We start from the raw sequence: 72,089 nt of genomic DNA, 5'->3' as shown, positions 1-72,089 counted from the left end.
ATATAGATATATGTAAATCATGAACAAATCTATTCCCTGACAGCGAACCTTCCCTTTTAAACAATTCACGCATGCCCTCTGATAAGATGAATTCTCGATTATTTTAATAACATCTACCTTTCATACGTTGTTTGCGATACATAATCACTTTGTTATTCAGGAAGGTAATAGTTAATTTGCGAAATAACAAGATAATGACTGACATCACTTACCTTTGTAAGCCTACAATGTCACTGTATGGAAATTGATAGCAAAACCCGCCCACAAATCCCGTGACAAAACATGAGATATCTACAATGAACAACGATACACAATAATTCCATAAAGGCAAAAACGCAGATAATAGCAATTATTTTCTTTGTTTATACATTATGGAGCTTCTGTCGTGCCCTTCTTAAATGAAAAACAAGAACGATAAAATGTATAATGTGACCAGCTGGGTGTCCTGCTTTATGTATCCGGTAGTATGTCTCAATGAAGTAGCACTATGAAATCGGCATCAGTCCTCGAATATCAAAAATAAGCTAACACGAATATTCCTAGGCCTTCTTAAACATATTACCAAAACAAACATACTGCAAATGGCTATACCAAGCAGTGTAGACATTTCTATATATTGCCATTGTTTCACTAGACATCATCATCGTTATTAAACTTCAACTAGACATTGTCATTAGCATTAAACTTTCACTAACCATCTTCATCATTAAACTTCCACTGAACAGCATAGGTCCTATACCCTCAACTAGACATTGTCCGTGTATTAAACACCAGTAGACATCACCAGTCACATAACTTCCCTTATACATCATCATTGTCATCAAAGGACGTTAAATCTAAAGCCAACACTTGTCAGCGGATAGAGCCTGTTGTTTCTTGCTCATCTGATTCAGAGTTATGTTGCGAGAAACAATTATTATTTAAACAGTGTCATATATGCATTTGGGAGATACTTTACCTGTGTAATATGTGTCCCCATAGCAGAAGTCGTGGACCATTGACCGAGCAGCTGTCACATTGACGTAAATGTCTGCATGTTGTAACAGAACGAAGGCCCTTTTGATGTCTTCGTTGTCAGTTATGCATTCGAATATTCCATCTATGTCCACGCCCCTAGAGATAATTATTCGATATCATATTGATGATTGCCTAGCCTTATTGATTGTATACCCTTCTGATCTAAATAATCATGTACGACACATTTTAAATAAATCAATGATTATTAAACTCTAGTTTTCATTCAATATCGGGTTTAGCCATCGCTTTCTGAAAAAAAGCAAGACCGTATCCTGGAATGCATGCAGCTGTGAACAATCTTACACCGACCCTACTGTCGAACAGAGTCAGTGTATTGACCAAACATCAGATATTACATATAGACGTTGTGCCAATTCAATGTCAGGTCATGACTGGTTTTGGTACCATGCCACTGCAATTGTTTTGGATTTATGACAAGGATTAATTTGATCTTGCACCATGAAGACGAGACGGATATGTCAACCCGATGAAAAAAATAATGAGTTTACTACCAGTTTGGCGCGTGTTTACCAATTATAGAAACATACTCCGATATTTGCAATCCTCTTGCTTTACATCTGAAGGACTGAATTATTCTTGCTCTCTGATCTTACTGACCCTATCAAATTGTATGTTATTTGACGTCACATCCTAGCAAGACAGTGTCGACGTAAAATGATTAAATTGTTACCGTGACGTCATTCAATTGTTGTCAAACCCTCTTCACAACAGTAGGTCGAGCTATTGGAATCTCAAATCGGTTTAAATGTGAATGCTCCTGTCCAGCGTTAGAGAAAACGATTTCATGTAACACTATAATGCTTTTTAAACAAATATTTCAAGCTCTGTAATATTCTACTTACGCGCAACCATAATGGAAGATATTGTAAACAGTCGATACGAAATCCAGACCACCTTTCGAATATTTCCCCTGCACATCGACACAACGAGTTAAGGCTGCCAACGCACTGTGAACGAAAAGGAAATAATATTAAAAAAGTATTGCTAACAAAAATCAATCTTGTAATTAAAGATCTAATAGAAAACCCGACGTAGCTGGTGTGTCCTTAACAAAACATCACAATCATTATATTTTAATCTTGTTTATGTTTTTTTTTTTAAATCTCAATTGGAAGCTTTATAACTTGCACTGTAAGCATTAAGTTCTATTTTTTTTATTGATAACAGCTGAAGAAGCTGTTTTTAAAAAAGATTCATCGAAAATACGGATTATCAGCCTGAATCGCTGCGGAAAGAGTGGGTATAGATAGAAAAATAAATGAAAATGGTGACAGTAACAACTTTATTTATAAACCTATGTGTCACTAGGACGTATTGGGAAGTATAATGATATAAAAATAAGCACTCAGCCTAAATAGAACGAAGACTCATGTTATGGATAATAGTTACAGTGACCTTGATCTTGACCCAAAACCTCTGACACTAACGTTTTCGAGATATTATAGTCCGGTATCATTGTGAGAAGAATTATCGAAATCCCTAAGGTAATGAAACCATTAGACTGCTGGTAAACACTGACGTTACGTACATACTTTTGAACGTATAGGAAGCCTTTAGTCCCCACCTGTTTCAAAAAATGAGATTTCTCTGTTACGTGTTAAGACAGATACAACACTATCACACTCACTTCGTTTGTATCTCGTCAGGACATTGGAACTGTGTTCCTAAGTCATCATCCGATGATTGATCTGTCGCATGCTGCGGTGTCTCTGAAGTCGTCGAAATGTCATCTGGTGACCCTGCATACTGTGTGCTGGAATTTACAGGTGAAATAATATATGCTAAAATAAACTAATAATTTATTGTTTTTATGATTTGATAAAAGCACCAGTGGTGAATGATGTAAAGATACAATTTATGACTGAAGAAGCATAGAGTTCAGAAATGGTTAGCATTGTGTGCTTACCTAGACTGATGAAGGGAGGTTAACCGTGTGTAAATAAAGTAAAATGCGAAGCACTTCATGTGCCATTTGCACTTTCCTTCATTTGTCTTAAACCCCCCTCCCAAAAAAAAACCCTCAATTGATTCAGTGAACATGGTGTGATATAAATGCGTGACTTTGTAACATTGTTCTCATTCATTATCGTACATTTGTGCCTTATGACAAAATCCAGTTGGTTACTGCCGTCGCCAAGGCAACACATATATTGATTAAATTATTTGAATGTTGTTATATAATCAGCTCTGCAGATAAAACATTCTTTTACATCCCATTTTCATATTTCTATGATAAAAGTAATACGCATTTCCCCCTATAGATAACCAGTGTGTCATTTGGCGACTCGAGTCACAGGGGCTCGGTTTCGGAAATTTGAATATTACTAGATGACAACAGTGAATAGCCACAACACTAAACATCCAGTATGTGTATACATGCTCAATAATTAAAACCGAGACCCTGTGACTGGAAACTACATTGTACGCGCTGCAGTCAAAACAGTAGAAATAATCATTTTTAAAACATTCCCAAATATATTCGGCATAATTCTTCAGTTAGATTGATATCGCTTTTGCACTTTTTCCGAAAGATCAAACTTCTACTGTGAAAATATAAATTTTCCTCCTGTTGGCCACTTTTGTTTTCCCGTTAAAACTCTAAATGGCATTGGCACATTTAAGGACGAAGGTCAACCTACATGTGGAATTTGAGTAATATCGTTCCAGTACTTAAGCGGTCCAAAATTCAGCCGTCAGATGCGCGCTTTCAATTATCAACTTCTGAACTCAAAACTGAATGAGAACCATAAATTTTGAGAAAAGCGTAACAACTTAAACAGCCAATATCAAATATGACTGCCTGTCGGTCTTTTCTTTTTATATCATACTCGGAATCAAATAGACACGACTTCGGACCAAGAGAAAAGCTATATTGTAAAAGCTGTATGTGCAGTTTGAGAAATATCCATCCAATACTTTTCAGGGAATGGCAATAAAACAAGGATTATATACAGACGGACGACGGGCGATTTAAATAGCCCACTATCACCAAGGCTAAAACTACTTACTCGCTGACTGGGAAGTCTGGGTATGTATATCCATAACTTGTATCTGGAACATAAAGAAGGATGCATGTCATTCTAATTTGTGGATCTTAGTTCTTGCTAATAGACAGGTTCTTCACATCAATGTTTTCCACCTACGAAATAGTTGAGATCATCCACCATCACGAGATAATCCCAAATTTATAACATCTTCACGGTACGGACTGGTTATCCTATTCAGTAAGTCATGACCGCGTGAGACACCATGTTACCGTGTCCTTGCCATGCTTGAAATATGTGATTATATTTTAAGTCATATCCATCCGTAATGGTTCCATCATCAATTTATTTTACAACCTCTCAAACTGTTTGAAAAGGTAATATGTCAGTTGTTGTAAAAAAAATGTCAGCCAAACATGTTTACATAATTTGAATTCGTGTGAAATTTACGAAAATAGCCGAATGCATACAAACCTCTAATTAAAAAAAATTGAATCTGTTTTGCCAATTAAAGAAAATAAAATTATATTCTTTAGTTTTATTGAAATGTATTCAAATGTTTCCGAGTAAGCGCAAATTTCAATAGCTGTCGGAGTGAAATGTACATTCGAAATTTCACCTAAGGTGACATTGCATTTTAGCGCTGTTAGCTATACCTATCATTATCACTATTCCGTAAATAAACAAAATCATATATGCATCCGAAAAAATAATCTTTATTACATATTTACAAGTGAAATATCAAACAATTTGCTTTCTATAAAAGTGAGATGTTTCACAAATATCACTTTTTTCTGATATTGTTCGACAGTGTCAATATAAAAACGACGGTGTCAGGTAACACTAGTGAAAATTATATTTTTTCTTATTTGACCAATCAGAACACTGCTTATAAACGACAATAGGGGAAAATCAAATTAGCTTATAGCGGTCCGTCATGTTATATGACCTTATAGTGCAAGATGGAATACATAACGTCACGATTTAGCGTACATTTGTGAGCTGTCGACAGGGAACTACAATAAATTATGGGAGAGATTGAGCTGCCTCGGTATAATTTGCTATAATATGTAATACGCAGAACATCTAACTGTATCTTCAGTAATACCACATATAGTTCACTCGTGTGGCTAATATTTTGACATGTTTCGTTCATTCTACGCACTCGTGAAAAAAAAATCAAAATATAAGCCCCACTCGTGAAATATATTTGATATCACTGAAGACACTGTTAGATATCCTCTATTCATTTCTACAGAAATGTGAACAAATAATATATCAAGTACATTATTTTGTAATTAATTCTACTTTATAGTTTGCTACAGTTTTGAAGTATGTCCCTTTAATACAAGGATTTCAGTGTGTATTTGAGCGGACACAATGTTCAACCAAGTGTATAGTAGTATTCGTTTAGGTTACTGGTACGTCCCCCGTATCTGTAGTTACTTCTAGTTACTTCATTACAAGTCATTATCGTACATTTAAAATCCAATATAAATGACTTAGGTATTGTGTGAAATTCGCGAAACGCAACTCGACACCAGCATGTAAACCATACATGAAGAATGAATGACAAGTGATTGTCTATTTCAGTCAAAACCAGGACAAAGTCAATCGGACAAGCTCGCTTTTGTTGTTACCTGTCAGAAGTCCGGTTTGGTTTTGTGTTGTTTAACGTCTTATCCACAGTCATTTTAATAGGCCTCCTCTGTGTTCGAGATGCCTGCGTGAGATGAATGCATGTGTGTCGGGAAGCTGAAAAATCTTTGCTTTTGTCTGCCAACAAGACTTTAAAAATCTTCCAAACACACGTAAGAATTTTGCAGTTTTGAGAACATTCGTTCGTATTTCCTATTTTCGGTATACTAAACAGTTAAAAAAAAGACCTACTTATATTTTGAAATGTCTCTCCATGTCTGCTGTGTAAATTGTTTTCCCCTGTTGGTGTCTCTTTAAATTTGTTCCTAGCTGTTGTTGCAAGGAAGTTTTATCCCGTGAAATATTTTCATGAATTAAATATTGTTTAACACTAATGTGTAAACAGTAATAAGGACAAATTTCTGATCGCAAGTGATGGAATGGGGGCGGAAGATCTATGTTGGTCTCTTTAATCTTCCTTAAATAGAAGACAAGGGAAACACGTTTTTTACACGACATTTTGAACAGCTGCATTTTAGGTAACGTGTGTTAGATATGAAGGGGTGGGTTTTGCAAACAATTATCATATTGATTGATATTGCAATAGATGAAGGGATATTTTAAATGTATCACGATATATTGTATTTCGGTAATTGTGAAGGAATTTTGTAGAACAAACGACTGGAATATGAACATAAGAGGAACAATTGCTTGGTTTAATCCAGTGATGAACCGAAACCAGACGTACTTTTATGTCATACACACACTCACAAAAGGTATAACACATCATGCAAGTTAATTTAAGGTTTAAAAGGAAAACTATCAGTAAAAAATTCTAAATAATGCTATCAAAATCCCTGAAATTGCTGCAATATCTTGCAATACTGAAAATCATATTCCAATACATTATAAGAAAAAAAAATGTTGCATTACATTGGCTTTTGTATTATAATTGCCCATCCCAACAGATATGTCACATTTTTCAAATACCCAATCAATACACCGTGTACTAATAAAGTAAAATTAGCCAAAAACTGAAAAATTTAAACAATCAATTTCTCATCATAGTTTCTGAGGTATGTCTTTAAATACTGAGGATCATGACAGCACATTGACTAATTCCATTATTTGCGGGAGAATATGTAGAATTGTCATAGGGGGGTTTTCTCCGTCGAACCAACAGACCAAACAACCAGGTTAAGTCATTCCAAATGCTATTTATTATCAGGAATTGTAGTCCCTAAAATATACGAATAACAGATATAACTATACGATACATGTACACATTAACCATTACAATCGGACGCACCTAAACAATCACACATTGATAAAATAACACTGAATACATTACGTATCTTTCTCACAAGAAAATAAAAGGTAAAATACTATATAGCTTATTATAAATATGCTATACATTATCCAAATACTTTGATATCAAATAAAAAACGACTGCAACCAAGACCTACATATATATATCGATCTAGCATCGATCGACCAGAAGAAAATAGACAATAGATATGAAACAATAATCTACTAATAAATAAATACGTAATAATCTTTATAAATAATTTATATTAGCATGGATGCATTAGAAATGTAATTCCTTAAACTATTTAAACTATCTAAACTATCTAAAGTAAACTCACCCCGTGTATGGCACGAAGGACAAACTCCTTGGAAAAAATGGCGTAATCAGTACATACATCTGTCTTGTTCAAATCCCAAATAAGAAGTAAGAAAGGAAAGAAAGATTAGGCGGGAAAAGGAAGAAAGAATTAGACAGCGCATGTCACGGGTCAAGCGGTCAGTCATTGTCCATACATACACGACACCTATACATAACAATAGTATACCTATTCGGGGCCTACTATAACAACGATACATACAAACGAAAGTATACGCGCGCTTACGCGGTTACGGAAAACGCAAATAACCGACAGACAAATATAAAACGCATAAATACATTATTTAACAGGGTGCCACAAATACAAAGGCGGATATTGTGTGTTTTTAATTGTTAAACGTCCTATCCGCACTTAAGAAAAGTTTATAGACGGTGTCCCGTGTGGAAACAGTATCTACATGTATGTCGTTTATATGTGTGTTCTAGTAGGCTGCCTTATGTTTCATGTTTGTCTCCTGTTCCCTGCCGCGTGAAATTATGTTCCCTGTCGCGTGAAAATGATACCGAACTCACCCAGCAGTAAACATCATCCGGTCACATCATACCTATAACGGGCAAACCAGCCGTCCCACCCTCACAATACCGAGTTCTGAAGAGGATTAGAAATAGTCATTTTCATACACGTTCGTTTGTCCCGGCCTACCGAAGAAACACAGGCTTACACGCAGGGACGAAGGTCAAATAGAGGTAAAAGCTATGTAAGGTAGTGTCCAGGTAGACGTTATAGAGACAAAGTTGTTCAGAAAGTAGAGAAAGAGAGAAAAAAAATATATCCCAAATGTAGCCGCCTCTTACGCCATACCTGCAGGACAGAATGCTCTTTTCATCTTTTTAGTTGAGAAACTTTGTTTATGTGTGCTAATTTTTCAGATTGTGTTTTACTCTTCACTGCTGTCCCTGTCGATGGACCGGGAAATAATAAAAGGATAAAATACATTCTACCCTCACTTCTACCCTCACACCTGATCGGACATCTGGTCATTTACGTAGTAAATACATTTCTGACAACTTGCAAATTTGAATCACTATCCCTTGACAAAAACATACTTTGAACATAAATCTCCCACACAGAGTTAATTGCAAATATTTGGAACAAGACATGTTCAAATTTCTATTCAATTCTATCAATTTAAAGGTACAGACCTTGAAAATTTGACGTCATACATCCGACACCAAACTTACCCACTGGGGACTACATTTGCGTCTGATTGTAGTTGATTGCTACCATTACATCGTGTCAAACCGTAATTGTGAAATAACAGGGCAGAAACGGAACAGAAAACGACTGTGTATTAACACCAAGTCATAGAAGGGAAGAATAATTATCCCTTAACAATCTACTTTTGGAAACAAATTATAAATATACTTGTATATATATGTATGTTTGTTTAAAAAAAAAATATCCTAAAGTTCTATTCTTATTGTTATCAAAACCATTGAAAAAAATCAGAGTGTGACAATCAATAATGATAACTGTGTCATTTTTGTACCTTTAACAACGTCGATTGAAGCTTTCGTGCTTTGATCTCTGTGGCAAAACAAAATAAAAAAGTAATTTTGGAAACCGTTGCTCATTCATTTTCGTGTTAAAATCTTTATTGTTTGCCAAACCTGTCACTGACTTCTATATATCAACAGAGGTTAAGACATCTTCGTTTTTATATTTGAAAGATATATATTACGAAAACTAAGTAAATAATAAAATATATTTATAAGCAGTAAGAAAACAATTGGTATTCCTATTTAGATCGTGAAGATTTCATTTATTCATATTATCATTAAAATGTGCGAAATTTTGTAAAAATATCAACACCATATATTGTATTGTTAAATGTAAAGTGCTTGTAATGCACTTAATATATTTAATGTGAGTTAATTAAAAAGACGAGGTAATGGATTAATGTGTTTCATGTGTGTGTACTTACATTTTATGCTATAAGTTTTCTGTGTAGATGCCTACTATAAATGTCTCGCCCAATTACTCATGGATTGCTGCCATAACTACCTGCCAACCTTATAAAATGTATAAACAATATATCTTCGAAACAATCGTTTGTCTCAATGACTTTCTGTTATAATAAGCGAATCGATTGTTCAATCCTACACGATCATAAGCTTATCAACGGGTCACACACAGTAGAAAAACCCTACAAACCACATGATTATCTATCCTTGGGTGATTGACAAGCCAAATGAGATTGATTTTCTTCACGAATACTTCTATATAATCTTTCGCTTACACTAGAAGACATCAATACCCTTCAAGTGTCCCATTCTTATTTGACAAGGGATGACCTAGATTAGGTTAACCGTAACCCGACCATAATTATTGACTTGATAGAAGTCGTACACTAGAATAGCAGTATAAATATTCTTTTATCCGGCCATGAAGCGTTAAATGACGGAATTGGAAGTTGTCACGTATGTTTTCTATCACAGGGCCAGGTAATTTGCTGATATATATGAACCAGTTTATTTTTTACACAATTTACATATTTTGTGTTGTTTCGCTTTATACTATTTTTACTCAATTTTGTTGGGTCGTTGACCTACAAATGTAGTTTTACGCGCTTTTAACACAATGACTAATGGAACTGGGGAGGGGGAAGGAGGCACGCTTACAGTGATACCTATTGATGGAACGACGATCATCGACATGGATCGATTAGCTATCGCTGGCAGACATATATAATCGATCATCAGTTATAATATATGTACCTAATAAGTCGCACCTTTTATTTTTCTATCACACATCCTTGCCATGTGAAGCAGCTATTCAAAAATATACTATAAGATGACGACCGCTAATACTGGTAATAAAACGGAAATTGATCCCCATTCCGAGACGAAAAAAGAATGTAAAATGATAATAGATAAACCATTGACATTAAAAGGCTATCAGAAAATATTCAAACATTCTGGTAGGCTCTCACGGAATATCGATTGGATACGTGATATAACGAATATAAAGATATTTGGTAAATTTGACGGATAAGAACACTTCCTTGGTTTGATCACTTTACGAATGATCCTACAGGTCAACATTGAGTAACATACTAGCAAGGACGAAGTATTTTATTGTCTGCTGATAAAGCACTTACATGTAGCTATGGACAGGGTTACGCCGTATTAATCTGCTAACTAAAAGTCCGTATTATCACTTGAGCCAGGTGGATGTTCAATTGCCTCACCGACCGAAACTGTAACTACACATTGCGTTTATTTCCCTGGACTGACAAAAGTTCTGATTATAAAGTATCATAAATAATAAATATAAATCTTATCTCTCGGGCCTTTTGTTGAAATTTTAAGGATATAACAATTCGGCGTTATCGAAAGAAAACAAAACAAATCATATACCGACTGAAGATATTCGCGGTTATTACAACTTTGTTTAGAGACAGAAGAGAGAATATGAGCCAGGCACTTGTTTTGTGGCGTTGTCCTACCCAGAGTTGGTTTGTTTTGTTTGTTCCTTTAAAGGGGTTAAACGTCCTCGCAACAACCAGCGTCATATGAGGACGGGTACCAAGAGTAAGGCAACAAATAAAACAACGACCGAACGATATCAGATACCAAGCGTTGCAATGGAGGCAGAATACCTATTTGGTATCTTCAATGTCCACGCAATAGAGGAAACGGAGAAAAAAAGCTCGGATTCTTTAGAAACCCTATTTTAGACGCCTTTTAGGATCAACAAACAATTTAACAATGTCGAAGGGAACAGTGTTGACGAATTTTCCTTTTATAAAAACAGGTTTCGATCCCCCGATCGGACGTAAGTTTTCGGGTCGCCTGCTAGACAACGTGTTTTTCTCTGGGTACTCCGGGTAGTTTGGTTACTTTCCACAGTTAAACCTGTTCGCGCGCGCCTCAATCCGGTCAACAAGCTTGATTTTAATATGGTTTGTTATAAAGTGTTTCTTGTACGACATTGACGGTAGCTTTCACCTAAATGTTCTGTACAAGTAGTAATAACGTAAATAGAAACAGCACAATTCCTTAAGTGTATAATTGAAGGTAAGGTATTGAAACAGAGAATTTTCCAATGTTACTTAGTGTCAATATGATCCTGCTAGACAATTGTCTATTTTTATAACATTTTCCCGTTTTTTGTTTTAGAATTTTGTAAATTATATGTCGTGTTCTTTATGAAATGGCGGAACTTACAGAACACTCAATTAATTGTTGTTTGTTATATTTTGTCAGATAAGAACACAGGAGTCCGTACCTGTTCTTACCAAGATGGTATCAAAGATAACATCAAATGTTACATTAGGAGTCGTTATTGAGGGACGAGTACCAAGTACCATTTTGAAATCTATCAAAAAGCTACAAATCATTACATTAAGAAAAACTGTAATGATGAGTACTAGAGCTTGACGGCTCCCACAGGTCAGAAAAAATAGTTCATAAACTGAAAGAAATATACAAGGCGTGGTACCTACCAGATCTGTACAGAAGATAAATGAAGATGATGAGAAACAATTGTTTGCTGTTGGCACCGGTACATTCTCATTGATAAAAAGAATCTTGAGGCAGAGGAGCTATCAAGATCTGTTAACAAGGACACATGCTTAGTTACATCATGCCATAGCCCATCCAGTGTGGACAATACGTTGAGGAAGAATCAGAAACTCCGCCTAATTCCTGAACGCCGAAACTGTAAACTTAATGTGGTGTTCAAGATGCAACTCTATCAATATAGTAGTGGTTTTGATAAACTTATCAACAAAACATCATGAGTAACGAATAAGAACTGAGTTTGTAATACTTGTTGAGACCATTCAAGCAGAAGTAGTATTCTGTACTCTTGAGCCGTTTGAAAACAGGTAACAAAGTGAGAACACCCGTAACTAACAAAGAGTTACCTGTGCTGTATTTGAAAATATCTGTTAATGAGCTTCGGAATCCGTGGCGGTGCGCCTGCTGTATCCCTTTGCTGTCCTAAGAGGCGACCATTTGTGCCCCTTTTCTGGATCAGGGGTTGTTTTTCAATTGTTTTTGTGCAAAGAACATTAGATTGTCAAAGAATAAGGCCAACCATATCCCACTAAAATTTGATCGTGGGCCCTCTAAAGGATCGGAAATTTTCTTTCATGTCTTCTATTAATGGGACAATGGCATTGTAAATATATTACAAAATTGCAACACTTGGGATCTAAAAACGTTCCTTTCTGTCATCACTCCTCTGTCTACTGTTTGTTAGTTTAGTTGACAGTGGTAACACTTACACAATCGGCACCAGGCACATTTAGAAATTGAAATTGATTGTCTAAAATTACCCGATTACTAAAAATACCTTTTGCTGTCGTCGGCTCATTTTTTTTCTTAGATATCAAAATATGTGTTATAACTTTATTTTTCTTGTAAAAACAATGTTTTTTTTTGTGAAACCAAGATCATTCAAGTAATGCTGACTAGTGGACATTTCAGATAATTTATTTTGGCACGTCATGAATGATGTAATGAATAAGATTTATATGTAATGCATTGTTACAAAGTTAAGTTTATTCAGATTACAACAATTGCGCGAGAGGTCTTACTGAGGGAGGAAACCGGAATACACGTGGTCGGGGAGGTGACCCCTTACCATTTCTCGGAATCAAACCCAGTCCGCCTAGGTGAAAGGAAAGTATGCTACTACTGTGCACCCGGTCACATGTATGTAATGAGTTTCTATTTTTATGTAAAAATCATTTTAAGTATTTTTGCGTAGTGTGTAGGACCATGCACCACATACAATGTATTGAGGAAAATGAAATTTTGGAAGATTCCTGTAATATGGTGTAATATACAAAATTGTGAATATTAATGTTATATCTATATTTGAAGACCTATGACATACAATATCGAATCCGCGCTCATACAATTACATTGTATGCCGGCTAAAATGCAACGTCTACAATTCAAGATGTTCCAAATTAAAATTGGCTAGTTTTAAAAACTCAATATCTTTAAAAATAAATTTTTAGCAAGAACAAAAGTTACAGTAAATTTTCTTCTGATGACAAGGAATATTCGGTACTTCAAAAGCTCAACGAAACATGGATATGGGACGATTTCCCTATTCGCCGATGTAATAATTGTAGATATGCATAGTAGTTCGGAGTTAAGGAATTACCTCACTGAAGAGTTTGAAATGTTGCACGATCACAGACACGCACTTATTCGCCACCTCACGGAGCTTGTATACTTTGACGGCTGTACTTGAATCAAGGCAAAGCCAAACTAAACTTGGTTTGGTTTATTTTGTTTAACGTCCTATTAACAGCTAAGGTCATGTAAGGACGGCCTCCGGTACGTGCGACATGCATGCGTGTGGTAAGTGCGTATGTGTGTTTTGGGAAGCTGCGGTATGTTGAAGTCTCCTTGTGATAGGCCGGAACTTTTGCCGATTGATAGTGCTACCTCACTGAAGCATACTGCCAAGACCCAGCAGACCACCCCACCCGGTCACATTATACTTAAAATCACAGGCCTGAAATGCCTGTTGGTCGGATAGACTTAAATGAACTCAGCTGTTAATATAACTATAAAACTTCCGAATAACACTCAAAATTATGGGAACAAATTCACAATTCAAATTCGATATGACAGATTTATAAGGAATGAATGGGCAATAGCTGTTCTATTTAATGAAAGTTATATAGATAATCAAGGCAAAAGATCCAATACAGTCTTGACAATTTATATTCATGTATATAATATTCAACCAGTTCCAAATATGCTTTGCTTCACAATTGCCTTTTTGCATGAAATTGACAATCAAGAATGCAGCATTTATATCCTAGTGATTAATCTTTATAAGCACATGTCAATTTCATAAATTGTTGATGTTATTTAGATTGGAGGAATAATTCTGTCAGGCTATGCAAGAACAAAATAGTTTCTAAATGTATGCCCAGATATATATGATCAGAATTGCTCGCCAACTTCATATTCCAGGTTTGGTTTGGTTTGGTTTAGTTTGTTTAACGTCCTATAAACAGCTAAGGTAATATGCCAGGTAGATCAGCTCAAGGACTGTATTTGTAAGTACATTTGTTTCGTGATTAAAACTGGAAGAAAAATCATCTTCTGTCATTAGAGACAGTAAACCCAATATTTTCTGCCTAATAGACTTGAATTATTAAATAGGAAGAACGTAAATATAACTTTTCAAAGATTAACTATAAGTATTATAAATGTAAAATATGATGCGGGATTAACATTTTCCATATTGAATAACCTGTGGATGTATTTTCTATGTAAATAATGCATTTTAATTCATTTTCAATTTTGTATGTCATGGTAGCGCTTTCTATGAAAACAAATGTTTGTCATAAAATCTGGATAGGTCCTCTCTGCAAATTTCAAAATATATTGACTTTTGACATTTCTGTAATACAAAACCAAAGTCTTACACTAGAGGCTGGACAGATAAATAAAAATGAAAAATATATGAATAAAATCTAAAAACATTATTGCTCTTTAATTCCAGCCAATAACCTTTGCAAGCAACCACAATTAAATGGGCAATACAACTTTTAATTTTGTTTATCTCCTTACCCTATAATCTTTCATTTATAAATTACATTGTAGGACTAGTTATTTTTTTTTTATAAAGTTATAAATTGCGTTGCTTCGGTAACGTTCATTCATGCAAAAGAACATATGTGTTTTATACAATTAACATTACAAAGGTAACATTTCAAATTTCTAAATGTATATGGATTGTGTACCAAAAATGTGAGAAATCATGATGAAGCAAAATGTCGGATTTCCTTCAGTTCCATGAAAAATATCCCGGGAGTTAAGGGAATAAAAGAATGCTGCGTTATATCGGTGCTTTTCTCGACGGATAGCGCGAAACTGGTGCCGAATGTATGAACGTATACTGTAAATTCACTTAAGTGTACTGCCTACGGCGTCGAGCGCCACATCCCTCCCGATGAGTGTTTTGACAGTATCTGTCGTGCCACTTCGAAAAAAAAAAAACGCTGAGTAGTAGCTTTCAATTTTATAGACTCTATGCAACTATTAGAAAGAAACTAAATTAATACATGTATGTAATGTCGCGTCAAGCGAATCGAATGCGAATTCAAGAGATTTGTTACTCTCTATCTAAGGGGACTGAATACCATTAGTCTGATAGCGGATTTGATTGGACTAACTCGATAATTAATTAACAGACGATTCGTTAAAGAGTTAAGGAAGGAAAACGGGCAAAGACGGAATCTCTAGAGATATGTTTTCCCTGTTATTATTGACCATATCTATCGGCTCGGGTTAATTTCATGAAAATTCCGATATGTTAATGACAAAAAAGTAACTATTAATGATGAACAGAAAATAATCTGTATTAATGCGCGTAAGCCGAAGGAATTTTAATTGTAGGCTTCTGAAAGTTATTAATAATTTAATTTATGTGCGAAACATGCGCAAATTCTATACTAAACATATGATAATAAAAACTAATTAACCGGTATTATACTTGTACAAAATGTATTTTGAAAAATGAAATTGTTGTGTGACATTTGCTTAAATTCTTCGAATGAGATTGCTCAAGTAAAGTTTGGTGAATATTGTAATATGATGTAACGTTTTAAGGGCAAAATCGATGAAAAAACTCACCCCAAGTCACAAACAGCACCAGCAGCACACCGATGATATAGTGATGTCCCAGCATTGAAATCCACGGAATTAGCAATGTGCCCGTTTTACGTCCGGTCCAGCCGGATCGTTAACTCCGAAGACTTCCAGTTACGGTATAGCATTGGCAATACGCTCTAGCGGGTATTGCACAACATATCCCTCAGATCGCAAACATGTTTAACAATCGTATTTTAATATTGTCACAGGTATGTATTAAATAAATTATTTGAATTATACTAATATATGTATAAAGTCTGTTGTAAGAATGTATAATGACAGAATCGGAATTGTGTCTTTTTATCAAAAGAAAGTAGGCTTAACTGTGGGCGATAATTGTAGACAATTTAAAACCGCCCCTTCAAAATATGACAAACCCAGTGTTGCCATCACACGCGAATCAAAGGCTTAATTTTCACGTCGCAGTTCATTCAAACCATTATCTAAATTCTTGCTCGGATAATGGGGTCAACTTTCAAACAATGTAAGGCATTCACACAATCTTCTTTCACATAAAACTGAAAACAGCCTAAATTATTGGTTCGCCAATTGACAGTAAGTTATAATGTGACAGAATTATGTGGCGTCCGCCCACCTCATCATTCGTGGATGTTTGGTTTTAATGAATATTGACGGCCTCTGCGAGATGCATGCATGTGGTGTATGTATTTTAAGACACGTGCAATCGCCAAAAGCTTGTATTTAGCACAGGAAAGGTCGTTCTTAAATTACCATAACTGTTGATAGGACGTTAAACAATGCAAAACCCCAAAATCGTTCTCCTTATAATCAAACAGGAAAGATGGCACACCAATGTTAATGCCTTTCAACAGATGTTATTTTGTAGAGCTCTTTACCACAATATGGCCAATATTAGGGCTTGGTTATCATGAGAATCTAAACGGAGCCAGATCGACATGACATCTCTCACAATCCGCCGATTTAGCACTAGTTCACTGAAATGTAGGTTAATACAAATACAGTAACATAATTATGTTCGTGCTTATCATCAACGTTTTAATGGCTCACTTGTAGTCTTATCTGAAATCATAAAATAACTTAACAACTTTAAATCCCAACCATGGCTTGCAATCTTTCGGTCAATCAGTTATGGAAAAGGAAAATGAATAGTTGTATATTCCTGTCATTATTAGAATAGTGCTAATTAACCCTATTTGATCACTAAATGCCATTTCAACGGGTCTAATTGCTGTTTGTAACTTCAAAAACGACTTTAATACGTTCAGAAACTTGCATACTTGAATAATTTATTTGTTCGGATTTTATCAGCTGATCAACAAGACATGGTCTTTAAATGTTAAGATATGCCAATTTATAAACTTGTTTTGCAAGGTTTCAAGTTGTTGAACCTTTGACAGACGGAGTCCATGAAAGATAGGACACTCGGAAACGATGGGCGGTTCAAGCGTCATAATACGGCAACGATAGGTCACTCTATCGGCATAACACTGGACCGATGACCAACACTGAAACGATATGTCAATCGAGCTCCATAACACTGGAACTGTGGGCCTATCGTGCGTCATAATGCTGGAACGATAGGCGGCTCAATCGTCATCACACGGAAACCAACGATCACTCGAGCATCATAACACTGGAACGATGGCCCACTCAAGCGTCTTAACAGTAAAACGATTGCCGGTTCATGCGTCATAACACGGAAACGATAGGCCACTCGATCGTCATTACATGGACACGATGGACCTATTGAGCATCATAACACTGAAACGATGGCCATTTCAGCGTCATTACACGGAAATTATCGACCACTCGAGCGAAATGTTGATTTAGGCCCCGAATATGTAGTAAACTCATCTGTACGAAAATGTTATCGTAGTGAAATAGGAGTGTAATTAATGCCACTACACTGCAGGTAGAGCGTGGAAAGTGTACCTACTGCAAATAGATTTGGAGTCTATCTTTTCTTTTCTTTCAGAATAACTTTCTTTTTATAATGTCTCTCTTGACAATGCCTCATTTTTGGCCTTCACTTTAATGTTTGCCCCTATGAGGAAGACTTTAGATTATGTCCACTGGTCAAGACAAACAAGAGTCTTTAAAATGGTAGTTGCTTAGCGTTCAGCATTTAAGGCATGGTGCGACTGGTTCGCCCATTGTCAATATAATGTGATCGGATGGAATGTACTGCTCGGTTGTTTTGGCAGTATGCTTCTTAGAGGTAGCAATATAAATCGGCAAAAGTTCTGAACCCTCACCAGATAACCCTTTTTAAATTTTACTTTGCGTTTTAATTTATCCTTTGACGCTGCACCGCTTCCTGCTTAAGTTTCGCGGCTGTCAGGTAGGCAATGGCACACATACTAAAGTCATACATCTGCTGTCAATATAATTGATCTGGAGCAATGCCAGGTCAAATTGCCTTTCGCATCATACTGCAGTGAGAGGACGTTTTAAATATGCACCTTTAAATGACTCCATTGTTTTGTTCGGTATTGATTTGATGAACGTCCTATCAACAGCTTGTTCATTTGAGGACGGTATTGCATGTGTGCAGGATGCTCGTCATTGTTTTCTTGTAATATAGCGGATCTATTGCGTTTTTATAGTGTAACGTCCCTGGAGCATACTGAGGACACCAAACAGGAAACTCCGTCTTAGACCTATAGTAGAGAACGGCCATTCTAAGATCTTCCATATACAACATAAACAAACTTAAGACGTTACAACATTACAACAGTCTAATGACATTTAGTATACAAAACAAGCATCAGACCTTTATCACACAACAGTCTAACGATATTTAGTATACAAAACAAGCCTAAGACCTCTATCACACAACAGTCTAATGACATTTAGTATACAAAACAAGCCTCAGACCTTTATCACACAACAGACTAATGATATTTAGTATACAAAACAAGCCTCAGACCTTTATCACACAGCAGTGTAATGATATTTAGTATACAAAGCAAGCCTCAGACATTTATCACACAACAGTCTAATGATATTTAGTATACAAAACAGGACTAAGACCTTTATCACACAACAGTGTAATGATATTTAGTATACAAAACAAGCCTCAGACCTTTATCACACAACAGTCTAATGATATTTAGTATACAAAACAAGCCTCAGACCTTTATCACACAACAGTCTAATGATATTTAGTATACAAAACAAGCCTCAGACCTTTATCACACAACAGTCTAATGATATTTAGTATACAAAACAAGCCTCATACCTTTATCACACAACAGTCTAATGATATTTAGTATATAAAACAAGCCTCAGACCTTTATCACACAACAGTGTAATGATATTTAGTATACAAAACGAGCCTCAGACCTTTTTCACACAACAGTCTAATGATATTTAGTATACAAAACAAGCCTCAGACCTTTATCACACAATATGCTAATGGTATTTAGTATACAAAACAAGCCTCAGACCTTTATCACACAACAGTGTAATGATATTTAGTATACAAAACAAGCCTCAGACCTTTATCGTACAACAGTCTAATGCTATTTAGTATACAAAACAAGACTAAGACCTCTATCACACAACAGACTAATGCTATTTAGTATACAAAACAAGCCTCATACATTGATCACACACCAGTCTAATGATATTTAGTATACAAAACAGGACTAAGACCTCTATCACACAACAGTGTAATGATATTTAGTATACAAAACAAGCCTCAGACCTTTATCACACAACAGTCAAATGATATTTAGTATACAAAACAAGCCTCAGACCTTTATCACATAACAGTCTACTGACATTTAGTATACAGAACAAGCCTCAGACCTTTATCACACAACAGTCTAATGATATTCAGTATACAAAAACCAGCCTCAGACCTATCACACAACAGTCTAATGATATTCAGTATACAAAGCAAGACTAAGACCTTTATCACACAACAGTCTAATGATATTTAGTATACAAAACAAACCTCAGACCTTTATCACACAACAGTCTTATGATATTTAGTATACAAAACAAGCCTCAGACCTTTATCACACAACAGTGTAATGATATTTAGTATACAAAACAAGCCTCAGACCTTTATCATACAACAGTATAATGATATTTAGTATACAAAAGAGGACTAAGACCTTTATCACACAACAGTGTAATGATATTTAGTATACAGAACAAGCCTCAAACCTTTATCACACAACAGACTAATTATATTTAGTATACAAAACAAGCCTCAGACCTTTATCACACAGCAGTCTAATGATATTTAGTGTACAAAACAAGCCTCAGACCTCTATCACACAACAGTCTAATGATATTTAGTATACAAAACAAGCCCAAGACCTTTATCACACAACAGTCTAATGGTATTTAGTTCACAAAACAAGCCTCAGACCTTTATCACACAACAGTCTTATGATATTTAGTATACAAAACAAGCCACAGACCTTTATCGTACAACAGTCTCATGATATTTAGTATACAAAGCAAGCCTCAGACCTTTATCACACAACAGTCTAATGATATTTAGTATACAAAACAGGACTAAGACCTTTATCACACAACAGTGTAATGATATTTAGTATACAAAACAAGCCTCAGAACTTTATCACACAACAGTGTAATGATATTTAGTATACAAAAAACAAGTCTCAGACCTTTATCACACAACAGACTAATGATATTTAGTATACAAAGAAAGCCTCAGACATTTATCACACAACAGTCTAATGATATTTAGTATACAAAACAGGACTAAGACCTTTATCACACAACAGTGTAATGATATTTAGTATACAAAACAAGCCTCAGACCTTTATCACACAACAGTCTAATGATATTTAGTATACAAAACAAGCCTCAGACCTTTATCACACAACAGTGTAATGATATTTAGTATACAAAACAAGCCTCAGACCTTTATCACACAACAGTGTAGTGATATTTAGTATACAAAACAAGCTCATACCTTTATCACACAACAGTCTAATGATATTTAGTATACAAAACAAGCCTCAGACATTTATCACACAACAGTGTAATGATATTTAGTATACAAAACGAGCCTCAGACCTTTTTCACACAACAGTCTAATGATATTTAGTATACAAAACAAGCCTCAGACCTTTATCACACAATATGCTAATGGTATTTAGTATACAAAACAAGCCTCAGACCTTTATCACACAACAGTGTAATGATATTTAGTATACAAAACAAGCCTCAGACCTTTATCGTACAACAGTATAATGCTATTTAGTATACAAAACAAGACTAAGACCTCTATCACACAACAGACTAATGCTATTTAGTATACAAAACAAGCCTCATACATTGATCACACAACAGTCTAATGATATTTAGTATACAAAACAGGAATAAGACCTCTATCACACAACAGTGTAATGATATTCAGTATACAAAACAAGCATCAGACCTTTATCACACAACAGTCAAATGATATTTAGTATACAAAACAAGCCTCAGACCTTTTTCACACAACAGTCTACTGACATTTAGTATACAGAACAAGCCTCAGACCTTTATCACACAACAGTCTAATGATATTCAGTATACAAAAACCAGCCTCAGACCTATCACGCAACAGTCTAATGATATTCGGTATACAAAGCAAGACTAAGACCTTTATCACACAACAGTCTAATGATATTTAGTATACAAAACAAACCTCAGACCTTTATCACACAACAGTCTTATGATATTTAGTATACAAAACAAGCCTCAGACCTTTATCACACAACAGTCTAATGATAGTTAGTATACAAAACAAGCCTCAGACCTTTATCATACAACAGTCTAATGATATTTAGTATACAAAACAGGACTAAGACCTTTATCACACAACAGTGTAATGATATTTAGTATACAGAACAAGCCTCAGACCTTTATCACACAACAGACTAATGATATTTAGTATACAAAACAAGTCTCAGACCTTTATCACACAGCAGTCTAATGATATTTAGTGTACAAAACAAGCCTCAGACCTCTATCACACAACAGTCTAATGATATTTAGTATACAAAACAAGCCCAAGACCTTTATCACACAACAGTCTAATGGTATTTAGTATACAAAACAAGCGTCAGACCTTTATCACACAACAGTCTAATGATATTTAGTATACAAAACAAGCCACAGACCTTTATCGTACAACAGTCTCATGATATTTAGTATACAAAGCAAGCCTCAGACATTTATCACACAACAGTCTAATGATATTTAGTATACAAAACAGGACTAAGACCTTTATCACACAACAGTCTAATGATATTTAGTATACAAGGAAAGCCTCAGACATTTATCACACAACAGTCTAATGATATTTAGTATACAAAACAGGACTAAGACCTTTATCACACAACAGTGTAATGATATTTAGTATACAAAACAAGCCTCAGACCTTTATCACACAACAGTCTAATGATATTTAGTATACAAAACAAGCCTCAGACCTTTATCACACAACAGTGTAATGATATTTAGTATACAAAACAAGCCTCAGACCTTTATCACACAACATTGTAATGATATTTAGTATACAAAACAAGCCCATACCTTTATCACACAACAGTCTAATGATATTTAGTATACAAAACAAGCCTCAGACCTTTATCACACAACAGTGTAATGATATTTAGTATACAAAACGAGCCTCAGACCTTTTTCACACAACAGTCTAATGATATTTAGTATACAAAACAAGCCTCAGACCTTTATCACACAATATTCTAATGGTATTTAGTATACAAAACAAGCCTCAGACCTTTATCACACAACAGTGTAATGATATTTAGTATACAAAACAAGCTTCAGACCTTTATCACACAACAGTGTAATGATATTTAGTATACAAAACAAGCCTCAGACCTTTATCACACAACAGTGTAATGATATTTAGTATACAAAACAAGCCTCAGACCTTAATCACATAACAGTCTAATGACATTTAGTATACAGAACAAGCCTCAGACCTTTATCACACAACAGTCTAATGATATTCCGTATACAAAACCAGCCTCAGACCTATCACACAACAGTCTAATGATATTCAGTATACAAAGCAAGACTAAGACCTTTATCACACAACAGTCTAATGATATTTAGTATACAAAACAAACCTCAGACCTTTATCACACAACAGTCTTATGATATTTAGTATACAAAACAAGCCTCAGACCTTTATCACACAACAGTCTAATGATAGTTAGTATACAAAACAAGCCTCAGACCTTTATCATACAACAGTCTAATGATATTTAGTATACAAAACAGGACTAAGACCTTTATCACACAACAGTGTAATGATATTTAGTATACAGAACAAGCCTCAGACCTTTATCACACAACAGACTAATGATATTTAGTATACAAAACAAGCCTCAGACCTTTATCACACAGCAGTCTAATGATATTTAGTGTACAAAACAAGCCTCAGACCTCTATCACACAACATTCTAATGATATTTAGTATACAAAACAAGCCCAAGACCTTTATCACACAACAGTCTAATGGTATTTAGTATACAAAACAAGCCTCAGACCTTTATCACACAACAGTCTAATGATATTTAGTATACAAAACAAGCCACAGACCTTTATCGTACAACAGTCTCATGATATTTAGTATACAAAGCAAGCCTCAGACATTTATCACACAACAGTCTAATGATATTTAGTATACAAAACAGGACTAAGACCTCTATCACACAACAGTGTAATGATATTTAGTATACAAAACAAGCCTCAGAACTTTATCACACAACAGTGTAATGATATTTAGTATACAAAAAACAAGTCTCAGACCTTTATCACACAATAGACTAATGATATTTAGTATACAACGAAAGCCTCAGACATTTATCACACAACAGTCTAATGATATTTAGTATACAAAACAGGACTAAGACCTTTATCACACAACAGTGTAATGATATTTAGTATACAAAACAAGCCTCAGACCTTTATCACACAACAGTCTAATGATATTTAGTATACAAAACAAGCCTCAGACCTTTATCACACAACAGTGTAATGATATTTAGTATACAAAACAAGCCTCAGACCTTTATCACACAACAGTGTAATGATATTTAGTATACAAAACAAGCTCATACCTTTATCACACAACAGTCTAATGATATTTAGTATACAAAACAAGCCTCAGACATTTATCACACAACAGTGTAATGATATTTAGTATACAAAACGAGCCTCAGACCTTTTTCACACAACAGTCTAATGATATTTAGTATACAAAACAAGCCTCAGACCTTTATCACACAATATTCTAATGGTATTTAGTATACAAAACAAGCCTCAGACCTTTATCACACAACAGTGTAATGATATTTAGTATACAAAACAAGCCTCAGACCTTTATCGTACAACAGTCTAATGCTATTTAGTATACAAAACAAGACTAAGACCTGTATCACACAACAGACTAATGCTATTTAGTATACAAAACAAGCCTCATACATTGATCACACAACAGTCTAATGATATTTAGTATACAAAACAGGACTAAGACCTCTATCACACAACAGTGTAATGATATTTAGTATACAAAACAAGCATCAGACCTTTATCACACAACAGTCAAATGCTATTTAGTATACAAAACAAGCCTCAGACCTTTTTCACACAACAGTCTACTGACATTTAGTATACAGAACAAGCCTCAGACCTTTATCACACAACAGTCTAATGATATTCAGTATACAAAAACCAGCCTCAGACCTATCACGCAACAGTCTAATGATATTCAGTATACAAAGCAAGACTAAGACCTTCATCACACAACAGTCTAATGATATTTAGTATACAAAACAAACCTCAGACCTTTATCACACAACAGTCTTATGATATTTAGTATACAAAACAAGCCTCAGACCTTTATCACACAACAGTCTAATGATAGTTAGTATACAAAACAAGCCTCAGATCTTTATCATACAACAGTCTAATGATATTTAGTATACAAAACAGGACTAAGACCTTTATCACACAACAGTGTAATGATATTTAGTATACAGAACAAGCCTCAGACCTTTATCACACAACAGACTAATGATATTTAGTATACAAAACAAGCCTCAGACCTTTATCACACAGCAGTCTAATGATATTTAGTGTACAAAACAAGCCTCAGACCTCTATCACACAACAGTCTAATGATATTTAGTATACAAAACAAGCCCAAGACCTTTATCACACAACAGTCTAATGGTATTTAGTATACAAAACAAGCCTCAGACCTTTATCACACAACAGTCTAATGATATTTAGTATACAAAACAAGCCACAGACCTTTATCGTACAACAGTCTCATGATATTTAGTATACAAAGCAAGCCTCAGACATTTATCACACAACAGTCTAATGATATTTAGTATACAAAACAGGACTAAGACCTTCATCACACAACAGTGTAATGATATTTAGTATACAAAACAAGCCTCAGAACTTCATCACACAACAGTGTAATGATATTTAGTATACAAAACAAGCCTCAGAACTTTATCACACAACAGTGTAATGATATTTAGTATACAAAAAACAAGTCTCAGACCTTTATCACACAACAGACTAATGATATTTAGTATACAAGGAAAGCCTCAGACATTTATCACACAACAGTCTAATGATATTTAGTATACAAAACAGGACTAAGACCTTTATCACACAACAGTGTAATGATATTTAGTATACAAAACAAGCCTCAGACCTTTATCACACAACAGTCTAATGATATTTAGTATACAAAACAAGCCTCAGACCTTTATCACACAACATTGTAATGATATTTAGTATACAAAACAAGCCCATACCTTTATCACACAACAGTCTAATGATATTTAGTATACAAAACAAGCCTCAGACCTTTATCACACAACAGTGTAATGATATTTAGTATACAAAACGAGCCTCAGACCATTTTCACACAACAGTCTAATGATATTTACTATACAAAACAAGCCTCAGACCTTTATCACACAATATTCTAATGGTTTTTAGTATACAAAACAAGCCTCAGACCTTTATCACACAACAGTGTAATGATATTTAGTATACAAAACAAGCCTCAGACCTTTATCACACAACAGTCTAATGATATTTAGTATACAAAACAAGCCTCAGACCTTAATCACATAACAGTCTAATGACATTTAGTATACAGAACAAGCCTCAGACCTTTATCACACAACAGTCTAATGATATTCCGTATACAAAACCAGCCTCAGACCTATCACACAACAGTCTAATGATATTTAGTATACAAAGCAAGACTAAGACCTTTATCACACAACAGTCTAATGATATTTAGTATACAAAACAAACCTCAGACCTTTATCACACAACAGTCTTATGATATTTAGTATACAAAACAAGCCTCAGACCTTTATCACACAACAGTCTAATGATAGTTAGTATACAAAACAAGCCTCAGACCTTTATCATACAACAGTCTAATGATATTTAGTATACAAAACAGGACTAAGACCTTTATCACACAACAGTGTAATGATATTTAGTATACAGAACAAGCCTCAGACCTTTATCACACAACAGACTAATGATATTTAGTATACAAAACAAGCCTCAGACCTTTATCACACAGCAGTCTAATGATATTTAGTGTACAAAACAAGCCTCAGACCTCTATCACACAACATTCTAATGATATTTAGTATACAAAACAAGCCCAAGACCTTCATCACACAACAGTCTAATGGTATTTAGTATACAAAACAAGCCTCAGACCTTTATCACACAACAGTCTAATGATATTTAGTATACAAAACAAGCCACAGACCTTTATCGTACAACAGTCTCATGATATTTAGTATACAAAGCAAGCCTCAGACATTGATCACACAACAGTCTAATGATATTTAGTATACAAAACAGGACTAAGACCTCTATCACACAACAGTGTAATGATATTTAGTATACAAAACAAGCCTCAGAACTTTATCACACAACAGTGTAATGATATTTAGTATACAAAAAACAAGTCTCAGACCTTTATCACACAATAGACTAATGACATTTAGTATACAAAGAAAGCCTCAGACATTTATCACACAACAGTCTAATGATATTTAGTATACAAAACAGGACTAAGACCTTTATCACACAACAGTGTAATGATATTTAGTATACAAAACAAGCCTCAGACCTTTATCACACAACAGTCTAATGATATTTAGTATACAAAACAAGCCTCAGACCTTTATCACACAACAGTCTAATGATATTTAGTATACAAAACAAGCCTCAGACCTTTATCACACAACAGTGTAATGATATTTAGTATACAAAACAAGCTCATACCTTTATCACACAACAGTCTAATGATATTTAGTATACAAAACAAGCCTCAGACAGTTATCACACAACAGTGTAATGATATTTAGTATACAAAACGAGCCTCAGACCTTTTTCACACAACAGTCTCATGATATTTAGTATACAAAACAAGTCTCAGACCTTTATCACACAATATTCTAATGGTATTTAGTATACAAAACAAGCCTCAGACCTTTATCACACAACAGTGTAATGATATTTAGTATACAAAACAAGCCTCAGACCTTTATCGTACAACAGTCTAATGCTATTTAGTATACAAAACAAGACTAAGACCTCTATCACACAACAGACTAATGCTATTTAGTATACAAAATAAGCCTCATACATTGATCACACAACAGTCTAATGATATTTAGTATACAAAACAGGACTAAGACCTTTATCACACAACAGTCTAATGACATTTAGTATACAAAACAGGACTAAGACCTTTATCACACAACAGTGTAATGATATTTAGTATACAAAACAAGCCTCAGACCTTTATCACACAACAGTCTAATGATATTCAGTATACAAAACCAGCCTCAGACCTATCACACAACAGTCTAATGGTATTCAGTATACAAAACAAGCCTCAGACATTTATCACACAACAGTGTAATGATATTTAGTATACAAAACGAGCCTCAGACCTTTTTCACACAACAGTCTAATGATATTTAGTATACAAAACAAGCCTCAGACCTTTATCACACAATATTCTAATGGTATTTAGTATACAAAACAAGCCTCAGACCTTTATCACACAACAGTGTAATGATATTTAGTATACAAAACAAGCCTCAGACCTTTATCGTACAACAGTCTAATGCTATTTAGTATACAAAACAAGACTAAGACCTCTATCACACAACAGACTAATGCTATTTAGTATACAAAAGAAGCCTCATACATTGATCACACAACAGTCTAATGATATTCAGTATACAAAGCAAGACTAAGACCTTTATCACACAACAGTCTAATGATATTTAGTATACAAAACAAACCTCAGACCTTTATCACACAACAGTCTTATGATATTTAGTATACAAAACAAGCCTCAGACCTTATCACACAACAGTCTAATGATATTTAGTATACAAAACAAGCCTCAGACCTTTATCATACAACAGTCTAATGATATTTAGTATACAAAACAGGACTAAGACCTTTATCACACAAAAGTCTAATGATATTTAGTATACAGAACATTCCTCAGACCTTTATCACACAACAGTCTAATGACATTTAGTATACAGAACAAGCCTCAGACCTTTATCACACAACAGTCTAATGATATTTAGTATACAGAACAAGCCTCAGACCTTTATCACACAACAGTCTAATGGTATTTAGTATACAAAACAAGACTAAGACCTCTATCACACAACAGTCTAATGATATTTAGTATACAAAACAAGACTAAGACCTCTATCACACAACAGTATAATGATATTTAGTATACAAAACAAGACTAAGACCTTTATCACACAACAATTTTAAGACATTTCTGTACAACAATCCTATGATCTTTATTATACAACATTCTGAAACAGTAATTGTACAAACATCATATGACATTGATAATACAAAAAATATAAAGTGTACAGCAATCCTATGACATTAAATATACAAGTCTTTTACATTTAGCGTACAATGAATCATATGACGTTTATTGTACAAGTAATACATTTAGTGTACAATAACTCATGACGTTTATCACACAACAGTCATACATGTATTGAACAACAATCCTATGGCGTTTAATATAAAACAGTATTTTACATTTAGTGTACAATAATTCTATGACGGTTTTTTTTCAAAAGAACAATTCTTATATATGTAGTGTGTGACATTTGTTTACAACAACAATCCTTAAACCTTATTTTTTCAAGAGTTCCTAATACCATGAGCATACAGCAGGCCCTAATGACTGTCATCCCTATACAACCATAATCATTAAGTACATTTTGTATACAACAGTAATTATATCTAACGACTTATGTTTTAACAAATAACTTTATGATAAATATGACTGCCACGTATGTATTTACTACTTACTTTATAGATAGGTTTGATGACTATACAGATTGTACTAAATTACATCCTTATAGTAACGATACATATATATACTGATTCATAGACTTTCACTCAAGGTTTTATACATCATCTATGCATATAAGAAGTTTGGAGTAAGAGGCTGACTCATACTTAGACACACACATACACATATGCAATAAATACTTACTCCTTACTAGAGTGTAGCATGTTTTTGATGATATGCTTGTCAAATTGGGTATGACCAACAACCCACAATAACCGGACAGGGGTGGGGAGGCATTATTACATGATCTGAAAGAGGGTCTAACCTAGAAATGTAGGATGGTGATACCCCTCCAAACAGTAAGTGCCGAACCGAACCATGAAAGACTGAAGTCTGAAGATGTTTGGTTTGGTTGGTTTATTTTGTTTAACGTCCTATTAACAGCTAAGGTCATTTAAGGACGGCCTCCCGTGCGTGCGACATGTATGCGTGTGGTGAGTGCGTATGTGTGTTTTGAGAGGCTGCGGTGTGTTTGTGTGAAGTCTCCTTGTGGTAGGCCGGGACTTTTGCCGATTTATAGTGCTACCTCACTGGGGCATACTGCCGAAGACACCCCGGGACACCCCTCGGTCACTTATCAAACGGGTGAACCCTCGTCCCCTCCCCCAATATTCTGGCCTAAGCAGAGTAAAAACTTTTTTTAAAAACCTTTTTATGTCCCCCGGCCCGAACAAACCCAAGCCCCCCCAAAAACGCCCAATAAAGGCCAAAAGGGCAGAAGGAGACTTGGGGGAAGAAAGTTTTAAAAAAGAAGAAAAAAAAAAATCCCAAAAGCGCCTCTTCTTCCCCAAGGGGGCCCGGAAATTTTGATACCTTTCTCTTTTTTCTTTGCGTTTTAATTTATCCTTTGACGCTGCACCGCTTCCTGATTAAGTTTCGCGGCTGTCAGGTAGTTTGGTTTGGTTTGGTTTATTTTGTTTAACGTCCTATTAACAGCTAAGGTCATTTAAGGACGGCCTCCCGTGAGTGCGACATGTATGAGAGTGGTGAGCAATGGCACACAGACTAAAGTCATACATCTACTGTCAATATAATTGATCGGGAGCAATGCCAGGTCAAATTGCCTTTCGCATCATACTGCAGTGAGAGGACGTTTTAAATATGCACCTTTAGATGACTCTATTGTTTTGTTCGGTATTGATTTGATTAACGTCCTATCAAAAGCTTGTTCATTTGAGGACGGCATTGCATGTGTGCAGGATGCTCGTCTTTGTTGTCTTGTAATAGAGCGGATCTATTGCGTTTTATAGTGTAACGTCCCTAGAGCATACTGAGGACACCCATCAGGAAACTCCATCTTAGACCTATAGTAGAGAACGGCCATTCTAAGATCTTCCATATACAACATAAACAAACTTAGGACGTTTAGTATACAAAACAAGCCTCGGACCTTTATCACACAACAGTCTAATGATATTTAGTATACAAAACAAGCCTAATACCTTTATCACACAACAGTCTAATGATATTTAGTATTCAAAACCAGCCTCAGACCTTTATCACACAACAGTCTAATGATATTTAGTATACAAAACAAGCCTCAGACCTTTATCACACAACAGTCTAATGACATTTAGTATACAGAACAAGCCTCAGACTTTATCACAAAACAGTCTAATGATATTTAGTATACAAAACAAGCCTCATCAGACCTTTATCACACAACAGTCTAATGATATTTAGTATACAAAACAGGACTAAGACCTTTATCACACAACAGTGTAATGATATTTAGTATACAAAACAAGCCTCAGACCTTTATCACACAACAGTCTAATGACATTTGGTATACAGAGCAAGCCTCAGACCTTTATCACACAACAGTCTAATGATATTTAGTATACAAAACAAGACTAAGACCTCTATCACACAACAGTCTAATGATATTTAGTATACAAAACAAGCCTCAGACCTTTATCACACAACAGTCTAATGACATTTAGTATACAGAGCAAGCCTCAGACCTTTATCACACAACAGTCTAATGATATATAGTATACAAAACAAGCCTCAGACCTCTATCACACAACAGTCTAATGATATTTAGTATACAAAACAAGACTAAGACCTTTATCACACAACAATTTTAAGACATTTCTGTACAAAAATCCTATGACCTTTATTATACAACATCCTTAAACAGTAATTGTACAAACATCATATGACATTGATAATACAAAAATATAAAGTGTACAGCAATCCTATGACGGTTATTTACAAAAGTCTTAGGACAAGTATGTTAAACAATCCTATGACATTAAATATACAAGTCTTTTACATTTAGCGTACAATGAATCATACGACGTTTATTGTACAAGTAATACATTTAGTGTACAATAACTCATGACGTTTATCACACAACAGTCATACATGTATTGAACAACAATCCTATGGCGTTTAATATAAAGCAGTATTTTACATTTAGTGTACAACAATTCTATGACGTTTTATTTTCAAAAGAACAATTCTTATATATGCAGTGTGTGACATTTGTTTACAACAACAATCCTTAAACCTTATTTTTTCAAGAGTTCCTAATACCATGAGCATACAGCAGGCCCTAATGGCTGTCTTCCCTATACAACCATACTCATTAAGTACATTTTGTATACAACAGTAATTATATCTAACGACTTATGTTTTAACAAATAACTTTATGATAAATATGACTGCCACGTATGTATTTACTACTTACTTTATAGATAGGTTTGATGACTATACAGATTGTACTAAATTACATCCTTATAGTAACGATACATATATATACTGATTCATAGACTTTCACTCAAGGTTTTATACATCATCTATGCATATAAGAAGTTTGGAGTAAGAGGCTGACTCATACTTAGACACACACATACACATATGCAATAAATACTTACTCCTTACTAGAGTGTAGCATGTTTTTGATTATATGCTTGTCAAATTGGGTATGACCAACAACCCACAATAACCGGACAGGGGTGGGGAGGCATTATTACATGATCTGAAAGAGGGTCTAACCTAGAAATGTAGGATGGTGATACCCCTCCAAACAGTAAGTGCCGAACCGAACCATGAAAGACTGAAGTCTGAAGATGTTTGGTTTGGTTGGTTTATTTTGTTTAACGTCCTATTAACAGCTAAGGTCATTTAAGGACGGCCTCCCGTGCGTGCGACATGTATGCGTGTGGTGAGTGCGTATGTGTGTTTTGAGAGGCTGCGGTATGTTTGTGTGAAGTCTCCTTGTGGTAGGCCGGGACTTTTGCCGATTTATAGTGCTACCTCACTGGAGCATACTGCCGAAGACACCCAGCAGCACACCCCACTCGGTCACATTATACTGACAACGGGTGAACCAGTCGTCCCACTCCTAATATGCTGAGCGCTAAGCAGGAGTAGAAACTACCTTTTTTAAAGACTCTGGTATGTCTCGGCCAGAGGACAGAACCCAAAGCCTTCCTCACAGGGACGAACGCTCAACTAAAGGCCAAAAGTGAGGCATTGTCAAGGGAGACATTAGGAAGAAGAAAGTTTGTAAGAAAGAAGAGGAAAGATAAGATCCCAAATTCAGTCGCCTCTTACGATCATGCAATGGGGGCAGCAGGTACAATTCTTACGCCCTACCTGCAGGGCAGGAAGTCTGAAGATGGGTACAAGTACATAACAGTGTTGCTACCTCAAGTCTGAATCACGGGAGTAGTTTCCTTTTCAATTTGGTGTAACTATGAATCTACAAGAACCGGAATATCATGAAAGCCGATATATAGTGTATACAAAAATAATTATATTTCCTGACAAAGGACCTTTTGCATGAACAATGCCATTTTGCCCTCGAAACAATCTGTCAAAACGCAAGAGTTATTTGTAGCAAACTTTGAGACAACCTATAGAGACCAACCAACCAATTGTTTTCCAATAGACTTTAGTGTTAACGTTTTGGCTATTTCATTCAAATTCTTGAATTCAATATGACAATTATGGTTTATAACAAAAGTTTAGGGTCTGATATAATACCTTATCAAAAAAAAAGTTGGGTCCTTCAGCTCAAATTTTCTCCAGGGTAGCCATTTTGAAAATGGGTGAATTTCGCAGTAAAAATTCTCAAAAATCTGAAATGTTTACCTGTTAATTGTTATTACCTGAACTTTTGGGAAAAAATCAATCGGACTTACGAAATTATTATCAACATTTCTTATTGATAGTTTCCTATCAGGCTACATATCTATTTTCTCGCTTTATAACATACTGGCCAATCAGTGGCTGCCAGACATTTTATCCTTGGCTCAACTTTCTATACACAGGGGCTGTTTCAAAAATATATTTTTTCAATTGTTTGGTTGTTCCCTATGAGGTATGTTTGAAAAAAATATCAAAAGGTCCCAGGGGCCTGTGCTATAGCCTACTTAATGTTGCCCAACTGACGACAGGGTTCACGTTTTTATTTAAACAACTATCAAAATGTATGCTGTCAAATGACGTTATATTCAACGAAATATAATTTGGCGTAAAGTATGAGTCCAAATGTAATTAATTGGCATATGGTGATGAGTTGAAGATTGGCAGAATTTCAGAAAAAATGTCGAACCTGTATTATCTATACATCAAATTGCGATATTGTCTTATTTTAGAGACATATCTTGGAAATAATTTAGTGTATTGTGTTTTATTACTGTAGTGAACATTTTTCGGCAGGGTATATCACATTATGGTATTATGCATAAAAAGGTCTTAATACCGGTGTGTCAAATGACAATATCAATGTAAATGCTTACAGAAATAATGTTTCGACTTCGTCATTTTTCACTGCAGCAGTGGCCATAATTGCCTCCATATTTTAATGAAATATCACACTTATATTTTTTCTGAACAAAACCATTACATCTATAAATAAAGGGTCAATTGTACTGAAATATGATAATTGTCATCAATCTAAGATTAGTTTTAAAGTAGATATTGCTATGAATCTTCAAACATAGTGCATGCTATTTTTTTTTATCATGCAAAGCATTCTTCAGTTATTTGGTCTGGCTCCATTGTTTATCATATTTGAAATCATGTTAAATAATAATGCAGTTCTATTGCATGTGTCACTGATGTCAGAAGAATAGAAGTGTCAAGTAATATTATATGTATATAAGTGTACACGTACTTTACATTGTCTAATAATATAATACACGTAAACACTGCACTGCAGGTAGGCGTAAAAATTGTACCTGCTGCCCCCATTGCATGATCGTAAGAGGCGATTAAATTTGGGATCTTATCTTTTCTCTTCTTGCTTACCATCTTTCTTCTTCCTAATGTCTCCCTTGACAATGCCTCACTTTTGGTCCTTTGTTGAGCGTTCGCCCCTGTGAGGAAGGCTTTGAGTTCTGTTCCCTGGCCAAAACATACCAGAGTCTTTAAAAATGGTAGTTTCTACTCCTGCTTAGCGCTCAGCACATCAGGAGTAAGACGACTGGTTCGCCCGTTTTCCGTATAATGTGACCGGGTGGGGTGTTCTGCTGGGCGTCTTCGGCAGTATGCTTCAGTGAAGTAGCACAATAAATCGGCAAAAGTTCCGGCCTATCACAAGGAGACTTGACACAAACATACCACAGCCTCCCAAAACACACATACGCACTCACCACACGCATACATGTCGCACGCACGAGACGCCGTCCTTAGATGACCTTAGCTGGTGATAGGTCGTTAAAAAATTAAAACCAAACCAAACCAAACACTCTTAAATATGCCTGTCAAAGTCTCCAGTGTTGCCTTACATCTTATTTTGATGCGTAGATTAATTCAAGAATGAGATTCTACAGATAACATCCATCATGTCAATTGTGTCTGTGCTGTTTCAGTTGATTATGAAACACTTGCCAACTATTGATCCCGATGCCGTCTTCTTCTGATGACATAATAAACAATTCCGTTCAAAACGCCACCTATGTTAGAGAACGTTACCACTAGATGGATCATAAAATCTGGTGGGTTTGGAAAGATGACAGCAACAGATAGTAAAGAAGCTGGCAACCATTGAATAAAATACACGATCAAAAATAGAAACATATTCCGGGCCGCTCGTTGAGTTCTGTGAGTAGCTTCAATTCTTGGTCCGAGTGATTTCTCCGTTTCTTTTGTGTCCTTTCGAATCCGAAACAAGGTAAGCCCATAAAGGACAGTGTTGATGATCAGAATGAGAATCATGAGTATGGCAACAATTACGTAGCTTATAATTCCATTTACAATGTCGAAGAAACAACTGAAATAAAAATGGGTTCATTTAGTTATGAATATTGTATACATTTTCTTCATAAAACAATAAATGATAATATTATTTTGACTTGTATATATAGCCTATATTTCTTTTTGAAATGTTACTTTGACCGATATGTCTACAGTTCCTGAATCTTATATCGAAAATACTTCTACTGGAGAATTCATAGACTGTAAAGTAAAATACTCACAAAGTACCATTTGTTCCAAACTGTCCTGTGGAGGCATAAACAGCAGCAGATGAAATGGGCAATCCGAATATCAATAAAAATAATTTCCAATCGTTTCTGCCGTACTCTACATTATGATGCAGATAAATTATACGGAAAACAGTAATTGCTATCATGTTGACTGTTAGAAGCTGTGCACATACAAAGGTGTAGAGAACAAATGCAAAGAATTGACAAAGCTCTTCCGGTCGAACGTGATCCCGAGTGATCAGAATCTGCGAGTGATCGAAAGTGTGTGTTAAGCCAAGCGTTATTTCAGTGCATGCCATATAAAACACAAATCGTTCGCTTTTTGTCCAGGAAAAAAAACCTCTCAATCCTCGGTCCTGTGTGGAAGCAACGATTACGCACAAGGCCGACAACATGCTCAGACCAAGGCACGTGATCGCCAGGGAGTGCATTAACACAAACGACCCGTCATTTATACCAACCAGTTCTAAGTCATACCCGCTTTTAGCTTCCCGTGTATTCTCACGGCTCCCATTGGTATACGATTCATGCGATATATTCATGATGGTAGAACTGACTCAAAACCACCACAAGAACGTTGTTTTAACAGCGAATTCAGATATATAGTGGTCTAAAGATAAATGACACAGTTCGATGATTGTCGGAGTATGTATATATTGTATAGTGCTGTGTAATACAGTTTCATGATTAACATGCAATATGTTTCATATGCTGATCGGAAGCTTGGCATGTGTGTAGCGGATATTAAGAAACCTCATATGATTGGTCGATGTAACCTCCCAATTCGGTGTATCAGCAAGAATGCGTCATATTACCACAATAGTTTGACCGTGATAATTAATAACTTAGATAAGAACGTATTAGAACTGCAGCAATTGCTAATTTAGTTTTCAATAGTGCAGATGCTTTTGGGATGTGTCTCCTTGCTAAATCAATACATTAATAGTTGCTACTTTGCTTAGCGCTTAGCATTTTTGTGAGACGAGCGACTAATTTGCTAATTACCAGGTAAGGTGTCCGACTAGTAGTCTTCGGCTACTGAAACATCCCGAAATACACACGTCAAATACACGGGCATCTCACACACAGGGGATGCCGTCCTTAAATTACCATAGCTGTTGATATGACGTGAAAGAATACAAAACGAAACCTAACGGCAGCCTCCCAAAAAGTCCATGCATGCAATTCGGCACTGAGGAGGCCGTCTTTTAGTGACCATAGCCGTACACGATAATAGGATGCTGAACAACGCATACGTCACGATCGTATGTATTGTCTTGTGGTGTCTATGCTTGATCTTATAATGTTTTTGCGTGAATGTCCAGTTTATTGTTACAAATCACCTGGTCCTTTGACGGACGTTACGGTAAGTACATCTAAGCAGAGAACGGAAGTGCACGAGCTCAGGACGCAGGTAAACATGAGTTGACGCGCATTAGCCACCTGTCTTGGGTTTTGATACTCATAGCGGCCTACCTCAGTAGATACAGGCACATTTTACATACTGTGGTAAGTACCATCTGTATTAAGCTATATGTCACTCTCGTGTTCCATTTAAAGTCCTGATATTGTCCGGTTGACGTCTAATGAGCCGTATATGTTAATGAGTACGACCGCATCTGGACTTTGCGGTGGATACTAGAAAACGAGGCACCAGGACCTTCCCTTACATCGGATCAAAGTTAGCCACAGGTCATCAACAGCTAGCAAGTCAAGGTCGCTACAAGGTCAGCCAGAGCCTGCATTGTGGAACTAGTAGTGGATACTAGTGTTTGATAGATGTACATGTTGCGTAGCATCTCAGTCCGTCAGTAACGGTTTCGGATGGACATCGGTGTCAACCATACCAAGAGAGTTGTCACCTAGTTGACAACCAGTTTATGATTCAGTTCATACAGGAGCGGACAGCACCTGAACTGTTATCTTGTTGTTAACAAGGAACATAGACTGGAACTACAAATGTATGCATTGTGCCTGGTTTTATGTAGATATGGAACTTCTGTATGAAACCAACGTGCTAATTTATACAATTGTATGGATGTGAATGAGTGGATGCGGGAGAGATGGCAGACATGTTAAGTGAAATGTACTTTTGTGAATTGTAAATAAATTGTTGTTTGGTTTGTTCATTTCTAACTATCTCTACCGACACTCGTCCCGCGTTACAGCATAATGAAATAATATCCATTCTGTGTTATAAATGCCTGCGGTGGTTTAACAATTTCACCTAATTCACATTAGGGAAACTAAGAATGTCTGACCATTTATTTTTAATTACGTAAATAACTGTAGTGTTACTGCTTAAATGAAACATCCACTTATGGCAAAACCGGATGCTAATGTTATGTAGTGTGGCCTTCCTGAACGTATAACGTATATTATAGACCGACAATTATGTACACATATGTCCCTATCTTAACATGTTTCCTCGATAAAATTGTAACCGAGTGTCGCATAATATTCATAGTCTCGGCTAGGGATCGTATTTGGGATATTTGGTTTATTGCCTTACCCATATCAAGCTAAAGAAAAGTTACCTTTATACTTTTCATTGACTACATTCAGTCTGCCTCTGTGACATTAATTAAACAAATGGTTGAAATTAATTTGAAAACAAACCGGCGATGTAATATCCGCAGATAAATACTTCCTTTGTAGCTCACCTGGTCCGAAGGACCAAGGTGAGCTTATGCCATACCGTTGCGTCCGTCGTCCGTCCGTCCGTCCGTCGTCCGTCGTCCGTCCGTCCGTCAACAATTGACTTCTTCTTCATAACCACACATCAGAATTTGACCAAATTTGATCAGAAGCATCCCTATGGGTAGGGGACTCAGAATTGTACAAATGATGGGGCTGACCCCCTGGGGGCCTCTGGGGCGGGGCCTAAAGGGGTCATTTTTGAGCTATTGATATAAACGACTTCTTCTCTGAAACCAAGCAATGGCTATCACTCATATTTGCCTGGTAGCATCATTATGGGGTGGGGATTCAAAATTGTACAAATTATGGGGCTGACCCCCCAGGGGCCTGAGGGGCAGGGCCAAATGTGGTCAATCTGGCTATATTGATATAAACGACTTCTTCTCTGAAACCAAGCAATGGCTATCGCTCATATTTGCCTGGTAGCATCATTATGGGGTGGGAATTCAAAATTGTACAAATGATGGGGCTGACCCCCCAGGGGCCTGAGGGGGTGGGGCCGAATGTGGTCAATTTGGCTATATTGATATAAACGACTTCTTCTCTGAAACCGAGCAATGCCTGTCACTCATATTTGCCTGGTAGCATCACTATGGGGTTGGGATTTAAAATTGTACAAATGATGGGACTGACCCCCCAGGGGCCTGAGGGGCGGGGCCAAATGTGGTCAATTTGGCTATATTCATATAATTGACTTCTTCTCTGGAACCAAACAATGGATATCTCTCATATTTTACTGGTAGCATCACCTTGGGGTAGGAATTTGAAATTGTACAAATGACGGGGCTGACCCCCTGGGGTCTGAGGGGCGGGGCCAAAAGGGGTCAGTTTTACAGAATTGATATTTAATATAAACGACTTCTGCTCTGAAACTAAGCAATGGATTTCACTCATATTTACCTGGTAACATCCCTATGGAGTGGGGATTCAAAATTGTACAAATGGTGGGGCTGACCCCCAAGGGGTCTGAGGGGCGGGGCCAAAAGGGGTCAATTTGGCTCTCTTAATATAAACGACTTCTTAGCTGAAACCAAGTGTTGGATATCGCTCATATTTGCCTGGTAGCATCACTATGGGGTGGGGATTAAAAATTGTACAAATGATGGAGCTGACCCCCCGGGGGCCTGAGGGGCGGGGCCAAATGTGGTCAATCTGGCTATATTGATATTAGCGACTTCTTCTCTGAAACCAAGCAATGGATATTGCTCATATTTGCCTGGTAATATCACTATTGGGTGGGCATTCAAAATTGTACAAATGGTGAGGCTGACCCCCCGGGGGCCTGAGGGGCGGGGCCAAGTGGGGTCAATTTGGCTGAATTGATATGAACAACTTCTTCTCTGAAACTAAGCAAGAGATATCGTTCATATTTGCCTGGTAGCATCCTTTTGGGTAGGGATTCAAAATTTTATAAAGGAAGGAACTGACCCCCACTCCCCCCGGGGTGCAGAAGACAGGGTCAAAAGGGGTCAATTGGTTTAAACAACTTCTTTTCTGAAACTAAGCAAACATTTGTGTGGTAGGATCCCTATGGGGTTGTGCCAAAAGTTGATTTTATTTCATGGATTAATGCATTTTTTGACATCAAATCCTCACGTACCCATATAAAATGCCTATGATATATTGACATAGCAATACCAGTGACAAATATACTTAATCATCATTCTTGTTTCATATCTCATGAAATCCAGGTGAGCGATACAGGCCCTCTGGGCCTCTTGTTATATTTTGTCCTCTTTCTATCGTTTCAGCTAGATTTACATTATCATGTCAGTATTCTCCAATGTCTTATTGTTGATATAGCCAAGCAATATGATGTCGGTATTCTCTATTGTTTTATTGTTGATATAGCCAAGCAATATGATGTCGGTATTCTCTATTGATTTATTGTTGATATAGCCAAGCAATATGATGTCGGTATTCTCTATTGTTATATTGTTGATATAGCCAAGCAATATGATGTCGGTATTCTCTATTGTTATATTGTTGATATAGCCAAGCAATATTATGTTGGTATTCTCTATTGTTTTATTGTTGGTATAGCCAAGCAATATGATGTCTGTATTCTCTATTGATTTATTGTTGATATAGCCAAGCAATATGATGTCTGTATTCTCTATTGTTATATTGTTGATATAGCCAAGCAATAATATGTCGGTATTCTCTATTGTTTTATTGTTGATATAGCCAAGCAATATGATGTCGGTATTCTCTATTGATGTATTGTTGATATAGCCAAGCAATATGATGTCGGTATTCTCTATTGTTTTAATTTTGATTTAGCCAAGTAATATAATGCCGTTAGTATTTACCATTTTTGCAAAATGATCATATGTTTGTTGGCCATTTAATGTAATTTCAATATATATCGTTTCCCTGTGTCGTTCTTGTAATGGTGCAATAATGCAGCTTTCATTGGTTCAGTTCCCATCTTATACTGCAAAGTTAATAATATCCGCGGCAGATGTAATTTCGCAAAATTTGCTTTTGTTCGACTTCGTCACTATTTTATCAGATTATAATTCTTATAATCTCCATTGCTAAAGTATTATGAGGGAAATGTTTCTGACGTCGAAAATAAATGACGTCGTATTTCCTGACGTCACTATAATAAGTGAATTTTGACATATGAAAACGGAGCAAAGCGATTTATCAATGTAGCTCGCAGCAATTTATGTAGCGATGTTGAATAAAAGGTGAATATTCTCGAAATGGATGTGAACTCTGACGACCATCACCTCTCGACAAATTAAAATGAGCTAATTAATTTTCACTTTTGTAATCACTTGGTGTCCTCTGATGCTCCGACTGACAGTTGTTCTTTCCTCCAAGTCTTTTACATACACATTCATTGCCTGCCTTTCCGTCTTCTACCGTCAATGTGTTTTGAGCAGACGATCAGACACCCGTTCACCGCCGCTGTAGCTCCACCTGACCTCAGACTATGGTGACCATAGATAGAAACTAGATAGTTGGAGTTAAGTGTTTTTGTGACAATAACATCCGCTCTACCCTATAAAAATCAGTCTTCCTCTTCCATTTTTTTTGTATACGAGTATCGAAGAAATCAACGTCAGATATCCGAATATCGCCATCTCGATATACGTATGAAATCCAGCAAATCCAGTGATAGATAGGAACGGTACGTAAATCTGGTCTCCGAATCTGTCCATCAATGACGTAAAAACATTTGACGTTAAAGCTTCCTTCTTAACATTTTGTGTGCCCATAATTCTGAGTGCGCCTTCCTGTACGCTTTTAATTAGTGTAGATTTACAAGGATTTTTATAACCCGAAAATTCGTTGCCCAAACTTATGAAGTAAAAAGCTTCGTCTTTTATCGAAATGGAATCCTGTTTATTTAACAAAGAGTTTATATACACACAGGAGAAATGCTAAACCGTTTTCACTTATTACACATTCTTTGAAACCAAAACTATTATTTTAGCATTACTTCTCGGAATGACTGGACCAGCACGCATAAATTGTATTACATAATATTTCAAAACTCTTTCTAACACCCCACCGTTAAACTATTTGAAAATAGTAATTAAGGAAAAGCTTCATTAAACAGATGTATTTTCAATTCACACAAATCACAAAAAAATATACATAACATTCAACATAGTTGCTTCGTCAGGGGATATATATATATATCCCGATGGTTGAAGCCTCCTCTTCAATTTAAGTCAAAACACAAATGGTAACAGCTGCACCACTACACATGGAATACGCACATCTAAACACATTCATATAAAATTGTCTGCTCATCGACAAAATGGATCCTGTCAGCCTATCAGAACTTCACACAAATAAAATATTGTTATTGCCGTGAACATCACAGGCGGCTGATTTAAGAAAACGCTAATACGTCCTCTATGTTTTACTTGTACCTGTAACTCAAAAATCAATGTCTAAAAGGGGGCGGGTCATTTCTGTTAAACTACAGTAAAATATCCTTTGCCTTTTAAACTACGACATGCTTTATAGTCGTCATGACTAAATACAATGGAGGCATCAGACAATTATTTTCGCCTTTCCAACAATCATCGAAATCTACCCACTTGCTCATTCAATCAGCCTGTTGATTTTTCTCCTTCGGTATCTACTGCACATCCAACGAAATGTTATGATTGACGAAAGCCATACTGTGCAACTGTAAATGCTCTATGCTACCGTTATCTGAAATCCAAACACAATTCTGACTTTCTGTAAACATTCCATGAATTTAAGCTCTAACATACCGCTATAACTTTGCCCCCAAGTAAAACTCCTGTCTCTTTCCGCCGGTGTACATGCTCTGTGAAAAAACTTTCCCCTAAACCTGAACAATAAAGACCAAGCATGCTGTATTACTAGCATCTGGGTAACCAGTGTATAAGAAACCTTATAAACAGTAAAACCTGTCTACATTGTTTTTTCCTAAAGAAACTAATCTTAAATATACCTATCGTCCAAATCCAATCCGTTTTAGTCTGTCAAATTTATATGTGTTTGTAATAAACCCGTGAATAGATCTCGTGGGTAATCTACAAACAGAACCGATTACTGGAGGAAGGGAGACCACTCTTTCCCTTTTGTTACCTTAGCTATTTCTCGAGCTGATATCTTGTATAACTTACCGGGCACCGTCTGTTTAAGAACCGCAACATCCCCCAGTCACCTTCACTGTCGGCATACTTGTGGAAAAACCTGCTAAAACCAACATAATCCCAACCATTCTAAACTGTACTGGATTCATTAGGTAGATTTCTGAACGTTTACCAGTACAGCCTCATCCTTCGTCTAATTAAACGACTATATCTATGAAATGCTGACTCAAATACGCCTCTAAGGATCTCAAAAATATGAGGAGCTGAAGTAAAATCAAACGGTTCTTCGGCAGTATGCCTCAGTGAGGTAGCACTTTAAATCGGCAAAAGTTCTGGACCATCACAAGGAGACTCAACACGAACATACCGCAGCCTCTCAAATCACACAAACTGTTAAACGATAATATATTGGTCCCAACAGAGAATCCTATATAAGTCTGATACGCCGCCGAAAGTATCTATATATGATGATAGCCAAATTTTAAATCAAGCTTGAACATATAACTACCTCTTGCCTTCTTTAAAAAAAAGCGATTTCCCAATCCTCAAATTTGATTTTTTTTTTATTTTGTAACACCACCTCATTTTCTTTCTTGAGATCAAATATAAGTTTGTCCTCGTTTGATTTATTAAGCAATACAGTGAATAGGTTAACTACAACTGGACAAAATTATACTTGTGCTACACACTTTTTTGAAACTTAATCGCTTACAACCCCCGTAACGTAACAAACACTGCGTTTTGCAATGCAGACTTAGTATTAGAGTTAATGACCGGACTTGGTTAAATAGGGGGTTATGTTCCCAAATTTATCAAAATAAAATTGTGTCAATGAAAAAAAATGAAAAATGAAATAAAAATTAAAAGTGTGTACAGCATTTGACCATCACGACCAGAATGGCGACAAAACGTTAATTACACCTTTAAACACCTTATCCTCATAGTACTCTTGTATCAGGTGCATTGATACGTGCCCTGTTCTTACACGACTCACTCGTTCTCACCTCTCACCTAGCCACTCTGACCTGCCGGCTTAACATTTGTACATTGTTTCCTAACAATGGTGTACCGTGGGACGACTGGTTCGCCCGTTGTCAGTATCAAATGTGACCGGGTGGGGTGTGCTGCTGGGTGTCTTCGGCAGTATGCTTCAGTGAGGTAGCACTATAAATCGGCAAAAGTTCCGGCTATCACAAGGAGACTTAACACGAACATACCGCAGCCTCCCAAAACACACATACACACTCACCACACGCATGCATGTCACACGCACGGCAGGCCGTCCTTAAAAGACCTTAGCTGTTAATAGGACGTTAAACAAAATAAACCAAACCGTGTCTATAATAAATAAGTAACAGGAGAAAGAGAAAATGTAAATGGCAGCCAGCTCGAGCCCGGGAACCCCGAACACTAGCTGCTCTACCAACTGAGCTACCTGGTCGCCGTTGATAGACCCTGTCCAGTTCCACTACACATTTAGTCAAATTGTCTGCTATTCTGCGAGATTTTTAAGGGCAATAACTTTCCACTGAAGAAAGGCAATTTAATGCATATATATTTCGCCTTACAAATTATAGCGAATAGACTAGACTGCAATGTTATCAGTAATTTTATTTGGCCCACGCATTGAATTATACATCAGTAATTAGATATGTCCACTAACTAAAGATCGCATACATTCTGTTAGCAAATCGTCTTCCAAACATCTATTACCAATTCCGGAGCTACACCATGTGATGTCACAAACCAATCCGCTTTATAGTTGCATCTTTTAGGAGTAACAAAAAATCGATGAAAGCCTTCAATATTTTGAAACCGCAAACTCAACTTTTGTATACAAAACGCCATGTATATGTCTTCTATAGGAAAAAACGGAATATTTTCGGAAATTTCTAAAACTTTTTTGGCAACGCCAATGCTTGTTATGTAAGCTGTACCTGAGCAATATGTTGGATAATAACGACCTGGGTATGTCTCAAAGTCGACATAAAATTTGGAGTCCTTGTCCCTGACTGGAAAAGCCATATTTGGACAAGTACCCCCAATTGCGGATAGCAGAGATTTTGAATGTTTTTTCAAAGATTTTAAAAGGCCTGGGATATTAATGTACACATCGTCGTCACTTTTAAGCACATACCACGCATGAGCACATCTTGTTTTGGCCCATTTAAAAGCCATTAATGTTTTGTACGTTAGATTCTTATATGTATCTATAAAATCTTCTTGAAGAATATCATGATGAATGTCATTCTCTTCTTTTATTTGTAAGTTCTCTGTCTGATTTCCCGATATTCCTAATAAAAATGCATATCGAACATTTGCTTTGTTCTTTTTAGTTCTTGTAAGCCAAGTCGTGCGCATAGCTTCACGACGATTATAATGCGCATGCGCAGTTGTTATTAATATTAACACATCAATATCAGCCCCATAACCGGTTTCGGTTGAAGTTTTACATATGTCTGCATTATCAATAAGAAATGTGAAATTATGGGAGAAGCACTTTTCACATAATTCTGGTCTCGTTGTAAGGTTGTATGTGTTTTCAGGTTCTGAAGCGAATACGAGACTTTAGTTAGGGATCCGTTCGATGTGTCTCGACACAGTCTTCTTACTCTGTGTCTTTGTAATCAAAATCATATGATAGAATGTCGTACTAGTAATTGTAAAAACTACGAGTAGAGCAAACATATAGAACAGTTCATTATATGCCGCGAATCTCATTTTTCTGAATCGTCTACCCATGTTGATATGTGTTGTAGAGTAATTCCAGTTGAAGTTGTACTATCTGTTGACACAAGTTTTTTTGTCGTCGTGATGTATCTGCAAAATAGAAAGATGTTTAATAATTAATCAAAATATACTAGCTATATTACTCAATATTGACAAAAAGTGCCAAATAGCAATAATAGCATTTGACCAACATTACCCCCTCCCGTTTCGAGATGATTGTACGTTAAGCAATACCCTTACGAAACACACATTGGAGTGGATGGTTTATTTATATACGGACTCATATTTTTAACGTTTACTGGTGTGTAAACGGCATCTTTTAACAGATATTTTGAATAAGGCATGTTAGTCATGTTGAAATATCTGTAAGAAAATGCAGTTAGCACACCAATATACAAAACAAAAACACGATGTATTCCTTATATTGACATTTTAGCCTGTGTTTTATTTCAATGTTATCACAAAAGTAAATCGGTAAATAGCTGATTCCAATTTGGCGAGATAGGTTGTCAACTCCAGGACTAAAGAAAACATAGTTTCACAGTAACATCGTTTTTTATACGATTCATGCGAGATATTTCAAACATTTTATTTTTTCATCGTTATATTTTATTCAATTGTACCATATTCCATCCACAATTTGTTAAGGAAACAAAGTTAAAACTGAAACGCAAATAACAATTGCGCATTCACACTAATTGCGCAAGTGTGCACCAGTCCAGCTATGAATAATGTATTCCTGCGCGTCAAGTTTGACGTTCACACACTTGAAAACGATGCTCTCGTTAGTAAGGTTATATAATGAACATACACTGAAAATCCAAATCTTAACGTCCTTTCAACAGCATTTAAGGACGGCCTTCACTGTGTGTGAGATGCATGCGTGTGGTGAGTATGTGTATTTTGGAAGGCTGGAGTATGTCTGTATTTTGTCTCCTAGTGATTTTGATGCCGACTTTATAGTGCTACATCAATGAAGTATACCTGCCAAGGACACTCATCCTGTCACATTTGAGTTCCAAATGATTAAATCAGATTATTGGGTTAGTACATTGGACCACCCCAAAGGTCACCGTTCAGTGTATTTTTAAACAGACATTAACCTTTAAAGATTTTTTCCTTAAAAAAGTAGCAACCAGATAACTTTGATGTCTTTTTATCCGGTGGTAAAAGTGTAGATTTTGAATTGTTAAATTCAGACCCCAGGGTCAATGTATGGAGTCACGCCAAGGGATCAGACTTCTGCTTAGGCCAATATGGGTATTTAATTTCAACAAACTGATAAAAACTATATAGCTATGATACTTCATTGATATAATGTCAAAGACATGAATACATGTATTTTAAATAGTTAAATTCATTCAGTATATAGGGTCAGCACTTGGGTCTTCTAACACCCCTCGGGGCTTCGTTTCTGGGTTAAATATAATATACCCATCCAATAACAATATTAAACATTGATAGACAACCAGAGATAAACAAAATCATGTTGTAAAAATAGACCCACTGGGGTGTTTCCCCGCCCCTAGGAACACAGTTTCTTGATTGTATCTTTCAAACTGTCGATATCCCCGCACCTTGGTCAAACTCAGATACGATTGGTATCACGAGATAGACTACATTATAGCGTAATAAAAGGACCTGGGGTCTTTCTGCGCTCCAAGGGAATTAGTTCATTTCAACAAAATAATTTTCTAAAGTAATCACTGGGATTTTTTTTACAATACTAGGGAGTCTATCATTGAAGCATTTGAGATGTACATCTCATAACCACATATATAATCAACACATACAGATATTAACGAGCCTCTCGAATGCCTTTGCATATGGTCTCCTCTGGTCTCTTAATCTAATCCTGACCGATATTGGTTCATAGTAAGAATTCAAAATGTATGTTAACATTTTATTATTGTAGATGTGTATATTAAAAATACGTATATACCGGAGTCTTAATTTATAGCTGTATGCTATATTTTATCTTAGTTTTCCGATTGTGTATATCGTCAGTCCTGCAGGTAGGGCGTACAAATTGTACGTCCTGTCAAATTGTTTGGCTAATAATTGGCAACTTAACGTTTGATATTATCTTTTCTCTTATTTCTATTCAACATTGTATGTTAAAAGGCCTCTCCCGACACCTCATCGCTTTTGGATTTAGATGAGCGTTCGTGCCTGTGTTGACGGCTTATGGATCTACCCAATGGCCGATACATACCAGAGACTCTAAATATTGTAATTGATGCTCCTTATCAACGCTTTCTATTTTGGGGAGTTTGAAAGATTATAGGTATATCGCCCGCTGTCAGTATAATATGAATGGGTTTGCTTCTTTGTTGACTTCGGCAGTATGCATCAGTGAGGACGCATTGAAATGTCGACGGAAGCACCGCATTATCATTAAAGCGAACACGAATGTACTGTAACAACATTCTATTACACATCCACAAACGCTCATTCACTACACTGACAGATCTCGCAGAGAATTTGGTTTGGTTTATTTTGTTTAACGTCCAGAGAAGGGAACCTCCTTAAATGATTGAAGCTCTTGATGTGATGTTTAACGGATACAAAATTAAGCTAAACTTACTTCTTATTTAAGATCTAACCCACTTTCTTTTCTTGCCGTAGCCGTCTTATTCAATGTTATTAACTCCTGTTTGTTTAGCTCCTGTTCATAGGTTTATATTTACATTATGTGTTGCATTTGTCTATATATCGTTAGTAAACCAAATTGTATTCATGAGACTGTATACTACAATTACAGTGATTCGGTCAAGTGTAGGAATACAGCTCCAAGTGTTGTAGGTTAAACAATGGCCGCCAGTTACTTTCGGCCTAGAGAACTTTGGAATGCTAGCATTTATTTACAGAGGCCACAACGAAAAATTAAGCAACATCACAAGTTATGAGAGTATCATTTTATAATTAGAAAAATGTAGTCAACACGAAATTACTATAAGTGCCACTTTTGATCTATACGAAATATGATAAAATTGTGAATGTCGTCACACTCACAGGGGCTCGTTCCGAATTTTCAGAAATGCAAGATAAGATAACAATAAAAGTAATGTATTTATAAAAACAATCTTGTATAAATATCGGGAGTATCGACATGGTTTCCGGTTGAATATGTGTAGGCCTACTGGATTTTAGTTTTGTGATTATTCACTGATGTCAAAGGCCTACTTACAAAATCGAGCCCCTTTGAAGTTGAAAATCGTCTGCTTAGTTAGCCTAGCGATACGGAGTTGACCGGTTAGACTGGAATCTGTTTCGAACGAAATATCCTTGGAATCGTTTCCCCTACTGTCAAGACGACTTTCATTTAGAATCTAAACGCAGGTATTCTTGTTAAATTAACGTAAATAAAGTCGATAGAAACATAAGTGTTTCCGAGGAATCGAATCTGTCCTGGGCAATGCCCGTTCAAACCGTATCACTTCTAAATGTAAATACTGTAAATATAAGCATTGAACTGTTACCAAATGGTAGTATACAGTCGATATGAATACAATTTGGGTGACAGATAAATATTTCATGTCGCCCTACGGGCGACATTATATTCATCTGTCACCCAAATTGTATTCATATCGATTGTATTCATATCGACTGTATACTACCATTTGGTAACAGTTCAATGCTTAAATAAATACCTAGCTTATAATGGGACTGAAAGCAGGATCAGTACCTTTATGTACACTAAATAAATGATACTTTGGACGATATAAACGGTTTTAACAATGCTTTCGATTTCCACTCATAAATGTACAATGTATGTAGCGACCGTAGATAATTTATAAGACGGGACCAGCGTAGTGTCATAATATAAAACATCTGCATTGATTTACAAACAATTGTCTGGTAGCTATTTATTCCTCGGGTGTGTGATTTACAAACGGAATGTGATACTGCATGAAAGCCTATTGATATATAGGACTATATCCCATACTGTTAGTAAACTTCAATATCCAATCAGTTCAATGTGAAAATGAGGAAAGAGACGTATCACTCACCTTGATTCGATTTTGTGTCTAAAGCTATTCAACGTCCAAGTGTACGTGTATTTTATTCAAGCCAACCTGATCAGACACTACGTGTTTTACCGTATAAGAAATATATTGATTAAGAGATACGGCTTAAAGCAAATCAGTGAGGCATTCAGTGGTAAGAGATTAAGCCAAATGTCTTTTAATCTTTGTCTCATTCATTACGATCGACGATATCACATTCTATACAGTAAAACCGTCTAACCGCGTACGCTACGGATATACTGTTTTACAATGCAGTAGAGTATACATTTCAAAATCATATCCAATATATACTGGACTGGTACTGACCGTAGGCCGCTGTTTTTTCTCCGGGTACTCCGGCTTTCCTCCACCTCCAAAATTAGGTAGTCTTTAACTGACCATGGCTATTAATAGGACGTTAAAAAAAAAAGCAAAATTAGCAACAAAAGAAAATCGCTGACTCTGCAGGGGCACCACATTAGGTGCCTCTTACGACAGGAAGTGGGGTACAACTGCCCAATATCTTAGGAATTTGTGTTACAGGGAAAAGTAAACAATAGTGTAAAAATTACTTAATTTATCAATATTCAACACTAAGGTACACTATTATTGAAATCCATTGAATAGACATCATCATTTTGAAACGTTAATCAAGAAAGAAGATGTGAGGACACTACGTAATCCATTTAATAGCAATCAGCATTTTAAAACGTTAACCAAGAAAGAATATTTGTGGACACTTCGTACTAAAATTCAAAGTATCCGAAGGAGCCGCGGTGCCCGAGTGGTTAAGGTGTCCCGACACTTTAACACTTGCCCTCCACCTCTGGGTTGCGAGTTCGAAACCTACGTTGGGTTGTTGCCATGTACTGACTGTAGGCCGGTGGTTTTTCCCCGGGTACTTCCGGCTTTCCTTCACCTCCAAAACCTGGAACGCCCTTAAATGACCCCGGCTGTTAATATAACGTTAAACAAAAATTAAAACAAACTCCGGTAAATTTTGACCTAGGTCTGCTCATTTTTGTTTTAAACTAGTATGTATATCTTAATCGCATCAAATATAGCATGAAAGTAATTCAAATCATTGCAATGAAACAACATGATGAATCGTTTGTATGTGTTAACCTTAAGCGGTATCACGTGATACTGTCACTCAACAAAATATAGTGAAGTAAATGAATCAACTACATGTATCATGCAAAATTAGATAACATTTAATCTAAATAATATTAAGCACATATAAACAACGTTAAGCTGGTCCATCTAAAATAAGTTTGGTACCAAATATAACAATAGGGAAAAATTAAACGACAAGACCGGTACTCGAAACAAGGACACCTGAGCAATGTTATGAATTGTCTATTTTTGTCTGGTATTCAACATCAGACCATCATTAAAAAGTATGCAACATTCGGACTATTGACCATGAATAATCAGATGGAAGGAAAATCCCATAACGTATCAAGCATAGGCAAGGGAATTGACTATCAGCACAGTCTGAGGAAGGTATGGCTAGTTTTATACATTAAAAGTGTATACTCAATGTAAATGTTAACTTGAAACTTCTTACCTATATTTTTATAACCTCATTCAGGAATGTCCGTTTCATATCAAAGGCGTTCTTAAACAAAATGTCTAACTTACGTTATAATGCGCTACAAGTGGCAACCTTTATTTCCCAACAAATAACTTAAACATTACTTTAAAGTTTGATGAAGTGTCAAAATATGGCGTGGGGACAACAAACGAAATTGATTTTCTGTATTTGTGAGTGAGAGTGTATACATGAAAAAGAGTAAATTAATATAGAAAGTAGCCTTCATTAACAGTAAATTTCAATTTGATTTTATAAATATCTACTCATTCTGCTGCGTGAGGAGTTAAATGACTACGTTACCTTACTGTGGGAGTTTTGCTGAGATTATGTTTTTGTTTATATCTCATTGAACTTAGCTATTGAATGTATTAAGCTAGATAATTGAATTTTCAAATTCTACGTCAAATCCATACTTTTTCAATAGACTTATGGTATATCTGCATAAGCCTAGATCGCTTTTACTCATTCAGTGGTATTGTGTGAAAGCTTTAACGAAAGTAGTTCTAAACAAATATCTGATATTTTCGCATCTATGAATTGAAAAGTGCCAGTTTCTGTTATTCATCTGGTCGTTTTATCATTGTCCCTTTTTTGTCGAGATAGCAACATCTGGATCACGATCTGATTAGGTGTTTTTTCCGGTTATATCATTTTCCCGTAAAAATGTTTGGAAATCATATTTGAGGTTAAACAGAAAAAAATAATATTTTCATAACATGTCATCGATATAATTTTAAGGTTATGTCGTGTTTCACAATGCTAAAGACATTGATAATTAAAGGTAATGTATGATACAGTTTTTCCACTTCGCCAGTTATTTTATAGTCGCTATATCGTTATCAAGGGAAGGTCACAAGAACGTTTGAGACAGAAATTAAATTGGTAAATCATGTTCATAATCATGACTTTTCAGACATGACTAACGCAAAGAGATTATTCTGCAGACGACAAAATGAATTCTTGATTGTTTTTCACTTTAAATTCTTAGTAGAAAATTTGTCCTAAATTCAATACCGTGTGAAAGATATATGAAATAATAGTTTCGTTTTCTTACTAAACAAAGGCATTTTAGAAATGGGAAAATGGAGATATAGTATGGAGTGACAGGCGAGGGATGTGTAGTGAGGAAATTAGGGAGCTGTCTGTTGAATATCACATAGAACGTTAAAAGGCGACCATCCTTACTCTAATTAGACAGTACAGGATATCCTGCTGCGACCATGGATGAAAGGGATTAAGGCCCTACTGTATCAGATATGGTTTATTTCAAATTTATTTATTCGCTCTAAATTATCGTATAATTTGACTTAATTATTGCCTAACCCTTACATCTAAACCGGCAATTATCACTTCTTTCCTTTACCGAATACGCACAGAAGAATAATTTTGACTGAACCATCTAAAGCGGACCACCATTTTAGTTCGATCCGAAGGACAGGAGGTCAGTGGTTAGTTGGTAGAAGGCATGTATGCGATTTATCGGTATTTATAATGATTGTCCTTTCACGTTATTTCATTCAAACACAAACGTTAGTTCATTCCAACATAAACACAAAATAAAGAAACAAAACGTATTGTGCTAAAACAGTAACCAAACTGTCCCTTCCTTGATAATGAAGAGACAGTGTATCATGTTCTTTTTTATCTGAGAAATATAAAATGTTAGGGCATTTCTTTTAAAGAACTAAATTCAAATAAAATTCCTATAGTCTCAACAAACTGAAATGAAACAATAGATCATGTTCATTTTTATCCCAGAAAAATAAAATGCTAGGGCATATTTTTGTCAAGAACTCGATACAAATACAATTCCTATAGCCACACAAAATCAACTACTGGGTAGCAGATAATCGTCCATTATCTCTCTGTAAGTTATATAAAATCAATAGATTGTAATTGTAATGATACCTGGTATTGGAGACATGGATACTATTGATCGTCAGGACCCTACGCCAAAGCTGTATTATATACACACTGGCTAGGTTCCCAAGGGTATCCAGGGAAACAGTACCATTGACTATTGTCCGAGCTGTATTTATGATTTATTCACACCACACCCAGCAAGTACTCTCCCTTCCCTCTAAAAAAGAGTAGTCTCCTCTTCTTCACCCTCTTTATAGACATGTCCTATATTCATCTTATAATTGTCACTACCATAGCATCATCACTTCTTTACCTCTAACAACTTGAAAAATCTCATTCTAAGTAGCTTTATATTGACCCAACAAATAAATCACTGTCTACTACCTTTTAAACTTCTTTCATATCCCTTTATAACCATGCCCTAACATACGCACTATAATCTGACTTTTTATGAAATAAAACTTTCAAAACAATGGACAATAAGGAGAAAGTCACAGTCTTGACATAAAATTACAGGTATTTTAACTATTAGTATTGATATGCGTAAACCTGTCTTAATCTAGATATGATGACATAATATAATCATTTTGGACGTAGTTTTTCCTTTTAATTAATAATGTAATAAACTGTTTTGTAAAATAATCGTCATGAGTCAACGCTTCTTTTTGCTGATTTATCAACATAAATATCAACATGAGTTGGAATGTATTGGAAATATATTGTGATACCTTGATATTATAAATGTTGTTATGAACATAAAACGGGATTAAGTGAGACATGTCTGGTACTATTTCATGTTTCTATACACTGAGGAGCAGAATGGCTTTCCAAGAGTATAATTGTTGGCCTGTCTGATTAAGTCTGGTCAATAATTTTTCTTGCTAATGATATCGCTATTAACTAACTGAGTAATTTCCCCGACCTTGCATATATTTCATGGCATACTCTTTAAGATTATCGATATTGTTAAGAATAATAAGTGAAGTTTTGAAAACTTGATATATTCTATGATTATCATTGGTGTTACGTTTAGCCCAACTGGGTTAGATTGACATATTGTTAACTGGCGATCATATGTGAGCTTTTGTTGATGTTTAAATTGATTTCTGTAGACCATGCTACTCCCATCTTAGATGAATGTGTATTGGATCAAGGCGATCTTGCTTTGTATTGTGGGGATCACAATAGGCCACGTGTCATTTTACCTGTATTTTTAGCTCAGACTATAGCTTTTCACAGTCTAGAACAGGAGAAACGAAAAACAACCATTATTCTTTACATTTTATAGTCAGACTATGATCGATCACAGAAAGTCATGACGGATTAATCACAGTAGGACGTAAAATGACTCATCATTGATTACATTGATTAACATGAGCAATACTTAAGGCACAGATGTGACCCAAACGAATATAGGCAAGAACTAATATCTGAAATAAGATTATTTTTAAGTTATAGCAACATGAACCCAATAAAATGTCAATTTAGAACAATTCAGAGTGCATTTGAACTAGTGATCATTTGCTTATTTGTAGGGCATCAATTAGTATGAAGACCAGTCCAACAAGCCATTCGTAATAAATATGATCCTGCCTGTAGTACTTGAACTCAAACAGGCAACATATCACTCTCTTTTGCGGGTATTGTACTGTACCGATTACTAAATATAAAGGTTAAAAGGAAATCCAACAGGCCTGAACTACAATGTTGAAAGGTGATCGTAGACACGACTATCACTTGAAGGGGCATTCCGTCGTTGGAATGAGTTTATACCATAAAAACAAATGTAAACGGAAATCTTATATTTTCCCAACTAATAAAAGTTATAAAATTTACTGTTATACGATATGCAAAGCCCAAAGATAAACCAAAATTCTTAAAATTAGAGGCTTTTAAAAATGTCACGTTGATCCGAAGTGCGAAAATTAATCGCCGATAACGACTATCGACACAAGATTGCGTAGACAAATCCGCGAAAAAACGAACATGGCGCACATGGCTCCCCGAGCAAGCAATTAGCTAATTGGTCAATCGGCGAGAACATGAAGACACGATAAGGGAGCGAACGTCATAAAAAATCGTATACTTTTCGACAACTAGTTGGAAAGATAGAAAAGAGCAAAGGAGTTTTACTGCCAGCTTTCAGTGAGTTGATCATATTACTGATCAAACATCAAATTATTGCGCGCATATCGTTTAGCCATCGTTCGCACATGGTGTGCACAACTTTGTGATGTGCGATTGAATCACGATTAGATTACAATCGAAATTAAATCATGTATTCAATTTAAATGCGATCTAATACAAATGTAGCCACGGTGAATCAAATCTTATGATACAGAGTAACATCATTTAGATAGTTTCCATTAACGCGTAACAGTTTCGAAAACAATAAAGACATGTTATGCTGGTAAGTGGATGTTTTAGCAGATCAATACAATCCAGTAAGATTTACCTATCCAGTAGATAGTTGTATACCGTACACTGAGGTTGGTCCTCACCTTAAATTTATTCATTGTATATCAAGGATTCCTAGGCAATTCAATTGAAAGTTATTTAAGCGTATATGACCAACGAAACCCGGACACTTCCGGCCAAATACACGGTATATCGGCCTCCTAGTTATTCAGATGTCGTGGCTGGCGAAGTTATAACATATTTGACCTCTGTGACCTTGAATTTAATCTACGATCATTCATGACAACAAAACAGGTTAACTAAAGGATCAATAACAGATCTGGACCTCATGCTTATTGAGTTGTTGTTTAAAATTAACTTTAGAAAACAAAAAGCATTTTAATTTCTACCTGTCAGAGGCCAGGATAAAGCGGCAATTTCGTTGAAATATGAAATTAAGGTGATAAAAGTGACAGGTATCCTTTCGTTTATCGACATACTTAATATCACCAAGATTGAATAAAATAATACGTTTGTTTTTACCGATTGTTGTATAGGAAGCTTCTTTCAGGTCATGCCTTTGCTCATTTTATTACCTTGCTTCGGCATGAATGATTCAAGTACGCTTGCTGGACAAACTTTTGTGCAAATAACACCTTACTGGCCTCCACATTGTAGATGTAACCACAGGGAATTCGTGCCTGGTCATTTCGGATGTGATATTATCTATTGAAATAAGATATTTACACATACGATTCCGGGCTTCGGTTGAATTACCAAACCGCTGCCGAGTACTAGTACTGACAGTGGGCCTGATTGTGGCGGTACACAAACACGTCGGACTAGCGACAGTTGCTCTACCTGTAATCTGAACTTGATTGGCTGAACGACAAACAGGATATGCTGTCTATAAAATTGTTCCACTGGATATTCCAAACCCCTATTTTATCGTTATTGGATTTATATGAATTTAAAATCATGTGCGGAATTTGTTTAAATTCCATTAGTGCCAACATTTCAATTCGAACTCCGACTACTTCAAGTCACCGCAACTGAGTGAGATGCGCATTAGAGTTTGTATCTTACTTTAAGTACTTTCGTCGTCCAAGAGACAGGGTTTAAAGGCAGTAATGCATGTACAGTTGACATTTACACACACATCTGTAGCACACCTGACTGAACTTCAGACTTAACGCTGACTTCCTGATCATAATTGCACCTGTTTGACCTCGGTCAGTTGGACAAAAGTGATAAAGGTAGCTCTTGGCAGTGCTTCCTTAAACTTGCTCTGCCGTCACACAATCGGGCAAAAGGGCACAAGGGGTAAAATATGCACCGACTACATAACCATTTACGGGAAAATCACAGAATTGTACCTGCTGCCCCCATTGCATGATCATATGAGGCGACTTAACTTGGGATCTTATCTTTTCTCTTCTTTCTTGATAACTTTCTTCTTCCTAATGTCCACCTTGACAATGCCTCACGTTTGGCCTTTAGTTGAGCGTTCGCCGCTGTGAGGAAGGTTTTGGTTTCTGTCCCCTATCCGAGACATACCAGAGTCTTTAAAAATGGTAGTTGCTACTCCTGCTTAGCGCTCAGCATATTTGGAGTGGGACGACTGGTTGGCCCGTTGTCAGTATAGTGTGACCGGGTGGGGTGTGCTGCTGGGTGTCTTCGGCAGTATGCTTCAATGAGATAGCACTTTATATCGGCAAAAGTTCCGGCCTATCACAAGGAGACTTAACACGAACATACCGCAGCCTCCCTAAACACACATACGCACTCACCACACTCACACATGTCTCATGCACGGGAGGCCGTCCTTAAATGACCTTAGATGTTAATAGGACGTTAAACAAAATAAACAAAACCAAACCAAACCAAATCAGTATGCAGAAATTGTTTTTGAGATTCCCCCTGAGATTATAGTATATTGTGCTTATCGTATCTATTGATGTGCTGTCGTTTTAGTTTATGCTCTGCTTGTATTGGCGACTCATACCCGGATTCAACTATATCAAGGCCAATGTGTAGTCAAACAAGTATTGATAATACGCAATTCAACACATCTCAACATGCGTGCGTTATCGATTCCTCCATCAACTCCCTACGACGTTCTTTTTACAGTATACCATTAGATATTTCAGCCAGCTGTCGGATATGACATTGAGCTGTGAAAGTTTTGTTTGGCGATCATCTCAAAATGTTGCACGAGTGATGTGACCATATGCTGGCTAATAAGCCATGGATTCCTTGCAGATAAAATATCTTGAAAATAGGATGGTGGTAAAGATAAGCCATAACGTTCTTACTGGATGTACGACAAAAATTACTAGATTTGATAACACTTCAGTCATTTGAATAATGTATTATTATAAGGTCTTCATTTGGGCGTGTCTCTAAATTCACGACATTGAAATTAAAAATTTGTGATATCGAATAATTGTACATTTGCATTACTGATGATATGTTAGGATATGGTTGCTATCAGCTTCGAATGTACAGTATTTTATCAATATGGATCTCCATGGTAATAAACCAGTCTCATGAAAATAAAAATTACAATAATATGTTGCTATCCAAAAAGAATGACGTCAATTGTTACTTATGAAATTAAACATCATGCCTAAATCTGCTGAATTAGTATCTACAGCTTAGCATTATTATGTAAACACTGCAATTGCACGACCTGTCTGTCAGGACTGAGGAATGTGTTAAAAGTTATCAATGCATTTCGTCTTTGTTTATTTTTTTTTTATTTCATTATCATAAGCATGATGTAACCCACATGAATATGTACAAAATATTCAGTAAAATTCATATGATAATGACGCTATGCATATTCTTTGCAAATTTGATTTTTTAAAGTAAATGATAAATACTAAAAGCGCGATTCCCGAAATCGGTCTACCAATTATTAAAACAAACAACTTATTTTGATATAACCATGCAATTCTTATACATCATATTATACATTCATTTCCTACTGCTATAGGGATCCGTGGACCGAATTTGTCTCTCGCTGACATGCTCGCGTTTGTAGAGAGTTGTCCATACTTATGAAGACGATTGTTTATATAGATATACAAATTGATATTTTATGATATATATCAACTATACACTTGGATCGTCTAGCATTGTACTTTATTACCATCAATTAATACATTTCGGATGCAAATACACACCCAAACATCTACATCGTATTGCAAACGAAATCCTCAGTTTGGAACGGCCAATATTATCAACATAAATCTTTTTGAAAATAAGCAATGATTTGGTTTGGTTTGGTTTATTTTGGTTAACGTCATATTAACAGCTAAGGTCATGTAAGGACGGCCTTCCGTGCGTGCGACATGTATGGGTGTAGCGAGTGCGTATGTGTGTTTTGGGAGGCTGCGGTATGTTCGTGTTAAGTCTCCTTGCCGATTTAGAGTGCTACCTCACTGAAGCATACACCCAGCATCACACCCCAGTCGGTCACATTATACTGCCAACGGGCGAACCAGTCGTTCCACTCCTTATTTGCTGAGCGCTAAGCAGGAGCAGCAACTACCATTTTTAAAGACTCTGGTATGTCCCGCCCAGGGGGGCAGAACCCAAAGCCTTCCTCACAGGGGCGAACGCTCAACTAAAGGTCAAAAGTGAGGCACTGTCAAGGGAGATATTAGGAAGAATAAAGTTGTTCAGAAAGAAGAGAAAAGATAAGATCCCAGCAATAAATTCTTTAAACAAATGTAAAGCACGACGTTAAGGTTTTATTCTATTTTAACACGACCACTATTAGAAGCTAGCTGTTTATATTCCAGTTAATCGAAATATCAAACAAACCAAACCAATTGAAATATCTAATAGCCACAAAAGCTGAGGATGAACCTTGCATGTATAAATTATTATTTCGCACATGCACACTTACCAATATTACATGCATGTTAATTGTTGTATGGCCATGTATTCCTGTATAGATGATTAGACATCCATTTCGTACTCTACTAGGGTGTGGGCAATTGTGTTACTGTCAAATGTTAAACTTTAAGTGTACTTAGTCAATTGTATAAGCTGATGAGCTAAATTTAACATTTGTTTATTATGTGATATAAATGAAACTACAGTACTATAATGTCGCTCTAATGGCTGGTATACCTGTGTCACGTTTGGATGTCTACCCGAGGTCAAACAAGTGCATCAGGGGTCAACACCGGTTTGGGCAGGCAAAAAGATATATAGTATACATCAGTTGATGGCAATACAGTGTGGCGTAAAGGCGGGAATTTGAGCAGATGTACCTAATTATGTCTAATGCCCAATTAAGGTTAAATCTGCCTCAGAACCAGCAATACATGCGGCAAAATTGTACCAAAATAACTTGTAATATCTGCTGTGGGTTTTTTTGCATGGCCCAGCTTGGTTTAAAACCTCATCACAATATAGTGGTACACTCACATATATAGTTTAACAAATAAATAAATAAATGATATGATTACTAATATCCGGTACAAACTGGCATTTAGATTTTATATTTAGAGAGTTGTCTATATGTTTACGGTTTCGAAATGATCTTGTTACGCTGTTATAAAAACTATCTCCTGTAGGTGGTTTGTCGATCAATAAAGTCAAATGAAATGTTTTGAACAGTTTATGGTTCATTGAATACAAAACGCGGTTGGCCTAGCAACAACTGGACAAATGGTGTCGATACCCTTCTGTAGTGGGTGTCAACACTCGCAGCGATTTGCATACGGCATTTCAAAAGAATCACATCGCTTTAACGATTTTATTTTCACTGGAAGCGTTTTGTCTCAACGCTTTGGTCACTATTCATGGTGTTTTTATCGTCTGGCTATAAGTTGACTTATACAACCAAGCATCAGTCTGACCCATATTGAATGCCATATGCTAATAAGGGCCATGCGTGAAGCAGATGACATCCTACCGACCGCTTGGTAGGATTTAGTTCTACCCAGGAATCATATATGACAAGGCTTAAATCCACGATACTGATCATGTTAGCCATGTCACGCAAATGTTTCGGAACAATTTTCGGTATCTTTGGTCTTGGATTTATATTTATTATTATTAATACTAATTTTAACCTGCATCGCGCGGATTATGGATTAAGTCCCAGTACTGTTGTGGATATGACTACCAGCTCTCAGATATTTCAGAGTGAATCGGGTGCCTGTCCATTGAGAAATGTTGCTTTTATGACGAAGAACACAAGTTTCATATGTGTAGCTCTTCTGAGCTACCCAGGATCGGGAAACACTTGGGCAAGACATATGATTCAACAACTCACAGGTATGACGTATCATTTAAAAACTCGTTTTCGAACGTGCCTTCTAACATTAACAATTACAAGTAGTCTAGGTATCAATATTGGTGACATTATAAACAAAACAAAATGTTAAAAAGAAGAGAAATGATTTTATCTCAATTTAATCTCCTACTAAGACGATGCGATGGGGGCAGAAGATATGATTATTTTATTACATTTTTACCCATGAAATATCAAAAATTATTCATTCTATAAAAGTGATATTTTTCACTAGTGAAGAATATCATATTTTTCACTAGTGAAAAATATCACTTTTGCTGATTTGACCAATCAAATTAATGATTAGAAAATAACAAAATAATTGACCAATCAGAAAGTCCGACATATATGTCAGCACCTGGACAGGGGAAACTACTTTTTTTGTTTACAAATTATCGCTGTAGTCCTAGTTAGCAGGTTTTAGTTGATAAAAAATGTAATAAACAGAATATCTAAAGTGTCTTCAGTAAAACCAAATATATTTCACTCGTGTGGCTAATATTTTGATATTTTTCACTCATGCTGCGCACTCGTGAAGAATATCAAAATATTAGCCCCACTCGTGAAATATATTTGGTATCACTGAAGACACTGTTAGATATCCTCTATGTATCTTACCTCAGGTCAGCCATGTATGTTGTGAAAATGGGAACAAGTTGAATGTCGAATTAACACCTTTCGTGAGGAAAGCAGGTCACAGGGATGTCACTTTAAATTAGTGGACAATTGATAATTTGGAAATCGAAATATTTCAATGTGGGTCTGTATAAATTGGTTCTTACTATTCCTGCGTAGCGTGGACTCGATCGCTTGTTTGTCAGTGTAGTGTGACATGTGTCCTGCTGGTTGCTTTACGCCGTGGATTTAGTTTGTTTTATTTTGTTTAACGTCCTATTAACAGCTTAGGTCATTAAAGGACGGCCTCCCGTGCGTGCGACATGCATGCGTGTGGTGAATGAGTATTTGTGCTTTGGGAGGCTGCGGTATATTCGTGTTAAGTCTCCTTCTGATAGACCGGAACTTTTGCCGATTTATAGTGCTACCTCACTGAAGCACACTGCCGAAGACACCAAACAGGACACCCAATCCTGTCACAGTATACTAAAACGGGCTAACCACTCCTAATATGCTGAGCGCTAAGCAACTACCATTTTTAAAGACTTTGGTATGTCTCGGCCAGGGGAGAGAACCCAAAGCCTTCTTCACAGAGGCGAACGCTCAACTAAATGTCAAAAGTGAGGAAGTGTTAAGGGAGACGTTAGGAAGAAGAGAAAAGATAAGATCCCAAATTAAGTCGCCTCTTATGATCATGCAATGGGGGCAGCAGGTACAATTGTTACGCCCTACCTACAAGGCAGAATTAATGAAGTCGGAATTAGTTAATTTATCTTTATATATATTATGTATAAAATACCAGATATATACAAAGATATGAACTTTTTATTAAGGAGACTTTAAGCTATGCTAGAAAAAATTACTTACGTTCCTACAACCGCTAACCCTAGACAGATTCTAGATTCAACGGATAAGCGTTAAAACAAAAGATTTTGATTAATATATCCTTTTCTGTTAGCAAGTAACTAGAACTGTATTAACGGAGAACATATTAATTGGATGGAACTCGAATGTGTTAACCTTGAATTTGAAAAGGAAACCGAAATACGTATTTTGTATTGGCTAATAACGATTCTCAATTTCAGTAAAACAAAATAGTACAGGAAAATCAAATAATCCATCGGTATTGGCTGATAACGATACACAACTTTAAAAAAACAAAATAGTACAGAAAAACCAAATAATTCATGTGAAATGGCTGGTAACGAATATTAACTGTAGTAAAACAAAATAGTACAGAAAAACGAGATTATCCATCTGTAAAGGCCGATAACGATACTCAACTTAAGTTTAACAAAATAGTACAGGAAAACTAAATAATCCATTGGTATTGGCCGATAACGATACTCAACATCAGTTAAACAAAATAGTACAGGAAAACTAAATAATCCATTGGTATTGGCTAGTAATGTGGTTAAATATTGTTTAACGTCCTATCAACAGCTAAGGTTTCTTTAAAGGACGGTCTCCTGTGCGTGCGTGTTCAGTCTTAGTGTGATAGCCCGGAGCATTTGCAGATTTATAGTGTTACCTCAATGAAGCATGCTGCCGAAGACACCCTTAGCGGTCACACTATACTGGCAACGGGAAAACAAGTCGTCCCATTTCCAAAATGCTGAGCGCTAAACAGGAGTCGCAACTATAATTTTAAAGACACTGGTATGTCGCGGCTAGGGGAAAGGTCCTCAAATGGGCTAAGGAAATTGCTAAGAAAGAAGAGAAATGTAATGTCTCATATTTATTGGCCTCTTAAGACCATGCAATGAGGGCAGCAGGTACAATTCTGACGCCCTACTTGCATGACAGTGGCTGCTAACAATCAAATTAGTATTGAAGATAATTTGGCTTATCAATATACATATATATAAATAGAATAGTAACGGGGCCACAGTGTCTCGGCTGGGTTTAATAATGGTAGACGATGTTATTGTTTATAAGGTTGTATTGTGAGTTAAAAGTAACCATAACACATAACTATGTATGAAAGCATGTATGTATGGGTGTAAGCGTGTGATCACGTGCGTGTATATGCATTAATGTTTTTTTTTTATGTAGATATGGATGTGTGTGTGAAGTCATATATATATAAATAAAAAAAAAATCTTTTATAGTACGAACTCTTGCGATATATGTGTTACAAAATGAATGAATAGTATGGAACGTTGTGATATATTTGCACCACGTGTGTAAACCAGGATAAATTAAAGATACATTAATTATTGTCATACAAATATTTGTCACTTTAGCGTAATTACCTCTCACTACAGGAAGATGAAAGCAATATGGTTAGGTGAGGCCACCTCGTCAGCCACATATACTGTCTTGATTCTAACTGTAGCTGAGAGGTACACGTATGTACATTTTTCATCTATATTTACAAGTAAACAGTAAATAAACAAAAAAGGAAAATAGACAGATGTGTGTCGAATGAATCTTCTCCTGCGTGAGGACACAGATGTATACTTTAGTCCATGCCTGCTTTTGATAAATAAAATTATTTTGTACCTGAAAAAAAAAAAAAAAAAATTTGGCATTGTATTTTTTTTGTTACAGGTTATTGTACTGGAACCGTTTACTGTGATAAATTCCTGAGTACCAATGGATTTCCGGGAGAATGTATCTTTCCTAATCATAAGTCGAAAGGCTGTATAGTGTATAAAAGTCATTTGACGGAGAATTTGGCCCAGTTTCATAAGGCTGTGATTCTTATCAGAAATCCATTTGATGCTTTGAAGGCGTTTTTCAACTGGAGTTTAGGGAAAACTCCCAAAATATTAGTGAATGGTACAACCGTCGATGCATCAAAAAAGCCTAACAAAGCGCGGGATCGATTCCACGCCATAGTTGACCCCTCTAGTTTCAACACAACTGGTAAGTTCTGTATGATGTGTTATAATATTTAAGCAGTGAACTGTTACCAAATGGTAGTATACAGTCGATATGAATACAATTTGGCTGACAGATAAATAGAATGTTTAACGGGCGACATGAAATATTTATCTGTTACCCAAATTGTATTCATATCGACTGTATACATGTACTACCATTTGGTAACAGGTCAATGCTTATATTTACATTCATATCTTTTTAGCCCACCATCATCAGATGGTGGGCTATTCAAATCGCCCTGCGCCCGTGATCCGTGGTCCGTCCGTCCGTCCGTCCGTCCGTAAACAATTATTGTTATCGCTATTTCTCAGAAAGTACAGAAGGGATCTTTCTCAAATTTCATATATAGGTTCCCCTTGGTGCCTAGTTATGCATATTGCATTTTGAGACCAATCGGAAAACAACATGGCCGACAGGCAGCCATCTTGGATTTTGACAATTGAAGTTTGTTATCGCCTATTCTCATAATGCATTGAAGGGACCTTTCTCAAATTTCATATATAGGTTCCCCTTGGTGCCTAGTTATGCATATTGCATTTTGAGACCAATCGGAAAACAACATGGCCGACAGGCAGCCATCTTGGATTTTGACAATTGAAGATTGTTATCGCTATTTCTCAGAAAGTAATAAAGGGATCTTTCTCAAATTTCATATTTATGTTCCCCTTGGTGCCTAGTTATGCATATTGCATTTTGAGACCAAACAGAAAACAACATGGCCGACAGGCAGCCATCTTGGATTTTGACAATTGAAGTTTGTTATCGCTAATTCTCAGAAAGTACTGAAGGGATCTTTCTCAAATTTCATATGTAGGTTCCTCTTGGTACTTAGTTATGCATATTGCATTTTGAGACCAATCGGAAAACAACATGGCCGACAGGCAGCCATCTTGGATTTTGACAATTGAAGTTTGTTATCGCTATTTCCTTGAAAGCACTGAAGGTATCTTTCTCAAATTTCATATATAAGTTCCCCTTTGTGCCTAGTTATGCATATTGCATTTTGATATCCATTGGAAAACAACATGGCCGACAGGCAGCCATCTTGGATTTTGACAATTGAAGTTTGTTATCGCTATTTATCAGAAATTGCTGAAAGGATCTTTCTGAAATTTCATTTGAAGGTTGCCCTCTGTGCCTAGTTATGCATATTGCATTTTGAGACCAATCGGAAAACAACATGGCCGACAGGAAGCCTTCTTGGATTTTGACAATTGAAGTTTGTTATCACTATTTCTCGGAAAGTAATGAAGGGATCTTTCTCAAATTTCATATTAAGGTTCCCCTTGGTGCCTAGCTATGCATATTGCATTTTGAGACCAATCGGAAAATAACATGGCGAACTTGAAGCCATCTTGGATTTTGACAATTGAAGTTTGTTATCGCTATTTTACAGAAGGTACTGAAGGGATCTTTCTCAAATTTCATGTGTAGATTCCCTTGGGTCCCTGATGTTGCATTTTGGGACCAATCCGAAAACATCATGGCCGACAGACAGCCATTATCGCTAAATCTTAAATTTTATATATAGGTTCCCCTTGTTTGAAAAGTACTGGAGGGCTGTTTCTGAATTTACACAGATTAGTAAGACTTAGAGGAAGGGAAAAGTAGAGAAAAGATCAATCTGACATGGAACCTATGAAGATCATTCAATGGTGGGCGCCAAGATCCCTCTGGGATCTCTTGTTTTTTATTTACTGTAGCTTAAGACGCGCTCCCCCTATCACTGACGTCATCAGGTTCAAATACCGGAACAGCCGAAACTTTCAGAAGGATTGATATAGTTCCTGATGACGTTATTAATAGCAAGCACATAAGAACGTTTAATGTATAAATTTGGTTTTATTTTTTATTTCATATACGCTTGTAGATATCGTCAAATTATTCACAATTGCATAATTTCTGATTGTTTAAATTCCAAGCCGTTTTTCAGTGCAATGCTATACGGTTAACATTTAGAAGTGATGCGGCTTTGAACGGGAATTGCACAGTAAAGGACAGACCCGATTCCTCGGAAATACTTCAGTTTCTATCGACTGGATTTACATCATTTTCAGAAGAATACCAGTTCTTAAATTCTAAATGAAAGTCGCCTTGATAGTAGGTGAAAACGATTCCAAAGATATTTCTTTCGAAACAGATTCGAGTCTAACCATTCGCATCTTAGCAGTCGATTTTCAACTTCACAGGGGCTGGATTTTGTAAGGTAGGCCTTTAGCATCAGTGAATAACCACAAAACTAAAATCCAATATACATACACAACCGGAAACCATGTCGATGCTCCCGATTTTTCACAAGATTTTTATTTAATTATTTTTCATAAATACTAGACTTTTAATATTGTCGTGTCTTACATTTCTGAAAATTCGGAAACGAGCCCCTGTGAGTGTGACGACATTGACAATTTGATAATTCTTAGATCAAGAACGGCGCTTATAGTTATTTTGTGTTGACTACATTTTGTTTTAATTATACAACATTACTCTCATAACTTGTGAAATTGCTTTATTTTTTTGGGTGTTGTGGATAATAAAGCTAGCATTCGAAATATCTCCAGGCCGAAAGTAACTGGCGGCCATTGTTTTGACCAGCATTACCTGGGGCTGTATTCCTACTCTGACCGAATCACTGTAAATTGTAATATACAGTCTCATGAATACAATTTGGTTTACCAACGATATATAGGGAAATGCAACACGGAATGTAAATATATATATATATATATATATACATAATAAAATAAAAAGTCAAACAAAGATCTGCTGTCTCCCTAGAACTTTCGCGGCTATATCGTGCCGCTCTTCAGGGGATTATGAATTTTATTCGGTACATCATTTTATGACGTCATAATAGTAGGGTACATACTTTACAAAACATTCATTAGTCGAGTTTAAATGGGTTGAAACCAACTATATGATACATTTTAAACAAACCAATCCATTACAAACTTAAATGGAGCAATTACATCGTATAGATCTGTACAGCAGATCTATGATCTATAGATCCGTACTCCGTACTAAAATTAAAACCGATCATATTATACAAAGATTTTGCCATGTAGTACATGAAAAATTGTTGCGGTAACTTGAAATAATGTAAACTTTCAAGAGTAAATTGCGTTAGTAAACACCATCAAACATAAGTTTCATATGTGTACATAACAACAGTACATACAAGATAATATACATGTATGCATACATGTACATGTACATTCGGTCAGTTATGGAGATATCTATTGAATACATAATTTATTTTGTCTTATCACGCTCAGAATTTAACATTGGCTGCATTAACTGTATGGAATACATTTCGTTATTCTCTCTTTATAATGCATCCGAGTTCGACATTTGGCAAAATGGCAAAACCAAAAAGATGTCATCAGCACATATGTGAAAGTGTTCCTTAACAGTCAAATATCGCAAGTGTTCCGTTTTTGTTTGCTGGCGGTGAAAGGTCATACGTTTTCGTAATTCCATGCCAGTCTGGCCAATATAAAAATCTGGACATTTACTGCATATTAGAGCATTGATGACATTCTTTGATGTACAATTCATATCAGTTTTAATTTTGAAATGAAAATCATTTTTTAATGTATAACTTGACAGTCTATAATAATATCGCATGTTTTACATCGCTTTTGCATACATTTTGTGACAGATGTTTCTCTTCAGAATCAAATTTTCAAGCACATACGATTTTTTGGTTGACGTTTACAATTTATGATTTTCTATTTATCGAGTATAGATTTCATTCTTTCGCTGTTTTTCAAAAAATTCCCGCTACCTCTAACAATAGGACATATATTATAGTTGCTTTGGTTGTATGCACTTACAAAAGGAATAATATTACAGGAACCTAGCTTCTCCTGTATGTGTAACTGAATTGGCCCCTCTGCCTTCAATGTACATGTAGGACGTACGTGGGCTTCTTCAATTTTAATGCCCATCAATTTTATATATATATCGGCACTGATTTTAAGCTCAACTGTCTGAAGGTCATGTGAACTTATGTCTTTTGAACCTTTTCTCCATCAACAAAAAGCTGATGGAACTAATATGCGACCTATAGCATAGGTAAAATTGAATAAGGTTTTACACGTTTAAAGTGGAACCCGGTCAAACAAATGCAACCGTTGTTTTCTAGAGACATTAATGAACATATCGTTTATGTTATGTGATACACATGAGCTTATATGTTAACCTGTAACGTTAGTTTTTCGCATGTTTTGACGAACTTTTCAAACAGCTAAAACAGCAATAGTACGTCCATTGGTTAGCTATAATCAAAGTGACATCTGTTGAATTGTATCGCAGCGATGATTTTATAAGCTTTAAAAAATATATGTGGATTAACAATTTTGGTAACACTTATAATGAAGATCACCATAGTCAAAAGTGTTTAAAAGACTTTTTTTTGAGTAACCGAAAATTGACAGCAATATTTAACTACACATAAAAAACTAAACAAAGTGTAGTGTTGCAAATTAATTCTATCTTGAAACTAAATTTATTCAAATGTCTCAATTACAAGGTACATTGGCATTTTGGTCCTTAATTTTATTGAGGGTCAACAATACATTCGTTTTCGATGGCCGAGCGGTTAAGGTGTACCGACACTTTTTCACTAGCCCTCCACCACTGTTTTGCGAGTTCGAAACATACGTGGGGCAGTTGCAAGGTACTGACCGTAGGCCGGTGGTTTTTATCCGGGTACTCCGGCTTTCCTCCCCCTCCAAAACCTGGGACGTCCTTAAATGACCCTGGCTGTTAATAGGACGTTAAACAAAAGCAAACCAATCATTAAATGACCCTAGCTGTTAATAGGACGTTAAACAAAATAAACCAAACCAAACCAAATCGTTTTGTTAGTTTTAACCATCAAATTTGTTCTTTAAAATAATGTATTCGGGTATATCTAATATGATGTGCACATATTGTACATTGCTGTTTAATGTGAACAGTTACATGACTCAAAATACACGTATCTGATTTATTTTGAAAACAAGGAAATTTATGAAATTATGTTTTTTTTTTCTATTTTCTAACATTTCCTTCGTATTAAATGTATTACGGTCACTTTTGTTGTCACTAGGTATCGATACATCGTACCATAGCATCACCGACACGTTTAAGGAGGAAGTAACGGCTGTGTGGTAGTTTCATTCACTTGACCCCCCCCCCCCTTTTTTTTTTTACTTTGTTTGAACTTTAAATTAAAAAAAAAAAATCCTGACTGTTTTGTTTTGTTGATATATGGAAATATGTGTTTTAAGGTTTTTTTGTGTGCAATCCAAGGTCAAATGATAAAAAGTTAAAAACCCTGTAGAGAAAGAAAATTAATTGTACTTCATTTGCGAGTTTGGTGATCACCGCAACCCTGCATCCTCTTTTAAAATACTTTACTTTGAACATTTTTACTTTATCGTTGTTTTGACACAATAATATGATAGGGTACCCTTGACGACAGCTTAGACCAATGTTGACATAATTTGATATTGTATTTTCCAAAGTGTTTAACGAGTTGATAAATTCCGTATCGTTTAATAGATTTATGTAGCTAAGAAAGAAAAAGTAATAATAATTTCTTTCTAGCTTAAGATATAATGTTCGAATTGTGTACATAATTGTTTTTTATATTGAACTTGTAGACATGGTTGGATTAAATGACGTGCCTTCCTATGTCATTGTAAACAGGATTTCCAAATTTTAGGTAATAACAACTTCTTGAACAGTTAGTTTTAATCATTTCTAGCAAAGTCATATTTTCAAAACAAGAACTATGATGGTAGCAACGAAAACATAGCTGATTAATATGCATCTAACATGTCGAACTTCATATCGCACAAAGAAATTATATATTTTCAAATAATAGCTCCAGGTCAACCTGAATATCTCGAAATATTGTGCTGCAATTTTTTACGTCAATAGTCAATATCTATCACGAGAATGGTGACAATGACAATAGTAGCAATGAATATGGAATCAACTGAGATATCCCATTTTCCGGTATTCGTTGTAACAATGATACATTTATTTTAATGTTATTTTGAGCTGTATGTTTTCGATCGTTGTAATTGAAAGACTACCATATTATCCCTTGTTACAACATATACCTTAAAATGCGATACCTCAGTGCAACTGTAATGTATAATAATATTAATATTCGTTCCATTTCTGTTATTTACTATTTAATTAAGATAACCTCACAAGATAGTGTCTACAAGATAAAATAAACCGGTAAAATAGCAGAGTTTCGTAACGGCCAAGGGTAATGTTGTTATATATTATAAATCACCTCGAACTCCAACGCTGGTTTTACTCATAGGACTTACTCTAGGCGACATTGCAATTTAATTAAAATCTATATCGACATTCTCACTACGTTACAATGTAACGTAGTGAGAATGACCATCTATATTTAAATTAGATTGGGCGACATTGCAATGTGATACCCAGTTGTGACAGAATAATCGAAAACAGAACATTTCTCCTGCCTAACGCTTAGAATACTAGGAGTAGGACGGCTGGTTCGTCCATTGACAGTATAATCTAACAGGGTGAGGTGTCCTGCTTGGTATCATCGGCACTTTGCAGTTGTGGTATAGGGGATTCAATTATTTTCAAATTAAAACCAGAAATGCATCATGAAAGGCCCTTACAGAAGGTAAAACCTTTTAAACATTTTTATGAGAATACATCGTGATATTAAGATGTTGAGTCCATAATTTTGGCGGTCGCCATTCTAGGTGAAAAGGCTACACATCCCTGGCTTTGAAATAGAAAGTTTGTGAGCAAGATTTTGTGTAAACACCTACCCCGTTTTAAATCCCCTAAGTATGATAGGACAACATTCTGAATAACATGAAATAGACTCAATCTATTTAAAATTTTACATGAATGTAACGTAGTGAGAATGACCATCTATATGTTAATTAGATTGGAAATAGACCTATTTAAAAATCGTTCCGAGAAGCAATCAATTTTTGACGTTATGACATACACCACTTTAAACTGGCAAATAACACAGCACGTAGTTATATGTGACTTGAATAATTTATTTTCATGGTATTGAAATAGTTTGTTTTCTCTATAATCTACAGATCATTGATTCCTAAAGATATTTTAATCTGATTTATTTGTTCAGCTCCACTGACCGAATATATTATTTGAAAAGCAAAGTTTATATCAAATTGTTTATAAACATGAAAATATCAATGATAATGTCGCACAGACGTACGTGGTCATGTTGTTTCCACACGTAAAACAGGTTTCTACTAGAAATCTTTTACTAGTAGCAAAGAGTATGTTAGAAAATATAGGACCCTGATTATAAGAGATGGCCGAGTCTCGCACACAATTTAATAAATAGTCAAAACCAAATATATTTATGTGTGTGTCATTTCCATATGTCATTGTACATGTTAGAGTGCATCAGGGCCAGGTTGTGAATTTGATGTAAATATACATATGCAACCCTGTATAAATCAAATACTTAATTGATA

General features: G+C 35.8%; 2 protein-coding genes across 2 annotated transcripts in view; one reads left to right on the top strand and one right to left on the bottom strand.

Annotated features, from left to right (window-relative positions):
* Positions 1 to 34,998: 34,998 nt before the first annotated feature.
* Positions 34,999 to 36,518, bottom strand: LOC117341350. The gene is made up of 2 exons (XM_033903207.1): positions 35,872 to 36,518; positions 34,999 to 35,666 (listed from the first exon to the last, which is right to left on the bottom strand). Exons 1-2 carry the CDS (start codon positions 36,420 to 36,422, stop codon positions 35,288 to 35,290), a joined length of 930 nt encoding a protein of 309 aa, XP_033759098.1. The 5' UTR covers positions 36,423 to 36,518; the 3' UTR covers positions 34,999 to 35,287.
* A 24,389-nt stretch (positions 36,519 to 60,907) lies between these two features.
* Positions 60,908 to 72,089, top strand: part of LOC117340495 (WSC domain-containing protein 1-like) — a 16,997-nt gene continuing 5,815 nt past the window's right edge. Inside the window, exons 1-2 of the mRNA XM_033902255.1 lie at positions 60,908 to 61,067; positions 64,252 to 64,569. Of these exons, the coding sequence (XP_033758146.1) occupies positions 60,908 to 61,067; positions 64,252 to 64,569 (478 nt within the window). The remainder of the gene's footprint in view (positions 61,068 to 64,251; positions 64,570 to 72,089) is intronic.

The sequence above is a fragment of the Pecten maximus genome, chromosome 13 (genome assembly GCF_902652985.1).
Source record: "Pecten maximus chromosome 13, xPecMax1.1, whole genome shotgun sequence".
NCBI lineage: Eukaryota > Metazoa > Mollusca > Bivalvia > Pectinida > Pectinidae > Pecten > Pecten maximus.
This window is presented reverse-complemented; position numbering and strand designations above follow the sequence as displayed.

Coding starts and splice junctions, on each gene's coding strand:
- LOC117341350 (XM_033903207.1), bottom strand. CDS start 36,422: ATGAATATATCGCATGAATCGTATACCAATGGGAGCCGTGAGAATACA. Junction 35,667..35,871: donor TTTGGAACAAATGGTACTTT/GTGAGTATTTTA, acceptor TTTTTATTTCAG/TTGTTTCTTCGACATTGTAA.